General features: G+C 36.5%; 3 protein-coding genes across 19 annotated transcripts; 2 read left to right on the top strand and 1 right to left on the bottom strand.

Moving 5' to 3' along the window:
* The first annotated feature begins 29,013 nt into the window (after positions 1-29,013).
* Positions 29,014-34,583, top strand: LOC136217027 (probable pectinesterase 67). Its single transcript, XM_066003599.1, has 5 exons — positions 29,014-29,292; positions 30,891-31,053; positions 32,480-32,686; positions 33,964-34,208; positions 34,301-34,583. The coding sequence occupies exons 1-5, from the start codon at positions 29,024-29,026 to the stop codon at positions 34,452-34,454; spliced, it is 1,038 nt and encodes a 345-aa protein (XP_065859671.1). The 5' UTR covers positions 29,014-29,023; the 3' UTR covers positions 34,455-34,583.
* A 138-nt stretch (positions 34,584-34,721) lies between these two features.
* Positions 34,722-36,171, bottom strand: LOC136217025 (glycine-rich cell wall structural protein-like). Its single transcript, XM_066003598.1, has 2 exons — positions 35,359-36,171; positions 34,722-35,112 (listed from the first exon to the last, which is right to left on the bottom strand). Exons 1-2 carry the CDS (start codon positions 36,041-36,043, stop codon positions 34,865-34,867), a joined length of 933 nt encoding a protein of 310 aa, XP_065859670.1. The 5' UTR covers positions 36,044-36,171; the 3' UTR covers positions 34,722-34,864.
* Positions 36,172-47,380: 11,209 nt separating this feature from the next.
* On the top strand, positions 47,381-59,564 carry LOC136220071 (uncharacterized). 17 transcript variants are annotated; one of them, XM_066007759.1, is made up of 19 exons: positions 47,381-47,596; positions 48,109-48,237; positions 49,144-49,394; positions 49,584-49,656; positions 49,760-49,831; positions 50,119-50,700; positions 50,903-50,947; positions 51,108-51,318; positions 51,996-52,113; positions 52,485-52,633; positions 52,768-52,826; positions 53,113-53,145; positions 56,061-56,127; positions 56,281-56,421; positions 57,140-57,790; positions 57,868-58,020; positions 58,093-58,488; positions 58,559-58,897; positions 59,030-59,564. In XM_066007759.1, exons 11-19 carry the CDS (start codon positions 52,801-52,803, stop codon positions 59,366-59,368), a joined length of 2,145 nt encoding a protein of 714 aa, XP_065863831.1. In that variant the 5' UTR covers positions 47,381-47,596; positions 48,109-48,237; positions 49,144-49,394; positions 49,584-49,656; positions 49,760-49,831; positions 50,119-50,700; positions 50,903-50,947; positions 51,108-51,318; positions 51,996-52,113; positions 52,485-52,633; positions 52,768-52,800; the 3' UTR covers positions 59,369-59,564. The 17 variants fall into 17 exon arrangements, with proteins under 17 accessions (XP_065863831.1, XP_065863830.1, XP_065863832.1 ...); XM_066007758.1 differs by having other exon boundaries at positions 49,144-49,831; positions 50,119-50,198; positions 50,496-50,543; positions 50,622-50,700; XM_066007760.1 differs by lacking the exon at positions 49,144-49,394.
* The last annotated feature ends 12,525 nt before the right edge of the window (positions 59,565-72,089 follow it).

Raw genomic sequence — 72,089 nt, 5'->3', positions numbered from 1 at the left:
TTGTACGAATTAGACAAAAAAAAATTCAAAAAATTCACCGAATTTATAAATATTAATCTCTAATTTTATTATTAAATTACAAAAAACATTATATCTTTTTTTAGAACAAATTGATATGCAGTTGATGCAAAATAAAGAAAAAAATGACTGTATTTTATAACAGTGTCTGAAATTGATCCAATTTATCAATGTTAGGGTTAAAATTACTCTTGGCTACAAACATTAGGAGGTAAAATTGCACCATTTTAGACGTTAGGGGTAAAATTGCTCCTAACCCAAAACGTAGGGGTATTTTTGCACCTTAACCCTAAAAAGGAACAATATAGGTAGAGGCAGCAGATTGTTTTCAAGCTATGACAGATCGTAGATGTCAATTGCCACCTCGTAATCGTCGATCTACTTACCATTAGAAGTTTTTTTATTATTATTTTAAGACATTTTGTATCGAATAGCAATTATGTACTAAAGTATATTTTTTTCAATTAATACTATTTTGTCTAATTTTTTTTACATACAGTTTTGCCTCCCCTCCCTCAAATCCTGGATCCGCCACTGCACACGGCATGTGGGTGCAGCTGACAACTCTCTGCCTAAAGCAAGTTAAATCACACGATATGTGGCTTAGAACACACGTCATGTGAGTTCCAAAATGAACGAAGAATGGTCGTGTAAAGAAGCCACATGTCGTGTGGTCTGATTTCCAACAACTCTTGTACACATGCCTCAGAACTTCGAGACAATCCAGACGCACCAATAAGCACTGACCCGGACCGATGGCCTACCACTCTAACATGGGACTTCATTTACACATGTACATAATCCTCCCAACCCAAGAATTAAGGAGAGTGAGATGAAGTGGCAAGGAACTGGACCAAAAATATGAGAAGTGGAGTGAGTGAAATAGTGGATGAAGTATAAAAGAAATTCAAGGGAAGTGGGTTGAATGTGCAGCTAACAAACCACTAAGTCTTCATCCCAAACCCCAACCAATCAATCCAAAGATATACTTACACTATGTCCAACTTTTCTTAGAATTCTATGTTATTTTCTTCATAATTCTTAGCTTAAATTTAGCTTTCCAAGGTTATTTTAACTTCATTGCAAGTCTCTAATAGCTCGTTTATAATTCTTCTACTTTCAATTGTCGAACCCCAAGACCAAAACCTATCGATTCTATAGATTAAAGCTCATTGAAATCAATTTTCGTCAAGATTATAGTTTTTGTCCAATATTTTTCTTTTCCAATTTCAGGCTACTTAAAGTTTGTTTTTGCTCTTGACTTCTGCTAAACATTTGTCCCAGACATTCTGAATTTCAATTTGGCCTTTTGTTTTGTCCAATTCCGTATTAAGAAACCTATTTTACGAACTAATCTTTACGCCTCAAATTATATTATACATTCTACCCAGCTATTTACATATTCTGCCCGACATTTTCCCATTTCCATTTAATTATTTAAAGTCCAATTATGTCCCTGATTTTTACACTGACTCATTCCCGATTTCTTGAATTTAACTTTAGTCTTTCGTTTTACTCAATTATGTGTCTGTAAGCTCTCAAACAAGTCATCCAAAATCTAGTCCAAATCTACCCCTAACTACTTTCAATCCGTTCAAGTACCGTTTGAATCAGAATTCCACAAACGAAGCCGCCCGTAGCATTTGAGCACCCAAAACCGACATCAGTCGCTTTGAGTTTATAGAGATATGGTTGATTCCCTCTTCTTGTAGGAATCATTTGTGAGCTAGGATTCTTCTCATGTTAAGAGACTAGTCTTTTCAAATTTTTGATAGCGCATGTCTAAAATTGATTTTCCTTGGAAACATTAAATTTAAATAAACCTGCACATTGCTTAAAACATTAATTAAAGGTTAAATTTGGCTTTTATCTCATTTTGTTTTATTAAAGGTTCATTAGCTCTTATTTCATTTAGGTCCATTGGCTCTTATCCCATTTTGTTTTATTAAAGGTCCATTATCTGTTATTTCATCTAGACCCATAAAATGTGAGGACCAGCCTTGAGTCTCACTTTAGGAGAAGTTCTCCGTAATACGGCATCTCTAACCTAGCCGTCTGGAGGTTCCCTCAAAGGAGAAAGTTCCACAGAATCTTCCTAATTGATCTGAAAATCCAAATTACAACACGTGACAATTAATGTGAAGATCTCCATAATATCACGATGTATAAATATTTTTCGACAAACAGGCAAGGTTTAACCTCCATCAAGTCATACCTTTGAAATGGTAAAACTTAAAAAAAAAAAAAAAACTTAATATATCATTTGCTCCTTAAACTTGTCCAAAAAACTTGATTGACCCTCTGAACTTTCAAAGTGTCCAATAACCCTCTCAACTTGTATAAAATGTTCAGTTAACCCATTTGACTTGAGTAAAGTGTAATAAATTGATCAATCGATTGCAAAAAAAAAAGTAAGTTAAATGCGGAAGATGTATTCCACGAATCTTAGAATGTTATTACATAATCTAAAATTGATTAAAAATGAAGTTATTACTTGTTCAACTATAAAACTTGTATTCTCTAATATTAGAACCGCATACTCCGATCTTGGTCGTTTTATTTCTTTTAAGACTTGTGCAATGCATCTTCTGCATTTAACTTATTTTTTTACAACCAAGTTATCAATTTATTATATTTTGGGTAAGTTTAGGGATTAACTGAATATTTTATATAAATTAAAATGACTATTAAGATACTTTGAAAGTTCGGATTCCAACGAATGCCACGAAGAAAAAAAAAACATGAACCACTTGAAGTACTGACATGAATAGTAGTAGTTAGTTAGTGAGTCCATGCTTTTGACATTATTGTATTTATTTTTAGCAACTCATCAAATTTCAACTCTCAACTGTGCATCTTTATTTTTATTATTTATTATCATCACTTCCTCGCATGTTACGATAATGCTCAGCATAAACATGACAACTTCAATTGACCAAATAATAAATGGTTTAACTGTTATTTAATTGTCACTTCGAACCGTAATTGTCATTTCAAACTGTAATTTAAACTGTTTAAAGTGACAGTTAAATGTTCAAAGTGATAGTTAAATGTTCAAAGTGAAAAACCATATTCCAAACTGTAATGTGACTATAAAGAAACTGTAAAAACCGTAATTTAAACTGTCAAAATTATAATTTCAAACTCATATTTAAAAGAATAAAACATTTTTAACCGAATTAGATGTTTACTACTAACTAATTTGGTAAGGAAATGTTTAATTAATAAATTTAAAAATAAATAATTAAAGATTGAAGTTAAATTAAAAGTTTAAAAAGAATAAAGGGACTTTTTTGAAATTTAACTTTAAAAAATTTTGAACAGCAGAGATGGATTTAAAAGCGTAAAAAATATATATATATTAATACAAACCGTTTGTCTTTAAAAAAAAATAAAATTGGAAGAGCCTTCCGGTTTATTTTGTAGACAGCTTCCCGATTTCGAACCCAGTTAAACCAGTTCTACAGTGGGCAAAATATTTAACTGGGCTTCTAATAGGATAAAAATTTCATTATAAACCTCCAAAGTGGGGCAAAATCCTGAGTTTTATAGCACCCATCCACCTATAAGAAAATGAGGCCGTTTTTTTTCTTTCAAAGAGGGTAAATTACACTCATGACCATGAACTTTACCATTTTAACATTGTGGTCACTGAACTTCAATTCTTAACAGTATAACCACCAAACTTTACACTTTTTAACCTCGATGGCCACTCAATTTTAACTAACTCCTCAAAATGACCGTTAACGATATCAAAATGAAAATATCCAAGAGTTAAAATTATTCAGAACGAAATTTACCATAAAATCACATTTTTTATTTTCCAAAATCACATTTTTTTGGAGCTCTCTCTCTCTAAAAATTTACTTTCTCTCCTAACCAAACAACACCTAAATGACCTCAAAACGAAAATTTTCAAGAATTAAAGTTTCTTAGAATATCACTAACTCTTCGAATTATTTATTTTGAGACCGTCAACATTTTCCTCATTAATTCCCTTACATGCTCTCATATTTATTTTCTTTTTACATATGTGTTAATAAAAAAGTGACACGTGGTATTGGTGTGGTCAACAGTCAAGCGCGTTTTCTACACGAGTCAATATTTTGACCGAACATAGGGGTGTAAGGGGTTGTATGTGATGTTTTTGGAGAGTTGAGGGGGTTGAGAGGTTATCCCCTAAGTTGAGGGGGTCAGGTGAAAAAAAGTTACAAGTTTAGGGGGTTGAGTGCCTATTAAGCCTTAAATAAATGAATTTGGTTATTCACCTTTACACCATGACTTATTAAATCTAAAGTTTAGAATGTTTAAAATTTTCACCTTAAAATTTTAGTAAGTTTGGATCTAATAGTGAATATTCAAAAATAAGATAATGAGAAACACTTGTTAATATAATAATTTAAGTTTCAATAAAATAATATATTATAATTCAAGTGGTCTAAGCTTTATAAGGTGTCCAAAATTGGACTTGAAATTCAACAACATAAAAGTGAAAAAAAAAACAGCAAAAATGCAAATTTTTCCAAGTGATTTCACCTCGACGACCATTACCGCCAACCTCAGCACCTCGATAAGGCTGCGACGACAAACAGCGACAACACCTCACATACAATAATCACTTGAAAAAATTTAATAAAAAAAATGCCTAATGCTTCCCCAACCCCCTTAACTTGTCCAAATTGGTCATTTTACCCCTCAACTCATCGAATGTCCTATTTACCCCCTTAACTCCATAAAAGTGGTATTTCTCACCCCTTAACTTGTCCATTTTCTCCCCCAACTCATAGAATGTTCTATTTACCCCCTTAACTCTATAAAAGTGGTATTTTTCACCTCTTACAATTCGTTATCGAAGCCTAAATTGATAACTTTTTTTAAACGTTAAACCTATATTTATGCTATTTTGTAAATGGAACCTAAATTGATACTTCCTCAAAAATCATAGGCATATTTTGGTACATTATCCCTACATATAATGTATTTAACTTGTTTATATTAATGTTCTTGTTATTTATATTTTTTATTCGTTCTTTCTCTTTTTAACTTTTTTTACTACTATAAAGGGATAAGAAAAGGTTAATAGACACCCAACCCCCTAAACTTGTAAGTTTTTTTCATCTGGCCCCCTCAACTTAGGGGACAACCTCTCAACCCCCTCAACTTTCCAAAAACATCACATACAGCCCCTTACACCCCTATGTTCGGTCAAAATATTGACCTGTGTAGAAAACGCGCTTGACTGTTGACCACACCAATGCCACGTGTCATTTTTCTAGGCTTAATGCTTCTCCAGCCCCCTTAACTTGTCAAAATTGGTCATTTTACCCCTCCAACTCATCGAATGTCCTATTTACTCCCTTAACTCTATAAAAATGGTATTTCTCACCCCCTTAACTTGTCCGGATTTGTCATTTTACCCTTTCTCAACTCATCGAATATCCTATTTACCCCCCTTAACTCCATAAAAGTGGTATTTCTCACCACTTATGATCCTATTTACCCTCTTAACTCCATAAAAATGGCATTTCTTATCCGGCTTAATAGGCACCCAGCCCCCTAAACTTGTAACTTTTTTTCACCTGGCCCCCTTAACTTAGGAGACAACCTCTCAACCCCCTTAACTCTCCAAAAACATCACATACAACCCCTTAAACTTGTAACTTTTTTTCCACCTAACCCCCTCAACTTAGGGGACAACCTCTCAACCCCTTCAACTCTCTAAAAACATCACATACAGCCCCTATATCTGGTCAAAATATTGACTCGTGTAGAAAACGCGCTTGACTGTTGACCACAGTAATGCCACGTGTCATTTTTTTCTTAAATTTTTCCATGTAAATCCAGTAAATTACCCCATAATTTGGGTATCCGTAGAGTCTTCTTCCTTGATTTGCAGGTTTCTATGAAACCTTAAGTACAACATATTCACCACAAAAACATGATTCATGAGTACCCACCATGAAATCGGTTTCAAGAACAACACAAGCCCTAACCTAATTGACAAAAAAAAAGAATTATCTCAGAAGAAGAAAGGGGCAAACCAGAAGAAGGAGAAGAATAAAAAGAAGAAGGTAGAGGATGAATAAAGGAGATGAAGGAGATGAATACTTACTGTTGAACTTGAATCGGAGACCGATCAGAGACAGAAAAGAGGCGAATCGAAGGAATCGGAAAAGAGGAAGGAAGGATTTCTGAGGAGAAGAACGTTAGGGATTTAAGAAGAAAGGGGATTTTATTACCGTTGAAGTTTCTAAAGCCAACTTTCACGCGTTTTCTAATGAGTGTCATCCTAACTTATTCCATGTCAGAGCCACGTAGGCGTTAAGGGGCTACATGTGATGTTTTTAGAGAGTTGAAGGGGTTGAGAGGTTGTCCCCTAAATTGAGGGGGCCAGGTGAAAAAAAGTTACAAGTTTAGGGGGCCGGGTACCTATTAAACCTATTATATATCTATTGTAACTAGAAACATAACTAAACTACTACCGACCACGTGGTTCAAGTGGTTAAAATACAAATCAATTTAATAAAAATTAACACGTTATTTCTTTCCCAAAGTGAAGCATGATATATGCATTATTGTATAATTGTATAATATAAATACATAAAAATGATAATGGTATGAAACGAATTTTTTCAGTAAATCTATTAAAATCCATAATCCTGCCTATAATTACAGTTTAATTAATAACTTAAAATAAGTGTTCGTTTTGTTTACATACTGTTTAATGTTGTTATTTACTGTTTGCGGTTACGTTTTGTTATTGGCAGTGTTCTAAAAATCGGGTCAGGCGGCCGTCTAGGCGCCGCCTAGGCGGAGATTTTTATAACACCGCTCCAATTTTCGTTAATAGGGCGAATCAAATCGGCCGGCCGCTTTATTACCTCCTAGGCGGATCAAGGCGGAGCGAAACGAAGCGGTGCAAATCGTAAATCACCGCCTAGCCTTTTACCCGCCTAACTTGTTACACAGTTTTATATATATATATATATATATATATTTGTCATATTACCTAACCAATCAAAACACTCAATTGAATTAAAATTTGAACCCTCAAACAAAATTAAAAATAAAATATACTAAAATATTATCTATTCCTAAATCGTAACCTAATCTCATTTCATTTCTTCAACCTGGCGACTCCTCCATACGCGGCTTCCTGACAAAGACGAAGACCAGCGACTCCATACACCGCTTACCTTATTGTGGCGTTGATGTGTTATTTTAAATTTTAAGGAGATTAATATAACAAAATATTACAATATTTATTTTTTATCTTAAATATTTATTATTATTATTATTTAGATAGTATAATTTATATTTTAATTGTATTTATATAATAATTTATTTAAAAAAATCAAAAATTCAAAACCGATTAATCACCGATTAATCGCTAAGACCCCTGTCCGCTCGACTAGCGCCTAGCGCTTTTTACAACCTTGGTTATTGGAAAAAGCTGTTTTTTCAAAAAGTATGGATTCTCTCTTTTAGTAAAAAAACCATTTTTCATCTATAAAAAGAAAGCATGAGATATCTAATCAAACACCTAAAACCTTACATTTTAAAGTCAAAAGGCAAGCAAGAGTAGAAAATTGAGTAAGGAAACACCCCTTAAGCGCTCGTATGTTTCACATGTTGCTATTGCTGTTAGTTAGTAGATATTAATTGATTTTTCTGTTTTTTTTTTTAAATTGTGGCAATTATATTAAAAATTCTCACCTGTCCCATGTGAATCGAACTCATGACCTCCCGAGTCATAGGCAAGCTCTCAACCACTAGACTAAAAGGTTCACCACTAATTGATTTTTGTGTTAAAAACAGTTATTTCAAATTTTTAACAAACACTTTTTTGTCTTCTGTTGAGACTTAAAAAGGTAAAAAGTAGTTCCAAAAAAGGAAACTAAGTTTGTAGAAAATAACTACAATTTATACGGGCCAAAAACACCATTAGTCAATAAACAAAATAACTACAATTTATACGGGCCAAAATAAACCCGTGGTCACTAGAGTAAGAGGTATATGCGCCAATGAACACTGAAATAGTTTTTGAGACAATAAAATCATTAAAGTAGTATATTTGTGTCAATAAAGTCACTAAAATCGAATTCAATACCAAAAAGCTTACATAACATCCAAGTAAGCAACACACCATGATATACTTTTAACATATATCATTTATGAGCCACGTGAATGACACATGGCTACCACGTGGCTTGAAAAAAAATTAAAATTATTATTTTTTATAAATATTTTAATTTTATAATAATTTTTTATTTTTTATATACAATGTGGCAGCCACATGAGATATATTAAAAATAGATTGTAATGTGTTTAAGTGGATGCCATGTTAGTTTTTAGGTGTCAAATCCATCTTTAGTGATTTTTGTAGGAATTATCCATCCATAGAAAGTCGAATTCAGGTGGATTACGAATTAAAAATTTATCTAATTATGTTATTAGATAATTAGGAATCCTGGTTGAATTAATCCTATCTAATTAAGTAGTAACTATTTAATGCGAATGATATCCAACGAATATAACTCTGCCATGTGACAGCCATGTGAGATATGTTAAGAGTAGATTGTAACGTGTCAATTACGTGGATGTCATGTTAGTTTTTCGGTGCCAGATTGGTCCTTAGTGATTTTTGTAGAATTATCCACCCTTAGAAAATTCGGATTCGGGTGGATTATGAATTACGAATTTATCTAATTGTGTTATAAGATAATTAGGAATCCTAGATAAATTATTCCTATCTAATTAAGTAATTATTTAATGTGAATGATATCCAACAAATGTAACTCTCTCGCTATATTAAAAGTAGATTGTAGCGTGTCACTTACGTGGATGCCATGTTAGTTTTTCGGTGTCAGATCCATCCTTAGTGATTTTTGTAGGAATTATCCACCCGTATAATTTTGGATTCGGATGGATTTCGAATTAGGATTTTATCTATTTGATCCTCGTTGAATTATTCTTATCTAATTAAGTAATTATTTAATGCGAATGATATCCAACGAATATAATCCTACCATGTGGTAGCCACATGAGATATATTAAAAGTAGATTGTGACGTTTCACTTACGCAGATGCCATATTAGTTTTTCGATGTCGGATCCATCCATAGTTATTTTTCTACGAATTATCCACCCGTAGAAATTCGGATTCAGATGGATTACAAATTAGGATGTTATCTAAATTTGTTATTAGATAATTAGGAATCCTAGTTGAATTATTCCTATCTAATTAATTAAGTAATTATTTATTACGAATGATAGCCAACGAATATAATCCTGCCATGTGGCAGCCACGTGAGATATGTTAAAAGTATATTGTAACATGTCATTTACGTGAATGGCATGTTAGTTTTTCGGTGTCGGATCCATCCTTAGTGATTTTTCTAGGAATTATCCACCCATAGAAAGTCGGATTAAGGTGAATTACGAATTAGGAATTTATCTAATTATGTTATTAGATAATTAGGAATCATGGTTAAATTAAATTAATGCTATCTAATTAAGTAAATATTTAATGCGAATAATATTCAACCAATATAACTCTGCCATGTGGCAACCAAGTGAGATATGTTAAAAGTAGATTGTAACATGTCACTTATGTGGATGTCATGTAAGTTTTTCGATGTCAGATCCATCCTTAGTAATTTTTGTAGGATTTATCCACCTTTAGAAATTCGGCTTCGGGTGGATTACAAAATAAGATTTTATCTAATTGTGTTATTAGATAATTAGGAATCCTCGTTGAAATCAAATTAAGTGATTATTTTAATGTGAATGATATCCAACGAATATAACTTTGTCATGCGGCAGCCACGTGAGATATGTTAAAAGTAGATTATACCGTGTCAGTTACGTAGATGCCATGTTAGTTTTTGGTGTCGTATCAATCCTTAATGATTTTTGTAGGAATTATCCACCCGTGAAAATTCGGATTCGGATTCGGATGAATTACGAATTAGGATTTTATCTAATTGTGTTTAGATAATTAGGAATCCTGGTTGAATTAGTCTAATCTACTTAAGTTATTATTTAATGCGAATGATATCCAACGAATATAACTCTGCCATGTGGCACCCACGTGGGATATGTTACAAGTAGATTGTAACGTGTCACTCACGTGGATGCAATGTTAGTTTTTTGGTGTCAAATCCATCCTTAGTGATTTTTTTGTAGGAATTATCCACCTCTAGAAATTCAGATTCGGGTGGATTACGAATTAGGATTTTATCAAATTTTGTTATTAGATAATTAAACTCGTAGTTGATTTAATCTCATCTAATTAAGTAATTATTTGATGCGAATGATATCAAACGAATATAACTCTACCATGTGGCAGCCACATGAGATATGTTAAAAGTGGATTGTAAATTGTCCCTTACGCATATGCCATGTTAGCTTTTCGATGTCAGATCCATCCTTGGTGATTTTTTGTACGAATTATCCACCTGTAGAAATTTGGATCCGGGTGGATTACGAATTAAATTTTTTATCTAATTGTGTTATTAGATAATTAAGAATCCTCGTTGAATTAATGCCATCTAATTAAGTAATTATTTAATGTAAATGATATCCAACGAATATAACTCTGTCATGTGGTAGCAACGTGAGCTATGTTAAAATTAGATTGTAACGTGTCACTTATGTGGATGCCATGTTAGTTTTTCGGTGTCAGATCCATCCTTAGTAATTTTTGTAGGAATTATCCACCCGTATAAATTTGGCTTCGGGTAGATTTCAAAATAGGATTTTATCTAATTGTTTATTGGATAACTAGGAATCCTGGTTGAAATCTAATTAAGTGATTATTTAATGCAAATGATATCCAACGAATATAATTCTGCCATGCGGCAGCCACATGAGATATGTTAAAAGTAGATTGTAACGTGTCACTTATGTGTAAGGCATGTTAGTTTTTGGTGTCGTATCCATCCTTAGTGATTTTTGTAGGAATTATCCACCCGTGGAAAATCAGATTCAGATGGATTATGAATTAGGATTTTATCTAATTACGTTATTAGATAATTAGGAATCCTGGTTGAATTACTCCAATCTAATTAAGTTATTATTTAATGTGAATGATATCCAACGAATATAACTCTGCCATGTGGCAGCCACGTGAGATATTTTAAAAATAGATTGTAATGTGTCACTTATGGAGATGTCATGTTAGTTTTTCGGTCTCGGATCCATCCTTAATGATTTTTGTACGAACTGTCCACTCATAGAAATTCGGATTCGGATGGATTACAATTTAGAATTTTATCTAATTGTATTATTCGATAATTTGGAATCCTGGTTGAATTAATCCTATCTAATTCTGTAATTATTTAATGCGAATGATATCCAACGACTATAACTCTGCCATGTGGCAGCCACACAAGATTTATTAAAGTAGATTGTAACTTGTCAATTACGTGGATGCTATGTTAGTTTTTCGGTGTAAGATCCATCCTTAGTGATTTTTGTAGGAATTATCCGCCCGTAGAAATTCGGATTCGGATGGATTACGAATTAGGATTTTTATCTAATTAAGTGATTATTTAATGCAAATGATATCCAAGGAATTTAATTCTGTCATGTACAGCCACGTGAGATATGTTAAAAGTTGATTATAACATGTCACTTACGTAGATGCCATGTTAGTTTGTCGGTGTCAGATCCATCTTTAGTGATTTTTTTATGAATTATCCACCCGTAGAAATTCGAATTTGGGTGGATTATTAATTTCTACGAATTTGGGTGGATTACAAATTAGGATTTTATCTAATTGTGTTATTAGATAATTAGGAATCCTGGTTGAATTAATCATATCTAATTAAGTAGTAACTATTTAATTCGAATAATATCGAACGAATATAACTCTGCCACGTGGCGCCTAAGAAACTCGAACCAACACATGAGGAAAGAAAACACGTGTCACCTCCTTAGTCAAATAGAGCAGTAGACGCAGTCAAGGATCTAGTCGTTACCATGATCATACCTGATCCGAAGAATCACAGGACTAGTGAACTTGAGGAGTACCAGACCCCAATATCTAGGCGAATACCCTCCTATCAATAAGAGACACATAGCATATCCCACTCGTCAACTCATAATAGTCTTCTACAACTCGAAACAATATAAATAGAGTAAGTTCAAAAGTGGGTTAGCCGAATAAGGGCCTCCTTCGACCTTGTTTCTAACCAATCACAGGTTGACAATGAGACTTCAAGAATTAACCACATCAGGAATACTAGTCTAGTAGGAAATATAGAATATTAGTTGATCTAGAATTAATATTATTAAATCCTTTCGGAACAATAAAGTCTTGACCTATATAAAGGGCATAGGTTAGACATAATACATTATAGGAATTAAGAGAACAAATTTTCTCTCAAACTCTCTCTCTAAAATCCACGCACTCTCTCTCTCTCTCTATAAGGCGACTTCGTTCTTAGAAGAGGTAGCAAAAGTACCAATGTTTTAAAAACCGGACCGAACATTGAACTGATGAGACAACTGGTTCAAGGTTCAATAGGTTCAACCGATTGAACCGGATAAATAAATAAATAAATAAATAAATATATATATATATATATATATATATATATATATATATATATATATATATATATATATAAAATAAAATCATGTTCATATAATAAACAATTCTTTAAGTTAACATGTTAATTAAAAATTAAAAATTCATACAGATAATATAAAAATTCACACATTAGTAGCCAATCTTTAATTTAACACATTAATTAAAAATTCACACATCTAAAATCAAACTCATAGTTTAATATAATACTTAAAATTAAAATTAAATTAATTAACATCAATTATTAAACAGGTTGTTCTCTGTCTAATTTTTTAGAGGTTGTTCTCTATCTAATTTTTTAGTTTTTCCTTAATTCAAATTTTTTTTCTTCAAAAAATGGTAAAAAAACCAGGATCAATCTGGTTCACTGGTTCAACACCGGTTCATGATTCAATCCCGGTTTGATATAGTTGAACCTGTATAGTTAAAATCGGACCAGACACTTGACTGGTTCGCAGTTCGACCGGTTCGACCGGTCCGGTCCGGTCCAGTTTTCAAAACATTGAAAAGCACACACGACCTGATTATACGATACGAAATTGACACATAATTGTAGTGTTTGGGTTTAGCTTAGTAGGTAATGATCATTTTCGGATTGACACGAAACTGATACGTAAATTTTTGGGTTGGGTTAGTGTTGATATGCTAACCCGAAAACGATACGAAATGACATGAATATTTAAAATTATTATTATATTCTCACATGTGTTTTTTTTGTTATTTTATTAATAAAGATAATAAAATTATAATTATCACTTACAAATATGATTCAAACCTCCTAAATTGTTATAAATACATTACATGACCCCCTAACATGATATTAGTGGACTTTTCGATGGTTAGTGTTAACATACTAATATAAAAATAACACAAAGTATTTAAAAAATAGTATCATATCTTCTTATATTTTTAAAAATTATCATTAATATATGTATAACAAAATTACATCGAACCCGAAAACACGATACAAAATCGATACAAACCCGAACAGGCTAACACGATTGTGGCACGAACATTTTTGGGTTGGATTTGAGTTTACTCTTTTTAACACAAACTTGAAAATGATACGAACACGATAATTGTCAGGTCTAGTTCTTAGATGGTGGATTAATCGTTTTTCCTCTCGAATAATTTTGAGTGGAACAATGTGACAGTTACAAGTTCATGGTTCGAATTCTTTCGCTGCCAACTCGAAAACACGAAAACACAATACGAAATCGACACTAACCCGAACAGGCTAACACGATCGTGGCACGAACATTTTTTAGTTGGATTTGAGTTTACTCTTTTTAACGCAAACTTGAAAATGATACGAACACGATAATTGTCAAGTCTAGTTCTTAGATGGTGGATTAATCGTTTTTCCTCCCGAATAATTTTGAGTGGGAACAACGTGACAGTTACAAGTTCGTGGTTCGTATTCTTTCACTGCCAACTCGAAAATACGGAAACACAATACGAAATCGACACTAACCCGAATAGGTTAACACGATTTTGACACGAAGGTTTTTGGATTGGATTTGGGTTTACTCTTTTAACACAAACTCGAAAATGACACGAACACGTAATTGTTAGGTCTAGTTCTTAGATGGTGGATTAATCGTTTTTCCTTCCGAATAATTTTGACATGGGAACAACGTGATGGTTACAAGTTCGTGGTTCGAATTCTTCCACTGCCAACTCGAAAACACGATATGAAATTGACACTAACCCGAACAGATTAACACGATTGTGACACGAAAGTTTTTGGGTTGGATTTGGGTTTACTCTTTTTAACACGAACTCGAAAATGACATGACTCAAACACGATAATTGTCAGGTCTAGTTCTTAGATGGTGGATTAATCATTTTTCCTCATGAATAATTTTAGCGTGAGAACAACGTGATGGTTGCAACTTCATGGTTCGAATACTTCCGCTGCCAACTCAACGTTAATATGCGCCTTTAAAAAAAGTAACCCGATACCTATATTTAAATCAATATGATTAATCGAGTAGAAATCCTTCGATTTTACTAACACAAATGATTTATTTTAGTAATTTTATTGGAAAAGAAAACTAATTTAATGACCACTGGAATTGAAAAACTGCTCAGAGTTGACTATCCAAATGGCAATAAATTCAAATTGGATGAAATATAGTATGGCTGCGAGCAGAATCATCTGCAATTTCAGAGCCCGTTACTAAATTTAACACATTTGCATACACCAAAAACAAATAATAATAATAATAATAATAATAATAAATAGTTTATTATCGAATTTAGGGTAAAATTCATCAATGGTGTACAACCTTTACCTCATTTCACACTTTGGTGTACGACCTTCATTTTGTCTCATTAATATCTACGAACTTATAGGTGACCTCCCACTTTGGTGTATAGCAGGTAAAAATGACCGGTCAACGCTCGGTCAACGCGCCACATCACCATTTTTCAACTTTAATTAAACACACTCTATATAGAATTACTAAAATACCCCTTTATCCTAAATAAAAAAATATACCATCTCCTTCATTTATTTTCTACAAATAGTTTCTCTCTCTAACTACTCTTCTCTCCTTAACTCCTCTCTCTCTCTCTTTCTCTCTCTAAATTCAATAATCAAACTCAAAATAACATTTAAGGACTACATAATGGTTTTACTTAATTAAAACCTCAAATCTGCAAATTCCACGTTAATAGTTCAATAGTTCAAAGTTCCCAAAATCAAAACCTGAAATCTAACCATTTTGCCAAAGTCAAAATCTAAAATCAAACAATTTCACCTAACCTTGGATCCTGAACAAACCATCAACCTCCATACCCTCAAGCTCTCTCTTCTTCCCTATATTCAAAATGTGGCGCTGCTACAGGGGGCTTTAATTGGGAAACTAAATTAGTGGAAGATTTAATTGGAAAAAGAAGTAGTGGAGGCTATATTCAGGAAAAAAATTTCCAGAAATTCTCCTACTCTGGTTTTCATTTTTTTTTTAAATTTTCCCATGCTTGCTCATAGTTGTGTACTGCTTTCATGTTTTGTTGATATGTATACCGATTTGGGATTGCCAAATCTAGCCGCCAACACCGAGTTAGAGCTTTTGATGGTAGGAGTTGAGGAAGATGAAGAATACCGAGTTAGATTTTTTATGGTAGGAGTTGAGGAAGACGAAGAGTTGAAAGAAGAAGCTTTGTCAAGAAAAACGGTGGTGGAAGCGGTGGAGGAATTTCCCAGAAGACTAACAGCAATCACATACCCAAGTTGACTGCGATTTGGAGTTAGCCATTGCTCAAAACTTGGAGAAGCTTTATGTATGGCGGAAGAAATCCGGGGAATTATTTTAACCGATTTATGGTTTGAAATTTGTTAAGATCGATGATTTAGAGAGAGAGAAAGAGGAAGAGGGAGAGAGGAGTTGCAAGGAGGGTATTTTAGTAATTGTCTATTGGATAAGGATATTTTAGTAATTATATAAGAAGTGGGTCCCACTTTTTAAGTGGATATGATAAGAAAATGGTGAGGTGACGCGTTGACCAGGCGTTGACCGGTCATTTTTACATGCTGTACACTGCAGTGGGAGGTCACCTATAAGGTCGTACATATTCGTGAGATAAAATGAAGGTTGTACACCAAAGTGTGAAATAGTGTAAAGGTTGTACACCATTGATGAAATTTACCCATCGAATTTGTCTAAAAAAGCTTGACTGTCCCGGAACTTTTAAAGTATTTCGATAACTTTTTTAACTTGCTTAAAATATCCTCATCAACTTACTTAAAATGAAATCAATTAATAATTCTATTATAAACAAATAAACTGCATGCAAAAGCTATGTTGCACGTAGGGGTGTCAACGAGCTGAACCAATACCGAACCTAGATAGGCTCGCCCAGGCACGAGAATCGAAGAGATCGGGCTCGACTCGAGAAAAGCTCGCAAATGGCTCGATTTTAATTAATTCGTGGTACCTGATTTAGCATTTTATTATCTAATTTCAGCTTTCTAATGAAGAAAACACCAAATTTAAACTTAAAACAAATTCACTATACAATTCACAACGGATTTAAACAAACTTATAAGATTAAAGAAATATAGTTTACTAACACATTCAAATTTAACATAAAATCTACCAACATATATTTTTAAGTTTACAACAAATTTAAGATATAAAAAAATTTGACAAAAAAAGATATAGTAATAAAAAAATTAAATCGAGTCAATTCGCAAGCTTTTGAACCGAACCTAAGGAAGCCCGGCTTGGCTCGTGAATATCTCGAGCCGAGCTTTGACCGAGTTCGAACAGTTTGCAAACCATAACTTGCACGCGTCTTAGAAAAGTCTCATTAACACCCCTAGTTGCATGCGCCTTAAAAAAGTAAAAAGACCAAGGTCGAGAGATGGAGTTCTAATATCAAAGAGAATAGATTCTACAGTAAAAAGTAAGAACTTCTTATTTAATATGTTTTAATCTATTCTATGAATTATATAATAACATTTCCAAGGAGCTTGCAACACATTTCCGTATTGAGCTTATTTCTTTGTAACCGAGTGATTAATTGATTACTTTCAAACAAATTGAGAGGGCTATTGGAACATTTTAACAAATTAAGTGGTCTACCGAGACACTTTGAAAATTCAGAATATAAATACCTAGCCTGATCCGGTCCCGCTTAAATCTGTACGTAAAATGAATTTAGTTTGTAGTTTAGCTCAAAATCACAAGTCGAACTGATCCGTTATATATATTTTTGATTTTTTATTATTGTTTTGTTAAATACTTTTTTATTAGTATTTAACAATATGTTTGTTGAGTTTTGTTGAATTAATTTTAGTTTAATTCACTTTTATAGTTGAATTTTAACTTTAAATAAATATATTAGTTGAGCGAGTCTGTCTAGGTTGGGTTGAAATTAGTTTTCTTAGCTTGGTGAGCTTAATGTGAAAATAGTCCGGTTAGATTGGTTTGAATAAGGTATTTATGTGTCTCGTCCGGTTAGATCTATATATACAATTAGTATTATAATTGATTCGGAAATAGAGAGAGTAACCATGGTTAGTAAAATATATATTTAAACGTGTTTTAAATTGAGATATCAAAATAGTAAAAAAAAAACAAATAAAATTTGAACCAAAACGTACAATATCTATATAGGATCTCCAATTAAGATGATGAGCTCGTGAAGTACTCAAACATGACATGGTTCAGCCCGAATTCGATTCAACCCAACATTACAATGCGCTTAATTTAGAGATAACAATTTCTGACACGAAACACAATCTAAAAGACAACTGACTACCACGACATGATTGACACGAAAATCATTTTCCTAGAAATTATGTTATAGATAACTATATAGAATATGTATATGAGATAACACAATGTTGATACCAAACACGAAACTACGTGATATCGTGCTATAAAAAATGATGAGAATATCACACATAGACCAATAGAGAACACTTCCTCAAAAGGTTAACCGCGGAATACATGTGCCCCAATCATATCACAAAATCCAAACGCACTCTCATTTCCCCGTTTGACATCAGGACTTATGGAAAGGGCATGGGGGGTCTAAAGGGTACCCTAAATGCATACACCATTTAGGATCAACCACGTGGAGATCTACTAAGGTATATGGTGCCCTCCCCGGCTACTATAAGGAGGCGTTTGGTAATTGATGAGGATATGACTAAGGATAAATGTTAGTATATAACTAAGGATAAAAGATTGAGATAGTGATAAAAATAAGATAGTTGTGAATTATATTCCATGTTTGATATAAGAATAAAATAATACATAACGTTTTCAAGAAAGATCAATTTTAGCTCTGCACATCGAAAATTTGAAAAGATTGGTTTGACTGTTATTTAACTGTCACATCAGATATTCTAAATAAGTTTGTCGATATATTGAATCAGTTTAATATATCTTTTGTTAGGTTTTTTTGTAATATATTAATAAAATAGTAAATATTTTAGATAGTTTGACAAACAAAAATAGTAAATATTTTAGTTTTTTAGCATTTTAACAGAATTTTTATAATTTTATTAGTAATACACTATCTTAGACACAATTGATATTTGGAACATATGAAGTGATAATTAAATACCAGTCAAACCAACATTTTCAAATTTACGATAGCGCATGGCTAAAATAAATCTTGCTTGGAAACGTTAGGGTTAAATTTACATCATTTTATACGTTAAGGCTAAAACTGCACTTGCCTTAAGACACTAGGGTTAAATTTGATCTTTTTCTCATATTTTAATCTATTCCGTGAATTATGTAACAACATTTCAAGACGCGTGCAATACACTTTCCTCATGCAGTTTACTTTTTTTTTTTTTTTTTACAATCGAGTGATTAATTGATCACATTTTAAGTAACTTGAGGGGGCTATCGGGACACTTTAAAAATTCAAGGACCAATATATATAATGGTAAGAAATTAATTAAGGTAATATCTAAGAAATAATTAAGCTAAATTAACTTCAATTAGATATTAGTGTTGTATGAACAATTCGACAATTAAGGTAAGAAATAAGTAGCTTCCAAAAAAAAGGTAAGAAATAATTAAAGTAACATCTAAGAAATTATTTTAACCTGATAATAGTTTTTTTTTTTGTTTTGTTTTTTTTGAAAAAGTACAAAAACAAGGGTTTGGTCGATTTGCAAACACAATCCTCGTGGTTTAAAAGTTGAAAACATGTACTTTGAGGTTAATTCTGTTAGCAAAAAGAGTCCAAAATGTTAACACTGTAAAAATTCGCTTACATGACAAATTTAGTGAAATTGTCATATGGGTATTTGATAACATCCATATTCGCAAATGATGTCATCAACCGTCAGCAATGAGCAAATATAAAGAAGTACTAAAAAAGTTTTATAAAAGTCTTAAAAGAGTCTTAAAGGAGGAGTAATGACAATTAAATATGAATAATGATAAACCATTATTTCTTCTAAAAGAATGATTAATGACAATTAATAGGAGGATTAACAATAATTAAACTCAATTAAGGCAAGCAAGTTACAAAAGAGAGTATATACCCTATCAGGACGTACTTACAAGTAAGTTAATAACACCCTCCTTAATACTTTTCAATATCTATTAATCTCAAATTTCATTACTGATTTTATCATCGGATGTGCCACGGCCGAACCCAACGATGTCTCCCCAGCAACAAAATTATCATCAACGAAGGAAGTGTTGTTATCAAATTGGTTCGTTGAGCGTGGAACTCTTGATAAGTAGAGGTTCACGATGAACAATACGACGGAGCCAATAGGGGGTGCCACCAACTACTGTGGATCTAGCGGTGCCCACAACTACAGCTCCAGTTTCTTCAAAAATAATACAAGTAGTAGATATAGATGATGCATCTCCATCCACATTCTGAAAAGAGGCAGAAACATGATCAAGGCTATTCGAGATTTTTTTGCTTATATGAGTTTTTCCAATACTTTAATGTTGGGATTAGTTACTAGTTCGGATTTGATACAAATTTATATTGTTTGGGATTTAGTTGGAATGTGTTCTTATCTTTAAAAAGGTTTTTGGTTCACACGCTATTCTAGCCACCCACATAAGTCAACGCTCAGGGAATCATCAGCCTACTCACACGCATAGTGACTAGAGTTGAAACACCAACTTTAGTTCAACCCCAGATTAAAACTTTATGGGTTCCAGTGCACACGACCCTTCCGCCACGAAATGTGTTCCACGGATCAAACAACATAACTTTGATCTCTAAGGTGAGTGAACATAGCTTGTATACCTTACCACATTCTCTTATTGATGGACATGGTACATGCCCACTCCTAGATTTGTCACCATATATGCCACCAAGAATATGGAATCTGCCAGTATCCCAACCAGCGTTGACACTTGCGGAACCCTACATAAGTGGAGAAAGACCTACGGGTTGAAGATGACCATGGATGTTTGATCCATTTACTGGGCAACGACTTCTATAAACTATGGAATTTCTAGCCCGATAACTTATAACCAGTTCATAACCAATGGTTGAAAGAGCCGGAGACAGAGTGGACCTATTTATCACAAGAAGGGCTAGTGTGGAGCGAACTGATGAAGATATGGACATGCATGTGATGGAGACACTGCTGAGATATGGATACCAGGCCAACAACTTAGTTCCATCTGAGAAGGACTCGCCATTTTCCCAAAAGATCCTGAGCTATGAGAAAGACAGGAGATCCAGAAGCCCATGTCCGCCAATACAAAAGAATGACAAATAAATCCTAGAATGGCGAATGAAAATGCCTCCAATACATAGAATGCCGAATAAAGCCTAGAATGGAGAATGCTTGGAATGACAAAAATGCCTAAAATGGCGAATGCCTATAATAGAATGGCGTATAGAAAATGAATAATTTTTTTTTTCAAAAACAAAGTAAACATTTGCTTAAACATACAAGGTGTATGCCAAAAGCAACAAATGTGGATATAGGACTAGTCACTTATCTATATATCTTTAATAAAATACTTATCTCAAGTATTAAAGCAAAAAAAAGGCCAAGCTCATAGTTGGTCAAAAAACTACTAAAATATATACAAAGTTATTATATGAACTTTGCAAAACTAAAATTTTGCTTACTCGACAGGGGGAGATTTGTGTTGAGCAGGATGCTTAGAGAAGAGGGAAAGCTTGAGATGTGTCCTACTCTTACTGGCCTAGGGAAATGTGTTTAACAGAAGAGCATTAAATGCAAGGCACGCCTAGAAATTGAACATCCCTAAAGAGCCTTTTAGACTTTTAAGAGGGGGGGGGGGGGGCTTCTAAAAACAGCCAGATTCTCAAATAATGTCATCAACCATCGACAATGAGCAAATATATAGAAGTCTTAAAGGAATCTTAAAGAAGTTTTAAAGGAATCTTAAATGAGTAATGACAATTAAATAGGAATAATGACAAACCGGTATTCCTTATATAGAAGAATGATTAATGATAATTAATAGGAGGATGAATGACAATTAAGAAGTTAAGGCAAGCACGTTAAAAATGAGAGTAACAAGACTAGTTTAGTCTTGTTACTTTCTACCTTCTTCTATGCAATTTGGAAATATTTGGTGTTTAATTGATGTTTTTTTAACTCATACTTTACTATGAGAGAAAGTTTAGGCGTTTAGTGAAAAATCTAGAACTTTATGGCTTTTTGGAGCATTTTGGAGTATCTACAAATCAGATACCAGTTTCAGTTAAAGCGTGGGCATGTCCTGTCTCAAATTAAGCTGTAATTAACCATAGCCAACTTCTGTTAAGGCGTAGGCACGTGGCTGGATGAATTTGGAAGAGAAAAGAAGATATTTGTAGATTTGATTTGGGATATTATCTCATTTAGTTGTATTTTATTTTAGTTAAAATTTGAATATTTCCTATTATCTCTTATTTAATCATTAATTAATTAATTAATTAGAGATTTAGTGTTATTTCTTTCCTTATCTCTTAGGGATATTTTAGTCTTTCTTTTTGGGTGTTTTCCCCTGTAAATAGAGACTTAACATTCCATAGAGGAGGAGAACTAGGTTTTATAGATTTTCCATTGTATTTTTTAGTTATTTTCATTATGAGTAATTAAGTTTCTCTTCTCTGATTCAAGAGGGAATTCAATTGGTCGAAAGTTTTGAGGTTTCATGTATTAAGTCAATTTCTGATTTTCTTCTTCATTTCTTTTTATGATTATTGAATCGAATTCAATCTTCTATTGCTAAGTAATTGTTCTTGATCTGTAACTGTCTTGAATAAATTACAAGTAGAAAAAATCGATGTTGAGTAATTGAGTTTTTGCTTGAGATTGATTGGGAAGAAACTTCAGTTAATTGCTATTTTTTTTATCGACGTTCCTCTCAATAGAAATTGATTTGATAAAATTTCTTAATCCTAATGTGGTTATTGAGAAATTGGATATGCTTCATTCCCTTTTCTTAATAACTATGTTGATTTAGATGCTTCATTTAAATCAATGGATTAAGGGAAAGTGAAAGAGTGATTTAGGCAATCTTTACACTCTTTGATCAAAGATTTTGAATTTTAATTTGTTTATCATTTAAATCAATGATCAACAAACACCCAATGAATTATGTCTCTTGAATCAGACTTTCTCATTATTAAATTCCATCTTTCTTTAGTTGTTTATTCTGATTTAATCATCTCTCATAATCCAAACCCTCCACCCCTTTTTTATTTTATTTGCTCATTTGAATTAAGAGGTTAATTGATCCCTTGGGATTCGATCTGGTCTTACTATTACTACAAATCAAATTGTAGTCCAATAGAGGAATCAATAAATTATAAATCAATTTTGTCAGGCTTCGACAAACCCGTCAATATACTCCCATTAGGACGTCCTTACAAGTAAGTTAACAACACTCTCATTAATACTTTTCAATATCTATTAATCTCCAATTCAATTACTGACTTTATCATAGGAGGTGCCACGACCAAATCCAACAATGTCTCCCCGGTGATGGAATTATCATCAACAAAGGAAGTGTTGTTATCAATTTTTATAAATTAATTTAAAACACAAATCAAACTCAAATTCAATACCCTCATTAAACAATTGCATTCATCCACCTCACATGACTCCCTCTCTCTTCAATCTCTCTCTCTCTTCTTCTCTAATTATACAAACAATAAAATCAACAATATATCGATATTCATGCTACTACCTTCTTATAAGAGAATCTGATATACAAATACATACACGAACATACATCCACTTTATATATATATATAATACTAATTATTATTATTAATTATGTTTTAATATCTCTATAATACTTCTCCCGTCTCTTCCTCTTCTCAATCTATGATCTAAAAAGAAATCCCGAAATCTATTTCGGGGTTTCTCTTTAGATCATAGATTGAGAAGGTAGAGAGGCAGAAGAAGTATTATAGAAATATAAAAATATAATTAATAGTAATAATAAGAATAATAACTAGTGGTATATATATAATTGGTGTATGTTCGTGTATGTATTTCTGCATCAACTTCTCTTATAAGAAGGCAATAGTAGGGATATCCATAGATTGCTCATTTTGTTGTTTGTATAATTAGAGAAGAAGAGAGAGTGAGGGAGGGAGGGAGTCGATGAGAGAGATGAAAGAGAGAGGAAGTCATGTGAGGTGAATGAATGTGATTGGCTAATGAGAGTATTAAATGTATATTTGACTTGTGTATAAAATTAATTTACAAAAATATCCCTAATTACCATTTGACTAAATTTTCCAGGTAAGAGATATTTTACGGTGTTAACATTTTGGACTCATTTTGCTAATATAATCAATCTCAATATATATGTTTGTCAACTTTTAAACCACACGAATTGTGTTTGCAAATCGACCAACCACATGGTTTTTTTTTTATATTTCCCTAGTTTTTTTAGATAAATTAATATGAATTCGTGCTTTGCACGAGCCTACAGCTAGTTAGTTAGATATATAGGGTAAATAATTTATTAGTTCCTATATTTTACCAAATATACTATTTAGTCCTTATATTTTAAAATAGATTATTTAGGCAACAATTTAGTCTCTCAAATATTTGAATTATAAAATAATTTAGTCTCTCTAAAAGAGACCAAATTATTACAAAATAATGTATTAATAAAATACAATGATAAAACACGATGTGTTAGATAAAAAAAAATATATAAGAAGTAAATTATTTACGAAAATTGAAAGTGAATAAGAAAAGAAAACATAGGAATTTTCCACAATTCCTCAATTTTCCTTTTTCTTTTTCTTTTTCAAATTCAGCCTATTCCCTAAAATAAGGCAAAAATAATAAAATTCGACAATTACGGTAAGAAATAATAAATTAGAAAAAATTCTACAATTAAGGTAAGAATTAAGAAATAATAAAATTGGATTATGTTGTAATTTAAGTTAATTTAGATTTTCTTATATATTGTAATTTGTTATTTAACAAAATTTGACAATTAAGGCAAGAAATAATAGAATTTTGGGTCAGGAGCAATTTTACCCCTAACATCTAAAATAGTGCAATTTTACCCCTAACGATGGTAACCAAGAGCAATTTTACCCCTAACGTTGATAATTTGGACCAATTTCAGACACTATTATAAAACACAAATATTTTTGTTCATTATTCTCTACCAATTGCATATCAATTCGTTCTAAAAAAAGGATTTCATGTTTTTTATAATTTAATATTAGAATTGGAGATTAATATTTATAAATTCGGTGAATTTTTTGAATTTTTTTTTGTCCAATTCGTACAAAAGACAGTATATTTTTAAATTTTTTTTTCACATCCCAACATATGTTGTGATTTGTTACTGATAAAATGACGCACATGTGAAGTGTAAATGAAAAAATTCGTGACCGAGAAAACAGTTTGATGAATTACTTCTTAAATTGGCCCAATTTATCAATGTTAGGGGTAAAATTGCTCTTGCCTTCTAACATTAGGGGTAAAATTGCACAATTTTAGACGTTAGGGATAAAATTGCTCCTGACCCAAAACGTATGAAATGTTTTCTTTTAAACAATGGATATACAATTGGTGTAGAATAAGGAACAGAATTTGTATGTTGTATAATAATGTCTGAAATTGACCAAACTTACCAACATTATGGGTAAAATTGCTCTTGACTGCCAACTTTAAGGGTAAAATTGTATCATTTTAGACGTTAAATGTAAAATTGCTCCTAGATGTAAACATTATGGATATTTTTGCACCTTATCTCTTATAACAACTACTTGTATGCACACGCATTGCATTAGTGAACTTAGGGGGTGTTTGGTTGCCTACTTTTCACCTTCTGTTTGCGTTTTCATTTTAAAAGGCAGAGTTTGAGGTGTTTGGTGAAATACCTATTGTTTGCCTTTTACAGCTGAAAAATAGCTTTTTACAAAAGCAAGAAATCTCAGCTTTTTGGAAAAGCAGTCTTTTCCAAAGACAAACAGAAACATGAACCAACAAACGGGAACAACAAACATCAAATATCTAAATGGGCCCTTAATATTTGTAAATATTTCAATTAGTATGTTTATTTTAGCAATTGATCAAATTCAACTCTCAATTGTGCATTTATATATTGAGCTTGCTTTGTTAGGTTGGTTAGATAATAAGATTAGTGTTGTTAGATAATGACATTTTTCACCTAAAATGGGTTATCGTGTCAATCACATTTATCGTAATATTTATAGGTCCCGGACGAGATAACAAATTTGAGCGGAAAATCAATAATTTCATTGATAAGTTGCGTATTAGATGCGAAACTGAAATTGAAAGGCGGAAAATCAGTAATTTCGTAGCTCCTCTCTACTAGAGACCCAACCTTACCAGCTAGCTACAAGATTCACTAAGGTCGATTTTCCACGCTTTGATGGAAAAGCTTTGGAGGGGTGGTTATTTCGTTGTGACCGGTTTTCCCAAATCAGTCTCACTTCACCCTATTCTCGACTCAAGTTGGCTTCACTCCATTTGGTGGTAGTGGTGAATATAGAATTACTTGGTTGGGGGCCGATTTTACACGTACATTAGTAAAAAAAAAGATTTTTTTGCTAAATCAAACTTGCTCAATTTTTTTTTTTTTTGTATATATGCGTGTTATAATTTGAGTGGCCAAGAACCAACTTTTAAATATTAATGTACAATTTCTCAAAATTAAGCTAGATTTTGTTTAAGATTCCTAACATTAAAAAAAAAAATTGGATCTAGAGATGGCCGAACAGGTAAAAAAAATTAAAAATTTTGATTTGAGAGTGTCTATTAGGCCAAAAAATTAATATTTTGGATTTAAGGAGGGTCTAACAGGCAAAAAAAAAAATAGAAATTTGAATTTAGGAAGACTTAACAGACTAAAAAATTAGAAATTTTGAATTAGAAATGCTAACAAGGCTAAAAAATTAGAAATTTGGATTTAAGGAGTACCTAATAGGCCCATAATATTAAAATTTTGGATTTTGAACAAAGCTAACACTTAATTGGCCATCTTGGAGGCTAATTCAACACCCCGATAAAAAAAAATTGAGACAGGAGGACTGAAACTATCCAGGGCCAAGGTGGTAATTTACCCATTATTAATATTAAGGTCTTCAAACTTTATTTAGTGATAAAAAAAATCCTTAAACTTCATATTATTATAACATTAAATCCAAATTAAAAAAAAACATTGAAAAAACTAACAAAGTGATGACCTGAAAATAGGTATTGTTCATAATCTCTATCAATAATATAATTAAACTTAAATCATACCATCCATTCGTTAAGTTTTTAACTGATTTTTATTGATTTGAACTAGCTAGGTATGTAAAAATGAAGATTCTTATAAAAAAAGTAAGGTTTATTGGACCGTAATATTAAAGGCGGGCCATAATCGAGCCGAATTAAGCTTTGATCTGGTCAAGATCGTTAGAAAATTGATGAACTCGAACTCAACCTTCTATTCGTGAGCTGCTCTTAAGTTGTTCGTGATCTTGTTAACGAGTTTTGCTCGCGACCAGTTCGTTAATGTAGTTCATGAACTTCGTTCACGAATAATTCATTAATTATATTCATTAATTATATTGATTTGAAATTTCCTTAACACAAAACTACATAGTTTTGAAATCTACAAAACTAAAATTTACCGCAGAACTATGTTGTTTTACATTTCCCCATTTACAAAAATATTACTATTAAAAAAGGGATAAAGTATAAAAATACCCCTAATATTTACATCTAGGAGCAATTTTACCCTTAACATCTAAAATAGTGCAATTTTACCCCTAACTTTGGTAGCCAAGAGAAATTTTACCGCTAACGTTGGCAAGTTGGGTCAATTTCAGACAGTATTATAAACGCATATATTTTGTTCGTTATTCTTCAACCAATTGCACGTAAGTTATATCTAAAAAAAAATTATATTTTTTGTGATTTAATAATTGAATTGGAGATTAATATTTTTAAATTCGGCGAAATATTTGATTTTTATTTCCAACTCGTACAAAATATAGTATATTTAAAAAAAAATCACGTTTAAATATATGTTTGTGATCTATTACTAATGAGTAATAAAATGGTGCACATGTGAAGTATAGATGACAAGCTTCATGACAAGAAAGACAATTTGATGAATAATTTCTCCAATTTACACAACATGTCAACATTAGGGTTAAAAGTACTCTTGGCTGCCAACATTAAGTGAAAAATTGCACATTTTAAATGTTAAGGGTAAAATTGCTCCTACGTGTAAACGTTAGGAGTATTTTGGACCTTATCCCTAAAAAAACAATCGAACCAAGCGTATTCATGAACATTATAATCGAATTTGCTCATTAGCTTGTTCATGAACTTATAATCGAACCTACTCACGAGCTTTCGAGCCAAGCTTTTTTTTATAGAAATTGGGACGAGACAGAACTTGGGCGGGGTGAGCACCCATGGCCCAAGAACTGTCAAACCCGTAATATATTAATAAAAGAAAAAAGTGAGTGTTTTAACAAGAGAAGATGAAGGAGAACAAACAAAAAGAAGTGGGAGGAGAAAAGATAGGAAAAGTCAAGAAAAACGCAAGTGTGAAATACTACAAATGTCATCATTGATAAACATGTGGCAAAAAAACAGGAGCTGAAAGCCACCAATTGATCACTGAGGAAGAGACTTCAAACTTTGCCAATGCATCAGCAACTCTATTTCTTTCCCTAAAGATGTGTGAAAAAAGAATGTTCATCCTAAAGCACATGCTGAGACAATGCAACCACTATTGTCTAATACTCCAAGGAACATCCATGGAACGATGCCTAAGCAGATTAACTACGTACATTGAGTCTGACTCAAACCAAAGTTGATGCCAACTTTTCTCCTAAGCAAGTTCAATTGCGAAAATAGTGGCTCTCAATTCAGCTATATAAACAAAAGAATGAAAGATAGAAAAAGCAAAACAACTTTTAGAAAAGCCTCGATAGTTGCGAAAAATACCTCCCGCTCCTGCCTCGTCAGGTGGCTTTCGATCCAAGTTTTGTCGCATTCAAACTCGGTTCGTTTATAAATCGAAATAAATATGATCAAAATTTTTATCGAGCTAAACAATCAACCACTTATGAACGGTTGAGATCATTTATAGTCTAATTAATTAAAAGTATTCTAATTCAGGCTCATAAATATACTTTCCCAAATAAACACATACATGTTTAATTCATTTTTCTTCATATTTACAACAATAAAAATAAAAATAAAAACATAAAATCACATTAACCACACAAGTGTTAGTTAAAAAATCCCCCTAAAAAAGAAAATCTCCAAAGCTTTTTTTACCCATAATAAATCTTATAATTATTCTTAATTTTCTCTGTTCTTTTCCTCCATGAGCCTCATGAACCTAGATTTCACCGAAAGCAATTAATTATATATATTATAATTTTGTGTCTTTAAAAAAAAATTGAAAAAAATAAAAATAAAAAAAACATGAATTTGTCATCTGCCTCTTCAGCTTTTCCGGTGGCATTAGCGGCCATTTTCGTCGCCGTTGTGTTTTTTTCCGGCGGCGTTGATGGGTTGAGTGCGGAGACAGTTATAGATTCCCCTTTATTGACACAAAAAATAGGGACAAATCGAACGATTAAAGTCGATTTCAATGGAGATGGAGAATTCACCAAGATTCAAGATGCTATTGATTCTGTTCCTGAGAATAATTCTAAATGGGTTATCATTCATGTCAGGAAAGGAGTTTACAGGTAATTATTCGGGTTTTCGGGTTTCGTTTTGTAATCGTGTTATGTGATTTATGTGATTATGTATTGTTAGATTCGATAAAAATGATAATCGTGTTGTGTTAGATGGGTTGTTTGTGGAAATCGTGTTAGAAATTGTCGGTTTTACGTTATTGCATTCCATTTAAATTCGGGTTTTTGTGTCAGCATCGTGTTATGTGATTGACGTGTTTCTTGTGATTATGTATTGTTAGATTCGATAGAAATGATAATTGTGTCAAATGAGTCGTGTAAGATGAGTTGTTTGTGGAAATCGTGTCAGAAATTGACGGCTTTACATAATTGAATCCATCTAAATTTGGGTTTTTGTGTCGTAATCATTTATGTGCTTTTGCGTATTTCATATGATTATGTATCATTAGATTCGATACAAATGATGATCGTGTTAAATGAGTCGTTAGACGGATTGTTTGTGGAAATTGTGTGAATTCCATCTGAATTCGGGTTTTTGTGTCATAATAGTGTTATATGATTTACGTATTTTATATGACTATGTATCATTAGATTTAATAAAAATGATGATCATATCAAATGAGTCGTGTTAGACGGGTTGTTTGTGGAAATTGTGTTAGAAATTGTCATCCTTACATAATTGAATTCTATCTAAAATATTGTCCGCATTGCTTTGAGTGTCATTCTTCAGGTCTCGTAGCTCTAAAAGGGCGTTTTTAACTATTTGAAGCACATTTTTGTAAAATATGTCATGATCGTATCATGTGATTTATTAGATTCAATAAAAATGATAATTATGTCAAATAAGTCATGCTAGACGGATTGTTTGTGGAAATCGTGTCAGAAATTATCACCTTTATACGTAATTGAATTCCATCTAAAATATTCCCTGCTTTGCTTTGAGTGTCGTTCTTCGGGTCTCATTGCTTAAAGCGCATTTATAAGTATTTGAAACACGTTTTAAAATATGTCATGATTGCATGTTGTTGTCTATCTATATATATTTAATATAATTATATATGATATAAATGTATTAAAAATGATTGTTGTGTCAAATGAGTCGTGTTTTATGGAAATCGTGTCAGAAGTACGTAATTCAGTACCATGTAAAATATTGTTCATTTTGTCTCGAATCTCATTCTTTGGATATTGCAAGTCTGTATGTATTTGAAACGCACCTTAATCCATTTTCATTTCTAATATGAGATTAAGTTTATTTCTATCTTATTGCTATTCTTTAGGATCGTTCTTTTCTTAGACGTCCCATCCCGAAATCAGATTATTACATTCTAATGTAGGATTAAGAATTTTTCTATAACTGTCAAAATGGATTACCGTATCAAATTAAATATATTAGTTGGGTTGTTTATGGAAATCGTGTTATTATTTAGTACCACTCACTGCTCAGGCGTTTCACATGATAATAACATTTTTCAATGATTGCAACAAAAACAAATCCCAAAAATTATTTTCTACAAAATTACCGATGAAAACAATAAAATTGGGATTGTCGTGTTATAAATGTTAATGTAATTTATATAAATGAAGCAAAAACGATAATCATATCATGCAAATTATCTCTGTAAATCACATTATCGTGTATATTGCAGAGAAAAGATTCACATTCCAAGAAGCAAGCCTTATATTTTCTTGAGAGGAAATGGAAAGGGAAGAACATTCATTACATGGTCTGAGAGCTCCCATGATAATATAGAATCTGCAGCATTTTCCGTTGAATCGCCCAATTTCGTTGCTTTTGGTATCAGTTTCAAGGTACGTTTTTCTTATACCCTCTAAGTTTTGTTCTATTCAACAGTTTAGTGCCTCAAGTATTTGAATTATTAAACAATTTAATCTCTCTATACTGGACTAAACTGTTGAATAGAAAAAAAAAATAAAGATTAAATAGTGTATTATTAAAATACAGTGATTAAGCAGTGTGTTACATAAAAAATACCGACTAATAAATTATTTACCCTTATATATAATGTTTCGAAATGATATTATTTAGCTAATTGCTTATGTATACATGTAGTTTTCCGTATATTTTCATCCATTAAGTCATTCGAGTATTTGTTTCTGGCTCCACCACTACGTATCACTTAAGAATGTTGACCTTTTGACACCTATTAAACTCTGATTTGCCGTTTTATACTAACGTAACTCAAAATGAAGCACAAAATTGACCCCGAAACCGAAATTGAAAGACCAAATTGATATTTTATACTTTTTTACCATTATATATAAGGTTTTGAAATGATGTTATTTAGCTAATTGCTTCTGTATGTACGTAGTTTTTAGTAAATTTTCATCCATTGACTCATTCAAGTATTTGTTTCTGACTCCACCACTACGTATCACTAAAGAATGCTGACCTTTTGACACTTATTAAACTCTGATTTGTCGTTTTATATAACGTAACTCAAAATGAATGACCAAATTGACCCTGAAAGAGAAATTGAAAGACCAAATTGATATAATTTTGTTGTGTATATGTATATATGCGGAATGAGGCTCCAATAGGGGTAGCTAATAATTGTTTATGTATATATGTAGTTTTTAGTATATCTTCATCTATTAACTCATTCAAAGTATTTGTTTCTGGTTCCATTACTATGTATCTAGGGGTGGATTCAGAGGAATTGAGCACCCACTGATCGCCGAAAAATCCCAAAATTTCTATGAAAACTGTTTACGATGCTTTAAGTTTTTATGTAAAAACAAATCAAAAAAATATCAATTTAGCACTCATAAATCACGAGAAACCACCACAACAGTGAATCCTGAATTCGTCAGTGTACATATCATTATATGAATGTTGACATTTTGACACTTATTAACCTCTGATATGAACATGCATCATTTTATACCCATGTAACTCGAAATGAAGGACTAAATCGACCCCGAAAAGGAAATTGAAAGACCGAATTGACCTTGAAAGCGAAATTTAAAGACTGAATTGATCTAACTTGTTGTGTATATGTGTATTCTGAATCCGTCACTGTACGTATCATTATATGAATGTTGACTTTTTGACACTTATTAACCTCTGATATGGACATACGTCGTTTTACATAACGTAACTCAAAATGAATGACCAAATTGACCCTGAAAGTGAAATTGAAAGACCGAATTGACTCTGAAAGAGAAATCGAAAGTCCGAATTGATCTAATTTTGTTGTGTGTTGTGTATATGTAGAATGAGGCTCCAACAGGGGTGGCATTTACCTCACAAAACCAGTCAGTGGCAGCATTTGTGGGTGCAGACAAGGTTGCATTTTACCATTGTGCATTTTATAGCACTCATAATACTCTTTTTGATTATAAAGGCAGGCATTACTACGACACTTGCTATTTTCAAGGTTCCATTGACTTCATTTTTGGACGTGCTAGGTCCATGTTTCATGTAAGTTTTCTTTCTGTTCCATCGATCAATCAATTTGGTCTTTTAACTCGGCACATAGAAGAAGTCGTTTGAATTAGAATAAATAGTGGTGGAATTAGAGAAGAGGGTCTGGAGGTGCAATTGTAGTATCCTTGGACGCTCTTTCCTGATGGTGGGACACCCAGAATTGCCACTCCTCGGGTGGATTCTGGTGATCGCATGTGAAATGGGGTCCACCGTGTATCACATGCTTGACTGAATTTGGCTTATATTTACTTAAAATAAATAGTGGTGAGATCAGAGAAAAGGGTCTCGAGGTGCAATTTTTAGCATCCTCGGACGCTCTTTCCTGATGGAGGGGGGCTTGGAATCACCTTTCATCGGGTGGATTCTGGTGACTACAGTTGGAACGGGGTCCACCATGCATCCTCTGTCTCTACTATTGATGATTGAATTCGGGTTATAGAATTTATTTTACTCAAATAAACGGTGTTGGAATCAGATAAGAGAGCCTGTAGATGCAATTGTAGCATCCTCAGACTCTCTTTTCAGGTGGAGGGCCCATTTGGAACCATCTCTCCTACACCTGGACGGGTCTGGGGGAGCTAGAGGGGGCTTTGGACACCCCACTGATCTCCAGAAAATGCCGACCATTTCAGGAAACCGTGTAGGGGGTTCTAATTTTTTTTATGTAAAAATACTAAAAAAACAAACATAAATTTAGTATTAACAAATCATGAGAGACCACCACAAGCACTCTCATCAGTGTATCCTAGATCCATCACTACTCCTAGGGGATTTGGTGGCTGTGTGTGGGTGCAATAGACCCACCGTGCAGCCCCTCGCTCTACCACTAATTATCACTTATTTTTCAATACGTGTTAATTTTTTATACCGATTTGTCATTTTAAACAATTTACCATAAATTACACGTGCCCAACGCATTACGGGGAAGCCAATAAAACGAAGTAATTAGTAAATCTTTATTTCTCTACACCAATCATCCCCCGTAAAAATTGATACCCATCCATTTCTAATTCCTTACATGAAATATCCAATATATAACATAAACTATGAATGATAATTCCTAACACGACAACACATTTTACAGAAGAAAAAAACCCAACTTAGCCGAAACGATCATCATTTCTCTTAAATTTATATCATAGATAATCATATGAAAACATACCCGATTTTCGACATTATAACCTGATTTTAATATTCAGCTGTTATTTACTCATTGAATTAGTACCATTTATGCTTCACGAGTATTCTAAATTTTTCGGGTTTTCTCGCAGAAATGTGAAATCTTTGTGATAGCAGACATGAGGGTGAAAATTCTAGGTTCAATCACAGCCCACAACAGGGAATCAGATGATGATAGTGGACTTGTTTTTGTGAAAGGAAAAGTTTATGGAATTGGTAGTGTTTATTTGGGTAGAGCTAAAGGAGCTTTCTCCCGAACTGTTTTTGCCAAAGTTTACCTTTCCAAAACCATTGCACCACTAGGATGGACTAATTGGAGTTACAGCGGGACCACAGAGTACGTTTCCGTTTGGTTCTCCTTTTTGTTTTAATTTTTTTTTTGTTTTTTTTTACTCTAAACAGTTGATTGTATAATTTCGTGTAATGTAGGAATATTTTCCAAGCGGAGTATAAGAATCACGGACCGGGAGCAATAACGGGGGGACGAGCGGAGTGGTCGAAACAACTTACGGAGGAAGAAGCGGAAAAGTTTATGTCTATTGATTTCATTGATGGGAAAGAATGGCTTCCAGTTTGGGTTTGAAGCAATTTTTTTGGATGCCATTGAAATGCTTTAATTGATTAAGTACCATTTGGTAATAATGGCAACTATGAAATTGTTTGTATTTATTACTTAATTAATCCATCTTATTATGTAATTATTCAAATTTAATTGAAAGTGGAAAAAAAAAACAAATTATACTTGAATTTTATTAGGTTATTATTTAAATTTAATTCCTGAACAGAATATACTATTTTAATTTTATTTTTATGTTTATTATTATTACTAAAAATGATTTTTTTTTGTCCATGAAATAGTATAATGTTTTGTATTTATGGAAAAAAAGGGAAGTATAACATTTAGCTTTATTCTAAATACTTAAATTGATACATTGAAAAACTGTTTCCAGTTTATGCATGTGTATTAATTATAATAACTTGTAAAGTTTGAAGTTAGACTCTCCCGCCTATTCCTCCACCAAAACCACCACCACCACCAAAGCCACCTCCTCCGCCAACTCCTCCTCCTGCACCACCACCTACACCACCTCCTCCTCCAGCACCGCCTCCTACACCTCCGCCACTACCCCCTCCAATACCACCACCTGCTCCTCCTCCAGCACCACCTCCTCCTCCAGCACCACCGCCAACACCACCTCCTCCTCCAATACCACCACCTGCTCCTCCTCCAGCACCACCTCCTATTCCTCCACCTTTGCCTCCTCCAATGCCACCACCTGCACCACCTCCACCTCCTGCACCGCCTCCTATTCCTCCACCTTTGCCTCCTCCAATACCACCACCTGCACCACCGCCAACTCCTCCTCCAGCACCACCTCCTATTCCTCCACCTTTGCCTCCTCCGATACCACCTCCGCCACCAGCTCCTCCTCCAGCACCACCTCCTATTCCTCCACCCTTGCCTCCTCCAATACCACCACCAACACCACTTCCGCCTCCAGCTCCTCCTCCAGCACCACCTCCGCCTCCAACTCCTCCTCCACCTCCAGCACCGCCTCCTAATCCTCCACCTTTACCACCTCCGCCTCCAACTCCTCCTCCAGCACCACCTCCACCTCCAACTCCTCCTCCAGCACCGCCTCCTACTCCTCCACCTTTACCACCTCCGCCTCCAACTCCTCCTCCGGCACCACCACCACCTCCAACTCCTCCTCCAACACCACCTCCTACTCCACCACCTTTACCACCTCCGCCTCCTACTCCTCCTCCAGCACCACCACCACCTCCAACTCCTCCTCCAGCACCACCTCCAACTCCTCCCCCTTTACCTCCTCCAAAACCACCACCGGCACCACCTCCACCTCCAACGCCTCCTCCTGCACCACCTCCGCCTCCTACTCCTCCTCCAGCACCACCACCACCTCCTTTACCTCCTCCAAAACCACCACCAGCACCACCTCCGCCTCCAACACCACCACCTACTCCTCCTCCTCCTCCCGCACCACCACCAAATCCTCCTCCAACACCACCACCTCCAATAGTATCTATTTCCCCATCTTTCCCCACCCCCAATTTATTATCCACCAAATTTCTCCTACATTCAACTAATCCCAAAACTAACACAAGCACCAAGCCCAAAACAACCACATTTTTATCAGAAAACATTCCCATTTTTTTCAATTTCCCAATTAAGAGCAACCCAATTAATTTGCTCACTCAATTGCAATCATACTGCCAAAGACAGTTATTTATAGTATTCATACATACATAATAATCCATTAAACTAATTAATGAAATAGACCAAAGTCAATATAGTTGAATTAATTAATCTTTTATCCATGGAGTCTGAATTTTATAAGTACTATATATCCCATGCTTATAATTTAATTAATTTTGAAAAATTCAACTCAATTTAGTTAGGAAGATTATATATTTGGGCGGTGATTTTTCATTAAAATTAGTAGACCCCATGCTCAACTAACTGACTCAAAACTTCACATGCAATTGTCCCTAATTCAAGTAAGTAATTCAGAATTAATTAGTGTAAATTAGGGATTAGTGAAAATAAAAATAAAATTTTTATTATTTCTTGTGTTTTAAACCGTTAGTAAGATAAGGAATTTGATTAACGGATGTGATTGAAGAGTTAGCTTGTAAGTTTGTGTGAAAGATTCGATGTAATGACAGTTTCGTAATTTCTGTCAAATTTGAGATTTTGGTTTTTGACATTTTCGGACCCTAGTTTCGGTTTTCGGGTTTGCTCATTAATAAACTACGCGCCATTTTGGTCAATTTCATCGTTTAGATCTTCAAGAACGTAATTTATTGTTTTGGCGTCATTTTCGTATTTTCTCCTTTTGTCTTTTCTTTTCTTTTCTGAGATTTTACTATTTAAAGACTTGTTTTGATTGTAAGGAGGTAGCTTTGATATTATTAATAGAACGATTATCTATTATTCAAAATTCTAAGCTAATCGCGTGATTCAACTATTAGTGATGAAATCTTTTGATTCCACTCGTCACTAACATAGTTTTGCTTAACATAACATATCAAGCAAAAATGAACAATTCAATAGTCTTATTTGGTTGAGAGAGTTTTGACGTAAAATTAGAGATTTGTATTATTTTTAGAGGTTTGACTAGTCAAAACTTCTAATAGTTGTGTTTCATGAAAAGCGGGTTGAGAACAGATCAGGCTCAAATCGCAAATTTAGAAATAACCGGTATTATGAGTTTTTTAATATGGGATTGAATAGTTTATATTGGGTAAATTACACCCATGACCCCTCAATTTTTCACTTACTTTTATTATGGCTCCTGAACTTTAAAATCGAACATATTGATCTATGTACTTTGTACATTACTAATATCATCACCCCTTTTAACGTTGATCAAAATGACTACTCCAATAATAGATAACTTTTGTACAGCTGATGTAAATGATATTCTTATCAACTTTAATTCTTAAATTTTTTTGATTTTGAGGTCATTTAGTTGTTGTTTGATTAAGAGAGATGAAGTAATTGTTTAGAGAGAGAAAGTTTCAAAAATAGTAATTTGGAAATGCAAGAATAGTGATTTGATGGAAAATGTGATTTTAAACAACTTTAATTTTTTGCACTTTTCCATTTTGAAATCCTCATAAGTCATTTTGACTTGGTCAACGATAAAAAAAAAAAAAAAAAGCAATTATCTTAGTAAAGTACAAAGTTTAGGGACCATAATCTTCAATTTCAAAGTGCTATAATAAAAGTAACCACAAAATTCAGGGGTCATAAACATAATTTACCCTTTAAAAGACTTTTTGGTCCCTATATACTTATATTTCACACTTCAACTTGTTTCAAGTCATGTTCCATTTATTTAAAAGTTATGTCAACCAAATAAATTTTAGGCTTAATATATCATTTGCCCGTTAACTTATCCAAAAAAAATTGATTGGTCTCTGAACTTTCAAAATATCCCGATAGCTCTCTCAATTTATATAAAATATTCAATTAGTCTCCTGAACTTGCGTAAAATTTAATCAATTAATCAATCAGTTATAAAAAAAGTAATGCCGAACATGTATTGCACGTGTCTTAAAAAAAAAAAGTAAAACGACCAAGGTCGGTGTATGCAATTTTATTAGTTGAACAAGTAAAAACTTTTTTTGAATCTATTCTGTGAATTATGTAATAACGTTCTAAGACGCATGCAACATATATTCAACATGCAGCTCACTTTTTTGCAACTGAGTGATTAATTGATTACATTTTACGCAAGTTTATGAGACGAACTAAATATTTCATGCAAGTTTAAGGGTTATTAAAATACTTTGAAAATTCAAGGGGTAAATCAAACTTTTTAAACAAGTATAAGAGCATATGATGTATCGAACCTAAATTTTATTTTAGACTTGAACTTAAATTTATCTCACACTTTAACTTGTTTCTTCATTTAAACATTGTTAAATTTCTATTATTTATTTAATAGAATTTTATTTTGAAAAATTTATTTGTAATCCTATTGATAAATTTATCCATTTGTACAAAATTATATTTCTTAATTACTAAAGCATCATTTAAATGCGAATTATTAAAAAAATAGTCATAAAAGACCAATGTTTTTATTTATTATTTTACAAAATCAAGTAATGATAAGATACTAGTAATCAATTCAGGTTTATCAACTAAATTATACAATCAGTTAGTGAAAATCAGCCAAACAAAAAATTAATATGCTAACCGTTAATTAACCGCTAAACTTTAAACTATATTTGTCAAATAGGCCAATATGTCACATCGACAAAGTTAATAAATCAATAAACTAACACTCAACGTAACGTAACGTCAATGAAGTCAATATACATGTCAGTATAGACTAACATTGTTAATCAAATTCTTTATTTTGCTAACCGTGCTAAACACATAATTTCTTTTACAATAAAAAAAACATTACATTCCTCTATTTATAAATGCATGAAACTACAAAGTTTTTTCCCTATTAGTTAAATGCTCGTGTAGTGTGTCGGAGATTATAATAAAATTTATTATTGAGTATTAATTATCAGTTTATACTTTTGGTTCGAATGATTACTTAATATAGTATTAGAATGTCTTAAACCAAAGGAATCAAGGGTTCAAATTAATAAAATTTCAACACATTCTAAAGTGGGTCTATGTCGTAAACCCTTCAAGTCTAGGAAGCCTAATTAGCATGCGGGGTTGTATCAAAGATTATAATAAAAGTTATTATAGACATTAACTATTAGCTTAAACTTTTAGTTCAAATTCTGGTCGTCGTTGTTGCAACTTTATTTTATTGTTTTAATCTAAATAAAGGATACAAATTATTTGGGGTTAAATTACATTCTTGACCCCTCAACTTTGCTCTTACTTTTGTTATAGTTCCTAAATTTCAAAAGTGGACATTATGACCCTTCAATTTTGTATTTTACTAACATTATGGCCTCTTTTATCATTGAGCGAGATGCATTCCAATAGTAGATAATCATCCATTGTAAAGTTGATGCAAATTATATTTTAAGCATATTTAATTCCTGAATTTTTTGATTTTAAGTTCATTTACAGTAAAACCTCTATAAATGCATATCCTTAGGACCGGAAAAAAATATTCATTAAGCGAGATTATTTATTTATCGATAAATGAATAAATTATTCATTTATCAATAAATTATTCATTTATCGATAAATATTCATTAGATATGTAATTATCTTGTTTAGGAAATATATTATTTAATTGATTTGTAATTATCACATTAGCATAATTACAAATCAATCAAATAATTGCAATATTCGTTCAGAAGATGCTAATATTCCTGAACCAGAAGTTGGTCAATTAGATGAAGATATCCAATGATTAAGTGATGTCATTTCTAATTTATGCTATAGAAATGTGATGGAAGTCGAACATCTTTTGAACTATCCTAGCGAGAATGATGCAGTTATGGAATCGCTTACAGATGAAGAAATTATCCAGTCAATAATGAACAATGATGATGGAAATGATCCAGAGCCAGATGATAATTGTGTTGTCGCAAATGTATCGTCAAAAGAGGCATTTCAAGCAATTGTCACCTTAAACAACTACTTATACTACAACATGAGCAAAATATACCAGAAGTTGTGTTTGAACTACAAAAAGTTAAGAATGGTGTTCATTTTGGTTTAGGTGGAAAGAAAAAACAATCAACTATAGATGCATTTTTTCAGAAGAAATGACTTCTAGTTGATTGATTAAAAGGTTTTGGTAATATATATATATATATATATAATTTAATAATTATTACTTTATATTTTCATTGAGCCTTTAAGGATTTAAATATTTTTTATTACTTAATGCATTTAGCGAGGTTATTACTTTAGTCCATTGGCCCAAGTCGGGACCGGAAGAATTTATTATATAATCGAGGTTATTACTTTATCGAATATTCATTTATCGAGGTTTAACTGTATATATTATTTTGTTAAGAGAGATAATGGAGCTGATATTAAAAACGTGGTAGTTAACAACTTTAATTTTTGAGTTTTTTTCATTTTGAGATCGTTATAGTGATTTTGACTTGGTCAACGATGAAAAAAAAGTCATTATATTAATAAAGAGCAAAGTTCAGTAGTCATAATGTTCGATTAAAAGTAAGAGTAAAGTTCAGTGGCTATGGGTAATAATTTACCCGATTATTTGGTCAGAATTGAGAAATAACTATTGATACTATTTTGGGCCAAAAATCACCTAAGAGGTTTGGTTCAGTTGTTATTTGCTCTTGTTATTGTTTGATGTTTGTTCGTTTGCTATTAAATGTTTAGTGTTTATGATTGCCGATAGATAGTAGATATTAATTGCATTTTTTTTTCTAAAAATAGTTGTTTTGTATTTTTAGGGATAAATTCAATAAAACTATGTGGTTTTACGTTTTGACGATTTGGTATATGTGCTATCTTTGGGGGCAAAAGTAACCCTATGGTTGACACCGTTAGTAATTTCGGGTTGACTTTACCAAATTTGCCGATAACGACATCAAAGTGAAAATTTTCAAAAATTAAAGTTATTTAATATCATATTTACTATAAAACCAAATTTATTATTTTTTTAAAATCATCATTTTTTGAGTTTTCTCTCTCTAAACATTAACTTTATTTTCCCTACCAAACAACACGTAAATGACTCCAAACCTAAAAAATTGAAGAATTAAATTTGTTTAAAATATTATTAAACTCTTGAAAATTTTCATTTTGAGATCGTTAATAGCCAAATTTTGCAACATCAATCCAAAATTTCTAACGGTGTCAAGCACGGGGTTATTTTTTCTCCAAAAAATACCACAGGTATCATATCATCAAAACATCAAACCAAATGGGTTTTATTTGAACTTATCCCTTATTTTTTATGGAACACTTTTTATCTCTTATTTAAAACTGAAAGGCAAAAGGTAGCTCGGAAAATAGACACTAAAGCTTTGGTAAAAATTCGAAACAGTTGCTTTTTAGACAAAAAAATCAACTAATATCCGCTACTTATCTATATTAGCAAATAGTAGCAGTTGAAACAAACGGAACCTAGGTAGAAGATGAAAATTGTTTGGTAAAATTCAGAAATAGCTGCTTTTTACCGAAAATACAACTAATATCTATTGTCTATCAGTAGTAACAACAACAGCAAACAGACAACGCTCTAAATCTTGAGATATACTAAAGTTGAAACCAGGTTATAATGAAAGAAATTTGTGAGAGACAGCTAGATATTAATTAATACGTTGAAATATTCTGATACAACTGCAAAAATTATAATTATTTGCAGAAAATATAAACAGTTTTATTTTAGGGACAATATTCAAACTTTCTAATTAAATGATGATAGTACATCACAACTGCATTGCTTGGACATTTTCCATTTCCTTTAATTTTTCCAGATTTTAGGAGATTCTGTCAAATATATGGGGCAAAGTAAATAAATAAATAAATCATCGTGGTTTGCCCTATTTGTAAATAGAGGTCTGTGGTTTAAAAGTTTAAAAATAGAAATATGTGGTATGTTTTTTTACAAAACAAAGTATTTAAAATTACACTGTTAATTAAGTTGATGATAATAAGAGCATATTTTAATTTTTTGAAATTACATTTTATATATTGTCAAAAAAACAGACACCAAAATCAAATTTCAATTTGTAAAATGAATTTAAATATTAATTTAATTTATAAACTGTCAAATTAGTAAAAAAATGTATAATATCCACCATATGATTTATTGTTTCAATGTAGGGAGTTGTTCTTTTGGGGGTTGTGTTTAGTCGATATGTAAAAATAAATTTTTTTAAGATAAAAATGTGTTTGGTTGTAATCAGAATTTAACTGTATAATTGTAATACTTTGTTTTGTAAATAAAACAAATAACATATCTCTATTTGCAAACTTTAAAACAACACGTCTCTATTTACAAATTGGACAAACCACAAATATTTTTTCGTACATTTTCGAGATATATATTAGTGTTTTTTGGGTAACTTACAATTATATTAGTGACTGAATTTTATCCATTTTCACATTTTGATTTTATTAGTGTTTTTAGGGTAACTTACAACTGCGGTACCTAAATTTTAATTTTTTTCACACTTAAACTTCATTTTGGACAAGCTCTTTCACTTAAATATGAGACCTATTTAAGTTTAAAAAAATATTTAGTCATTCTTTTTTATCTCCAATCTTCTTATTCTCTTCTTTATTTTTTATTTTTCTCTCTGTAAAACAATTTCTTCCTATACTAGAACATGATCCACCATGACCATATTTTCTTATATAAAAATAAAGTTTGGGTAACAAATTGTGAAAAAATGTAAAGTTTAGATGTCATGATTGTAATTTATCTATTGATTCGGAATATGACAAAGGCCCAACAGGGCCCAAAAAGCCCAAGAAACAAGGCCCATTAGCCATCTCAACTCATGATAAATACCTCTAACGTTGGAAGGTAGAGGGGAGAGAAAACTTGGTAACCACAATCGGGTAACCTTTCAAGCTATTCGATTATTTCCTTTCCTTTAGAATCTCGAACATCTAACTGTCTTAATCGTCGGAGTGTTCGGAGGGACCGCTCCCCGCGCAGAGACGATCCCCGAAGAACGACCAGAACCCCCGACGAGCCGCTCGAATCCCTGTAGTCCGTTTCCTAATTATTTGGTGCGGTGATCGTGGATTACAAGTGATTTTCAAAAATTTCAGCAGGATGCAGACACCAACTGAGTCCACTCCGATCGGAGTGCCAAGCACCGCAGCTACCAGTTCCATGACCAGCGAAGCATGTCCCACGCTGGCCATTCCAATCTCTCCCAGAAACCTGGCTCCGCTAATGGAGGAAGTAGATCCCGAGGAGGAGGAAGCCTATAATACCGTGCATCTTCTCAGCGCCATACGAGGATTTCAGACAACTCAGGCCATCCATACGGCGGCTCAGATGAAGGTCATGGAGCTACAAAAAATCCTGCAGGAGGAGAACGCTAAAATTTGGCAATACCTCAAGGAAGCCGCGGCGCCACAGCAAACAGGCGTGGTTGCGGACAGATCGGCGGCCCCAGAGGCGCTCATCGACAGACGGCACAAACCCGCCATGGCTGCACCAGGAGCAAGGGGCGCGACGTCCGGAGGACTAGCAGCCACCAGTGACGAGGATCTACTAGAGCAGAAGATCCAACGTTTTTTGGATAAAAGGGCGCTCGGAGGAGTAATGGGGGGAAGTATCACCTCCAGCAAAACTCCGATGGTGCAAAGAATCATCGAAACAAGGTTCCCTCATGATTGGAAGGACCCGCGCTTATCCCAGTATTCGGGAACCGAAGACCCAAATGATCACGTGGCCTCTTTTATGAGCACCATCAACCTCTACTCCAAGGATGAGGACATCATGTGCAAGGTTTTCCCCACCACACTTTCCGCAAGTGCGCATGAGTGGTATCGAGGATTGGCCCCTGAGTCCATCGACTCCTTCAACCTATTGAAGGATCTTTTCCTCTCTAGATTTGCCACGGCAGCAAAGGTAAGGAAGATCAGCTCGGACCTCAACGGCCTCAAAAAGCGGACAACCGAGCCGCTGCGTAATTTCCTCTCTAGGTTCCACCACATGGCCTCTTAAGTCAAGGGCCTTAATCTGGAAGTAGCCCATGATGCCCTCGCAAAGGGCACCTCGTGTGAGCCCCTTAAACAAAAGTGCTTTAGGAAGATGGCCCAGTCATTCGAAGAACTCATGACCATAGCACAGACCTTCGTCCGTTACGATGACTGTGATCAGCCTGTAGGGTACGAGGAATCGGAAAAAGACAAGGCCAGAGGAGACTCCGGAAAAGAAGAGAAGGGAAAAGTGACCGAGGATGCCCGGGATGGAGGACGGAGCCGCAGGGATGCCCCTTTTCCATTTCCTCCGCGAGTAGAGTCGACAAACTCAAATCGCAGAGGTGACCGGTCCCGCGGAAAGGAAGTGCACTATGTCACTCAGAACCCGGCTCGAAGATACGCGCACCAGACCCCGCCAGCGGACAAGGGCAAGACCCACATCGAAAAGGAATACTGCAAATACCACAAGTCCTCCGGACACTCCACGGAGAACTATTATCAACTGTAGAAGGAAGTCGAACACATCACACACTAGGGTGCCCCACCGAGATCCCTTAGGCAAAGAGAGCAAAGCCCGAAGCAGCGTGACGTTGGCCAAGCCGAGGACCCGAAAAGACTAAGGTTTCATAGGGAGATTCATGTCATATGAGAAGGAGTACCAGCGCACTGCCCCCATTCCGAGACCTCCCGGAAGAGAAAGATAGCCGATCAGACCCTGACACTACAGCCACCGCTCTGAACCAGCCACTCGGAGACCCGCATCGTCACTATCAATATCGCCAGCTTTAAAGTACACCGAGTGCTAGTGGACATGGGAAGCTCAGTCAATTTGCTGACCTGGACAGCGTTGTGCGCCATGAAGAATACCCACACTGCCCTCCGCGCAGGAACTTTTTCCCTGGTAGGGCTATCCGAGATAGAAGTCCTCGTCAAAGGGATCATCTCTCTCCCTACGATCATCGGTCATGACGGAAGAGAGGTTGAAAGCGTCACCGAATGGGTAGTGGTGGACCTCCCCCTAGCCTACAACGCTATCGTCGAAAGACCCCTGCTAGCGAGCCTGAAGGCTATGATTAACGTCTCCGAGCTATGCCTGGTCCTACCACATCAGAGCGGCGAGATCACCATCCATGGAGACTGAATTCTGGTTAAGAAACTATAGTGGCAGGCAACTCAACCTCGGACAGCTCTGTATCTAGAGGACAATCTAATGGACATGAGGGGGTACAATCCCACTCCCATTGAGCCAGTTGTTAGACGAGGTGCCGCGGCCTAATCTCCCGGGCGGACCGGGGGGTGGACACCTCATGGCAACGTAAGCGGTGATTGGCGCCGAAAGCAACCAATCGTGGAATCAAGCTGCTCGGCAGGACCGGAGCTCGGAGATATGGAAGAGTCGCCACCCACGAATGGGAAAATGAACACCGATCCCTTGCGGGAGACCGGTGTGGGTTCGGAAAACTTAGGTACGAGCCGAGAAGGCTAGCTCCTTTCCGGAGAAAGGCTACTAGGCACCCCGACATCGCCCGGTTATGAACCACCGGCCTCCTACTCAGCATGTTAGGCGATAACGGACTAATCGTATACTTCTTTAAGTTTAAAATTCATTTGAAACTTTTTCTTTCTCTTTTTAGAAACCGTTTTGAGCATATATTATTGAAAAGCCACTTTAGTAAAGAATCACCCATTTACATCAATTTGATATACATACAAAGAGAGGGGAGGAAGAAAGAAGTGGTTTATTTACCACGGGATTTACATGTCGTGTTGCGTGTTAATTCTATACCAACTCATTTCCCCAAAACGAGTTTATTTACATGGTTCGTACCTTAATCGTCGTTGGAACGATTTAGGTACGTTTCAAAACCCCGTTTGATGAAGTCCGCCTGAATCGCCGTTGGAACGACTCAAGTGTTTGAAAACATTAAGGTAAAAACCTTTAATAAGAAAACGTGGTTAAGCATACAAGTCAATTTATTTTGTACAAATCATTTAAGAAAACGATTCAAAACTCTATTATTTATAATGAAAACGATTTTAATTACAAGGTTCGCTTAATCCATCGTTGGAACGGACTAAGGTTTTAAAACGTGGTGTTTTAAGAAACGATTTGAAATGTCAAGAAAACACTATTTATTTACATTAGGAACCTCTAAAAATCCATTAGTTCAAATAATTAACTTGAAAACTCTTTTTGTGATTTATTTTCCCCTTTTCACTCAATGGACTCTTTACTTGTCATAATTACAACAATAAACATATTAAATCAAAATTCACTCCCGAATAAAGCCCATTTGAAACATGGACCCCTAAATGGCCCAAAAGAATAAAGAAAATAATATAGGTATATATATACATTTTAGCCAAAAAAGGAAACATGAAATAAGGATAAGTGAAAAGATACTATATAATACATATATAAGGAATAATAATGAAAATACTAAGTATAATACATTTTTACTTTAAATATATGAAAATAATAAATAAAACCCCTAAATAAGAAAATATCATTTGTCCCCTAAATAGTTTTATCTAATAATAACTAATATAGCCCAAATAGCCCAAAACTATATATATACATACCTAATATAATTTAAATGTCAAAATAATATCCATTTATCCACAAAATGTCTACTAATTAATCACTCCCAAAACACCCAAGTAAATATCATTTTAAAATAAAATTCATTACCCTTTAAGTAAAGGAAAAAAAAAAGAAAAGATATATATACATATACTTATATTTAAAATAAAATATAAAAAAAAGATATATAAACATTCTAAATAACTATATGTACCAAATGTCTAAAAATAGTTTGAAAATATATATTACATAAATACACATATATATACAAAGGACCAAAAGCTTAAAAGTTAAGAAACAGGGACCAAAACAGCATTTTTTACATTCCAGCAGATTTACCGACGGAAAATCCGTCGGTAAACAGCAATTAGTGACAAAAACGGAAAATTACAGCAGCACTCCAATTGTTTCCAGATTTATTCAAAAGCTTTAAATTAAGTCTAACTCAATCGTTTTGGATTTCCGAACTACAAAAAATGAATCATAGTCAATAACGGAAGTTCCTAAAACGACGTTTTTATTTTAAAACATTATTTGGAAATTTTTTTAGTTAAAACTTATAATTACAACGTTTTCGATACGCGAACTACCTTTTAATCGGATCACGCACTACAAAAAAACTTACTATTGGGTACAATTTTCAGGGACAATCTAAATTTATTGTCTTCAAATCTTATTTCCAAATTAATGTTGGGGACTAAGTTTTTAATTGTCTTCAGTTGTTTTAATTTTAGAATTTAGGGACAGTTTTATAATAAAATTAAAATCTATTATTTAATATTAATATAGAGGGGACAACTCAAATTCCACGTTTTCAAAATTTCTCAAAACTTCAGCCGCCTAAGACTCCTTCTTCACCAAAAATTGTCGTTCTCCTCTCAATTATAATCGGTTCATGACTCCTCTCCTTCACCCTCGGATTCACCCGTCACCACCTCCAGTCCACATCTCGTCCACCACTGAAGCGTTATCCAGTTCAATTCTCATCTCTCAGTCGTTATGTGGTCGCTGGAAACTACCAGTCATTTATTTATTTCTGGTAATGCAATTAGTTTAAATCTACAAGTTCTAATTTCAAATCCATTTTATTTTCTGCAATTTTGTGCGCTTTAGGTATACGACTTGCTCCTAATTACAATAGATTCTAGTTCTATTGTACAATACCCATTTTCAATTTTGCATGTATTGCTCTTTTCCTTTTCGATTCAATCTCTCTCCCACTCTTAATTTTGATTATTTGGTCTTTGTTTAGTTATGTTAAAATTGATTAGGTATTGAAACTAGGTTTTATTGCATTTGGGATAGTTGCAACAATCTGATTTTGGGGGTTTTAATTTTAATTTTTTGGGGGTTTTAATTTCAGCGTAAGTATCTAGTTGATTAAGTATATATGATTTTGGGGTTTAAAATCGAAGGTATCTGTCGAATAGGCATAAAACATCAACTTTAGTTCAGAACTTGAAGGAAATGAGATATCACATTCCTGTTTGACATAATTGATTTGCATTTCTATTTGTGAGGCCGATCATTGTTGATTGTGTTGAATGGCAGTTATTGAGACCGAGTTGGTGATCGAGAAAGGCATTTGGGATAATTTATTTCCTTTGGAAGGAGGCAGCCATATGTATATGAAGTTGCAATTTATCCTCATTGAAGCAGATGTCAAGTATTCCTCTCATGGTATTGTTTCTCCTCCCTAGTTACTTAATAATTTTATTTCTTTGAAGCCCCTTTAGTGTGCTAGATTGCATAGCTTTTCTCTTATAAACAATTTGCAGATAGCACAGCAAATTAATGTACCCTTAGGGCCTTGAGCCTTTAACAACTATGCCTACATCTCTTACTCTCACACTACTTATTTCTTTTTCCTCTCATAAACTTTCCAAACCCGGGCCTATGTGTTGCTTAGTCCTTGTTCCTGTAGTCTGTGACCCTTATTGATGTCTCTACATCTAAGTGTCGGTAGAGGTATCAATAAGGGTTATTTTGTCTAGTAAGTTGGAGGCGCCTCCAATTCTTGATGGGTAGGCAGAACTTTTTATTGGTATTCTCTCTGCTGCAACCATTTTGCAGAGCGGATGGCTGAGAGGAAAACCTGGATGCATAGTAAGTTGATAAGTAGCTTTGGTGAGGATGGAAAAGTAATTCATGCTTTGTTTTACAAACCACTAAATCTCATAAAATTATTGTCAGTTGAAAATTTGGATTGTCACTAGAACAACGTCTTTTATTCAATAGAGTGGAAGGAAATAAACATAAAGATAAAGAAAGAAGCTGAATATTTTGGTGCTATTATTATAGACTTATAGTTCCATACATGGATAATTATGACCTTGTTGTGTTATAGACAGTTTCTGTTTGTGAATATGTTGGTGCTATTATTTAGTTCCATGCGTGGATAATTATGACCAAAAGTTGGAATTTGAACAGGCCTTCTTATTTCTATCTCTGCCACCTAGTTCTCTAAAATATTATTTGAAATGATATTCTTTAACTTGAACTTTATGAATATTTGTTATTTATTATGCTCTCAGTTCAGTAATATTACTTTCAATAATTTTACCATGTCAATTTTATAAATTGCAGTCACAATTCATGTCAAGTGGTTCTCCTGGAAAAGAGCACTGGATTGTCCTGTCCCAATAACTTTATGCTATGGCTCATATGATACACACAAGAACTTCTTGTTGCAAACAAAATTTGAAACTCTTGAGGCTAAGGAATTCGGCCTTGGGGACTCCGGAAGTGCTTGGTTAAAACTCAAATCAGACTGGTTTCTATAGGGTGAAATATGATGATGATGTTGCAGCTAGACTAAGATATGCCATAGCGAAGAAGTACCTGACTAAAACATATAGATTTGGAAATTTGGACATCTCACTTGCACTCACTTTGCTCTTTGATTTTTGAAAAAGAAGTTGACTTTTAGATGTATCTTCAACAGGAGTTTTGGATGACTCTTTTGCTCTTTGTATGGATTTTCACCAGTCTTTGACATCTTTGCTCACATTGATGGGTGTTTACAGGGAAAAAGTTGACTACACTGTGCTGTCAAACTTGATTAGTGTAAAAATGAGGATCAAGGCACTAGAGCTTCAAGTTTTTTTCTTTCTCCAACTTTGTACAGGAATATCATTATGAGTTCTTGTTTTCCTTCATTGGCGAATTTCATAAAAAGAATTAACAGACTTATCTGCTGCAGATAGTAAACCAGCTTTCTCAGCTTTGCTCAAAAGTTTCAATTTCTCCACCCTTGTTAGGAGCTTTATTGGAGGTGAGTTCTGCAATAAAGTTTTGTTCTTTAGAATAAGAAAGAAAAATACTCCATATGTCTCTTGCATAATAGTAATTAGAAATCAGGGAGAGTAAAAATAGACCTTTTTGGAGCAAGTAGTTTTTGCACTAGATGGTAATGGCTTCTGGGTAGCCATGGATTTGATGAGAAGAGGTGCATAATTGGAATAGTTATTATATAGAATTGCAGGATTCATTTTAGGAGATGAATACAGAAAAGGAATGGCTCTGCTACCATAAACTGATGTGCTTTTCATCTTTTTACAGTATCAAAAAATGAAGGAATGAATGAGTGATTGAGAAATGAAGGCATCTGAGTGATTGATTGGCATTGGGTTGTCCACCTGGTATATTCTGAAAAATCTGTTATTCAGTTTTCCATCTGCATGATAAATTTAGGCTGGTAGATTACTCCCTTGCATTTTGGAAAAGACATAGAGTGATTTTATGAGTGAAGTAAGACCAACTTCGGGTGAGAGAGAGCAAAAGTAATATGTATGAGCTAGTGCATTGTTATTTTTCCAGTTCATTGAACACATTTGTTAGATAGACTAGTTCATTGTTGATATATCTTTATAACAGATGCATAACTCTGTAGCAGACCGTTGTGACATATCTAATCTGCTCTGTTGATATGGATATAGATTCTATTAGTTTAAGCAAAGAATTGGGATGTCGGCAACAACCATTTGGTATGTACTATAAAAGAATTGATATGTTTTGAAGGTTGCTTCCCTGCACTTCGCAACCTATAAGTTTCATTCATTCAGCGTATTTGGAGTTGATCCATGACCACTTGATCGAGAACTCGAAGTCGATATTGGCAGCTCATGAAGTTTTTGAATCAAAGTAAGCAGGGATGTTTGTTACACTGGATAAGCTACCGTTGCATAATGCTTTGTTACTCGAATCGCAGGAGCTTTCTTCATTTATTCTATGTCAATATTTATCATCTACATGTTCACTGGCACAAATTATGATTGGTTTTAGCACTAATTTGAGGCTTAATTAGGCATATTAATTCCATCTTATATTTTCTGTTGGTTTTCAGTTGTGTTTCTGCAGGAAACGTTCTGATTATCTTGCTTCCTATAAGGTAAATGGCATGATTCGGGGCCTAAACGTTCTGATTAATTGCTTTATATTGTCTTTTCTCATAAAACACACCATTCTTTGATAACATTATAGGTGAGAAATTTAGGTTCTACAGTAAATTTAGGTTCTCAAATACGATTGCTTTGTCAAAAATCTTTCAGGTATGAATTCATCAGGATTGGACCAAATATTGGGGTCTCTGTGCAATTTCCAAAAATTTGTAAAGAGACGAGTTCCTTTGGGAATAAAGTATTTAGATATGTAGCAACCTTCAGCTGCCTGACGTGGAACTCCTAATGGAGTAGCAGGGTATAATCGCAGTGTTTCCTTAATCAGTCCTCCGATACTTCAGTTTCTCAATATCATCAACTTGTACGGATTGATTCTTTCCAATTTTCTGGTCTAGTTCTTCTTGAGCTCTCTCCATTGCATTTCTGTTGTTCCACAAGTTGCATAATGCCCATATTATAGTGATTGCTGTGGTGTCTGAGGCTGCAATAACAATTTCCTGCAATAATGATAATATGGGGTTTAAAATATATGTATATATTCTGCTTAATCAAGTCAAGTCTTTCTTACAAAAAATGATATTTGTTACCGTAATTGTTGCTTTGATTATGGTTTCTTGTTTAAGCCCCAAGGAATCATCATCCTCGATCACAGATAGCATAACATCGATGAAGTCTTTTCTATCTTCATTTTCATTTTCATTTTTCTTCAACTTATGCTCTTCTATCCAACTCTCTACTATTGAATCCACTTCCTCTGTTACTTGCTTCATTGTCTTCACCACTCATTTGACATCCAACCATCCAATAAATGGAATTAAATCCCCAGGAACAAACACAAAGTCTCTCATAATTTGTTTAAGAGGACGCACCTTTTCATCTTCTCCGCCACAATCGATGAATCTCTTACTTGCTACCATTCTCGTAACCATATTAAGAACCATGTTTTCAATATGTTCACTCATGTTAATCTTTTCACTAGTAGCTTTGTTCACTCATGTTTTTTGCTATTGATGCTGAAACTGTGATGTTCTTTGCTAGTGCTTCTAAAGCAGTTGACATTCTGAAGGCATATGAAGGGGCATTAGGAGATGGCTATCCTCACCAAAATACTCTAGATAACGAACGATGTGAGCATGGAGAAATGCTTTTATACAAGGTATTATTGTAAACTTTAAACATGTAGCTCATTTTCTCTGATACATCCTTTCAGTTTTGTATTTTGGATTCTTACACTCTGTTTGTTCGTTTCCTTTATTAGACCTTATCAAAAGCTCATATTGACTGGGAAATCTTTATGTGCATGGTGTTTCACATTGGACTTCTTTTATTCTTTTCCTCTGCCACAACTTGTCAATTATAGAACATATGATCTTTTTGGCTGTAACTGCAGCTTGCTTAATAGCCTTTGGATTGCGATAAGTTTTGAGTCCTAAGGATAAATTTTGAGTTTTGAGTCTTGATATGTGTATTGTTTGTATCTATACGTGACAAGTGTATTGCTTGTGATTTTCTTATGTGTGCTTGCAGGACTTGCGATCATAGACCAATGGCAGGAGTTAGAATGATGTCTATAATACATCAAGTGCATTTTGCTTCAAGTATTCAAAAGGAAGCACAATATTGGCTGCTAGAGAAAATAGTGATAAGAATATAGAGGTGCATTGAGCTATCATTTTGTAAGTTATACCAATGTTGCTTTTCATCTATCATTTTAATGCCCTTTTTTAGTCAATGTTGTTTATGTTGGCTTACTTATCATTTTGGGAGTTCTTTTGCCCTTCTAAATTTGGTGAAAAATGTTATTTTTCAGAAGTGAGGATTTTGAATCAGAAAGATCGTGTGCATGTCTCTGACGAAATGGAATGTTGGGTAAGTGTGTATTATATTATTATTTTATGAAGAAATGGAATGTTGAGTAAGTGTGTATTATATTATTATTTTGTAGTATTTAGCATTTACTTGCTTACATATTTTGTAGTAGCTCCCTTCAATCCAAAAAATCATATTTTACTTTTAGTTTTCTGTAAACTTTATGACAGAATTGTTAAGGAAAAATAGGCTTTTTGTTTATTGGGAGGACAATAAATTTAGCTCTGATGCTTATTGTTGAGTGCTGGAAAGCCGCCAATTACATTTGTAATGTTGGGTTCTTCAGGGCAGCAGGGCAGCAGGGCCGCTGGCTGATGAGGTATCAAGTTCTAAACTTCATGCATGTATTATTAAAAGTTAATTATGTTGATGAATTTGGGTTTGTATCTAGTCTTTGGTTAATAACTTATGCATCATGTGACATTCATCTTTCCTTGTACGTTATGGATTTATACTTGAACTAGTATTATAAGTTTATCTGATCTTTTTTTTTATGTTGATGATTTTTGTCATGGTGCAGTTTGCCTTATTACTTGGGAATTAGGACTTAAGTGTGTTAAAAAGTCTTACACTATAATCTTATGGTGCTCATAGGTCACAACATAAATTTTAGACATACAATTGTCACTTCCTTTGCTTCGAGTGACATATCCGGGCTTCAAACTGCTTATGTTTTTTTATACTTTATGCTTAACCCTTTGTAATAATTCTATTATCTTTTTTTATTGCTTTTGGAGACAGAAACCGGTCCCTTGAGAATAGAGATAAAAATCGTCTCTTATGCAGGGGGACAACAGTCGTCCTTTTATTTGGAGATAGAAAAACGTCCCTAAGAATAGGGACATAAGTCGTCTCCTTTGCATAGGGACGACAATTGTCCCTTTTTTCGGAGACAAAAATACGTCCCTTAAGAATAGGGACAAAAGTCGTCTCCTTTGCATAAGGACGACAATTGTCCCTTTCTTCAGAGACAAAAAAACGTCCTTTAAGAATAAGGACAAAAGTCGTCTCTTTTGGATAGGAACGACAATCGTCCTTCAATACGGGGACGACAATCGTCCATTGAAACGAGGACGACATTTGTCTCTCTTGTTTGGGACGACAATCATCCCACAAAATAGGGACGACATCAACTTTTTTGTCCCCTATAGCATCGGGTATGCTCGCATAGGGGACAGAACAAAGGGACGGAATTTTTTGTCCCCAAAAGCATAGGGGACAATTTTTCTTATTTTTGGGGACAATTTTAACCGTCCTCAATAGTAATTTTTTTGTAGTGACGGTTCGTATTGGGATATCAAAATGAGGTTTTTTACTTCAAAACAAAACCGAACGTTTATCTAACAAGAGACGGGAATTAAATAAATACGAAAAATTAAATAAAACGTGATAAATAAATAAATGACAAAATAAATAAAATTATAACATAAAAATAAATAAAGGAAAAGAAATAAATTAAATAAAATAAAACGAGTCTAGTCCTCGGATAATACCTCAAGTTCGGTATCTGACAGTCGAAGCCGATTGATTCCACGAGTCGTGATTTTCCGGTTTTTTGTGTTTTTTAGTAAAAATTTAACTTTGGGAAAATTTGGATTTTTTTGGGAAAAAAAATATTTTCTCCAAAAAATTGACTTTCTCTCTCTAAAAATGTTTAGAGTGAGAAAGCTCCAAAGAAATCCCTTTCTTTTTTTTTCTCAAATGCATGGGGATCCGTGCCTTTTATAGACAAACGGATCCCCGGCGAAATGGGCGACGCCCGAAAAGAATCGGGCGTCGCCCAAGGGGGTTGGGCGGCCGCCCAAGGCATGTTGGGCGGCCGCCCAACCTCACGTTGGGCTATCGCCCAACATTGTTGGGCGAGCGCCCAACGCAAGGTTGGGCGTTCGCCCGACGTCGGTGGGTGCTCGCCCAACGGCCGCCGGGGCGCGCACGCCCTGCGGCCGTCGAGCGTGCGTTCCGTGCCGTCCGGCGCCCACGCGTCGCGGCCGTCGAACGCGCGTTCCGCGCTGCCGGGCGCACATGTCCCGTGGCCGACGAGAGCGCGCTCCGCGCCACCGGGCCCGTGCAACGCTCGGACGTTGAGCGCGCGCCACTTGTGGTTGGATGCGTGCATCCGACGGACGTCGAGCGGGCGTCCGACTGTCGTCGACCGCATGTCGGATGCCGTTAAGCGCTCGCACCATGCCGCTAAGCATTCGCGAGCCACCCCATTGGCAACAGCGACCCACCATAACTCTTTCTTCCTTATTATGTACTTATCATTCTTTATATATGTTTTGTTTTTCAAAACTTCCGGAATCAATCGCTTCAACCGTCTTGTTTTCAGGTTTTCGTCACAGGTCCTCCGACTCGGTGTCTACAGTTGTCCCTACTTTGCTATTTTGACAGTGATGTGTGTGTTTTGAAAACGTTTTTTGCTAACGCACACATGCAATGTAAAACATATAAAAAGTAAAAGACACGTAAAGAGTAGGAGGGAGAATACCTGACCTTCGCGCTGCGCGCTCCGGTGTTGTTTGTCGATTCTTTCCAGCCTTGCCTCTGAATCGGCCGTCGGTGGATGTTTTTCTCTCGGAATCTAGCGTACGTTGACTATGGGTAAGAATGGCTCAAAAGCAACCTCGGTCGTGGACCGTAGGTAAGATGGCTAAAAAGCTACCTCGGTCGTGAACCGTAGGTAAGATGGCTAAAAAGCTACCTCGGTCGTGAACCGTAGGTAAGATGGCTAAAAAGCTACCTCGATCGTGAACCGTAGGTAAGATGGCTAAAAAGCTACCTCGGTCGTGAACCGTAGGTAAGATGGCTAAAGAGCTACCTCGGTCGTGAACCGTAGGTAAGATGGCTAAAAAGCTACCTCGGTCGTGAACCGTAGGTAAGATGGCTAAAAAGCTACTTCGGTCGTGAACCGTAGGTAAGATGGCTAAAAAGCTACCTCGGTCGTGAACCGTAGGTAAGATGGCTAAAGAGCTACCTCGGTCGCGAACCGTAGGTAAGATGGCTAAAAAGCTACATCGGTTGTGAACCGTAGGTAAGATGGCTCAAGGGCAGAAAAGTTATTTCTAACGATTCTGAATTCTTTTAAAACACCATTGTCTGGAGCTAGTGTCTCGGAGGTTTAATGGGAACGTGTTTTGGTCTGGAATGATATAGACTAATGATTATTTTTCTGTTGACTGTTGTCTATATTTTGACTGGTGTCACTGTTCTGTAAAAATTGGCTGTTGTCTGGAGTTCATATCTTGACAGTATTGGTTGCTGTCTGGGAGAAATGCAGGCTGAAACGGACTGCAAATCGGAGGTCTGTGCACCTGGTAATTAATTATTTACTTTTTACCTTTATGTCACATCGTACTTTTTTCATTATTTACGGGAATGCCATTCCCTCTTCCTATATAAGGTGGTGGGGTTTCATTTCAACCCCACACCTTCTCTCTCTTCTTTCTCTCTCTAGACTTTGATTTGGATTATCCTCGGGATGGATTTGGATGAATGCGATGGCACGAGAGGCATGGATGAGGTTTACATGAACCTAGATAGAGTGGACCCTTTCCACGACCCTACGACGCATCTGAGCCGGACACGCTGCAACGAGGTAAGTGATTTCTCACTTTCGTTTGATTCAAATTCTAGGCTTTAGTATTCCTATCCGAACATGATTTGCATGCTAACTTTTAGATTGCCTTAGAGGACTTTAGCTAGAAAACATGAATTTCTTCACTTACAAGTAACACTTGTTTGTTTCTGTGTACGAACGCGCGTTATATGCGTGTGAGTAGTAACCCTGCGAATTCCTGCATGCTAACAGTAAAAATAACGTGAATAGTAAAAACGTGAATATCGCACGCGAATAGTAAAAACGTGAATAGTGACAACTTAACTAATGCACGTGAATAGTGAAAAACTTAACTAATGCATGTGAATAGTAAAACTTAACTAATGCACGTGAATAGTAAAAACGTGAATAGTGAATAGTAAAAACGTGAATAGTGAAAACTTAACTAATGCACATGAATAGTAAAAACGTGAATAGTGCACGTGAATAGTAAAAAAATGTGAATAGTGAAAACTTAACTAATGCACGTGAATGGTAAACTTAACCTATGCTCCTTGTCAATGCGGACGAGAGTGGACTAAAGAATTAACTAAACCTTACATGAGCGATCCTAAAGGAGAGACTTTTATAGAAAGTTGGCCCTAATTGACCAGATGTCTCTAGGTTAGATAATGAAAGAATACCTAGTCTTAACGCGTTTTCATCAATCGTACGCTTTAGGAATCGTATTTAAATTTTCCTGTCTTGTTCTTTCTAGTTCATCGAGATTTCCGGGACTACGGCCGAGATTCATTCGTGGTATGCTAGGCTAGGCGCCGCGGCGAGAGCCCGTGTGCGCGAGTTGGGCTTCGAGCCCTTTATTTCAGCGCTGCCCTGCACCAACGGGGTGTGTGATCGTTTTGGCCTACGTGCCTTATGCGAGCGGTGGGTTGACTCGACCCACACCTTCCATCTTTCCTTTGGGGAGATGACCATCTCGCCCAGAGATTTCTCTTTGTTGACGGGGCTGCGGGGGAGCAGCACTCCAGTTCCCTTTCATTTTGACCTGATGCAACCGCGGGTTGACCTCGCTAGGCTTGCTGCTTTGATTGGGCCGGGAGTTTGTCTAGGCGCCAGATCTACTCCGGCGAAGTTTATTTCTACTGCGAGCCTTTTGAGTCGCCGAGATTTTTGCGAGACAGACGATACTGACTTGGCAGTTCGTAGTTTCTTAGTGTATACTCTGAGCGAGACGATTTTCCACACCAAGGGCGGAAAGGTACACGCGGGTCTTATTCAGGCACTCAGTGATTTGGATACGGCGGCTTCCTATGATTGGGCGGGGGCAGGTCTAGCCTTTCTATATAAATTTTTGGATCTGACTTGCCGGAAGCGCAAGGACTTCGGTGGTTACACCTTTGCCCTGCTGGTACGTGACGCGCCCCTGACTCGCCCATTTTATCTTCTTTGCGCTTTTCACACTTATAATCTTTGTTTTTATCGCAGGTTTGGGCGTATGAGAGGCGGATTCTTCCCAGCCAGTCTCGGCCTCGGCCACGAGTACCGAGGCTCCCTCTTATGACCCGATGGAGAGATTTTGACCTAGGCACCGAGAGGAGACGGACGGTGGCGCGGCTCCTAGATTGGACCCTGGGACAGGTAGATGTCGTCTAGTCGTGCTAGATTCTTGTTTGAACCGTTCTGACTTTCTCTTTGTGTTTTTTTTTTTAGATTAAGTTCAGGTGGGACGACCTTGACTTCGGTCCCGATTACATGTATGTATCTGTGATCCAGGAGCAGCAGTGCGTGCTCACCGGCCCCTGCGTGCGGGCATGGTATTTGGGGGACCGAGGCATCACCGGGGTTAGTGATGCACACTGGACACCGGGCGAGATTCCCGTTTCCATGTTCGTGGTGCGGACCATGCCCCTGTCGGTCATCCGTCAGGACTTGACCCGTCGGTTTGTCGGTAGAGAGGTGTGGGTTCATACCGGGGGCCGTGATCCCTACCTATCGACTCTGTTAAGCGCGAGGGATGCCCCAGCGGCGGCGATGGAGGTGGATCCCGTGGCAGACGTATTCTCGCGGGAGGCTGTCGCGGTAGTCTTCGGTCAGGAGGAGGTCCCGGTGAGTGGTTCAGCCTATTTACCTTTATTCATGAGATGGTCAGCGGTATTTATTGTGTTTTTATTTGCAGGAGGGGTCCTGGAGGAACGCTCATCTGTCGGACTTCTTTGACGGCACTCGAGCTCAGACATCTGCGGGCGAGCCACCCTACTATATCGGCGAGTCCTCCAGTGCTGCCCGACTGGAGAGGTCCTCCTTCTGTGTGCCCGTTCCGGACTACGGGAGAGATTTCGCCACCGTTTCCGGGGCAGCCTATGCGGGTGTCGAGATGGCTCCTCCCCTCTTCACATCGTGGGTGCCATTTGACCCTCCCGACGCTTCGCAGACTACGAGAGAGACTTGTACAGATTATGTGGGACTATCCGGTTACCTCCGAGACCGCCTCAGCTTGCGCTGTACCGATCACCTGGTATGTATCCTTACTTTATTTTAGTGTAGTGGAATGCATGCATGTATGTATGATTTCTGTTCTTGCCTATGCTGCTTCGTTTTTTCTCTTTTTTTTTCACATCTTTTTTTCTTCTTTTTTTTTCTTTTTTAGAGCGATCTTCACGCCCATGAGCAGAGACAGAGTGAGTCGGTGCGGGAGGCCGATGCCAGGGTTGGCCAGGTGTACCAAGAGCGGAACGACCACTGGTCGGAGGTGATACGGAGGGAGACTGCTGGACGTCTTGTCGTTGAGGAGAGGGCATGTGATGAGACGATTGGACGCCTCGCTGCCGAGGAGAGGGTGCATGTTGAGACCACAGGACGCCTCGCTGCCGAGGAGAGAGCACGAGTTGCTAAGGAGAGGCTCCGAGTTACCGAGGAGACCTTATCTGCGGAGCGGGCATCGCACTTGAGGGAGTTTGAGGCCTACTGGGACTTCCCTCCATATTAGGCTCATTATGTATTGCTTCGTGGTTTTCATTAGAGTTACCCCGATGTATAGCTGATGTATAGGGAGTAGGGTGGATAGTAGGTAGGTTTTTTTTTTGTGAACAGTAAGATAGGAAATGTATAACTCATGATTCATATTACCATACATTCAGTAGATTATGATGATTCCAATCGTTCTCGTCAAATATATTCATGCCTTTATTTATTTACAAACAACGGAAATACTTAGCCTCTTATACATTGTTTTTGTAACTGCTCAAGTTATAACTATTGTTGCCAGGACCCGCCTTTCGGTTTTCGGATCCCGGTGATTTTTCTCCTCTCCTTTTACTATCCCGGAATTTTTAAATGAGTGCCCTTTCGGGTTTTCACCCATTGGGATTTCCCTTATTGTTGCATAGGTCGCCCTTTGCGAGTTTTCAACCTATCGGGAATTTTTCTTTCTTTTTCTCTTTTTTTTTTACGAAAAGTATTTCTTAAGCCTATCCAGGTTGGTAGGTTCGGAGAATTCCATGCCGTCCATGGTAGTTAACTTCACCGCTCCTTTGCATACGGAGGGAGACTGCTGGACGTCTTGTCGTTGAGGAGAGGGCATGTGATGAGACGATTGGACGCCTCGCTGCCGAGGAGAGGGTGCATGTTGAGACCACAGGACGCCTCGCTGCCGAGGAGAGAGCACGAGTTGCTAAGGAGAGGCTCCGAGTTACCGAGGAGACCTTATCTGCGGAGCGGGCATCGCACTTGAGGGAGTTTGAGGCCTACTGGGACTTCCCTCCATATTAGGCTCATTATGTATTGCTTCGTGGTTTTCATTAGAGTTACCCCGATGTATAGCTGATGTATAGGGAGTGGGGTGGATAGTAGGTAGGTTTTTTTTTTGTGAACAGTAAGATAGGAAATGTATAACTCATGATTCATATTACCATACATTCAGTAGATTATGATGATTCCAATCGTTCTCGTCAAATATATTCATGCCTTTATTTATTTACAAACAACAGAAATACTTAGCCTCTTATACATTGTTTTTGTAACTGCTCAAGTTATAACTATTGTTACCAGGACCCGCCTTTCGGTTTTCGGATCCCGGTGATTTTTCTCCTCTCCTTTTACTATCCCGGAATTTTTAAATGAGTGTCCTTTCGGGTTTTCACCCATTGGGATTTCCCTTATTGTTGCATAGGTCGCCCTTTGCGAGTTTTCAACCTATCGGGAATTTTTCTTTCTTTTTCTCTTTTTTTTTTTTTTACGAAAAGTATTTCTTAAGCCTATCCAGGTTGGTAGGTTTGGAGAATTCCATGCCGTCCATGGTAGTTAACTTCACCGCTCCTTTGCTTAGTATCTTCTTCACGACGAATGGCCCTTCCCAGTTAGGTTTAAACTTGCCCCTAGGGTCGGTGTGCGTCACACGAATCTGTTTCAGCACCAAATCTCCTTCTTTGATAGGACTGGTCTTGACCTTTTTATTGAAAGCCCGAGCCATCCTTCTTTGATATAACTGTACATGGTAAAGGGCTTCCATCCTTTTCTCGTCAACTAAAGCCAACTGCTCACATCGCCTCTTCACCCATTCCGTCTCGGGGATTTCTGCTTCCACTGCGATTCTCAACGATCGCTTTTCGATCTCAATCGGCAGGACTGCTTCTGTTCCGTATACCAAGGAGAATGGCGTTGCCCCAGTCGAGGTTCTGACTGTCGTGCGATAAGCCCATAATGAGAGTGGGAGCTGCTCATGCCAATTCCGATGTGATTCCACCGTTTTTACGAGAATCCTCTTAAGATTCTTATTAGCTGCTTCTACTGCCCCATTAGCTTGTGGACGGTACGGAGAAGATCTGTGATGTTCAATGCCATATTCTCGGAAGAGACTTCTTACTTCCCCCTGAAACTGGACCCCATTATCCGTGATCATGTGATGAGGCACTCCGAACCTGGTGACCAAGTGTTTCTCAATGAACTTTCTCATCTGCTTGGATCCCAATTTGCTAAACGACTCCGCCTCTACCCACTTGGTGAAATAATCGATGGCGACTGCAATAAACTTGTACCCGTTTGAAGCATTAGGCCTTACCTCACCAATGATGTCAATGCCCCAAGCCGCGAATGGCCAAATAGGTGCTAACACATGTAATTCCATGGCTGGAAGATGACTACAATCGCCGTGGATTTGACAATCGTGGCATTTCTTCGCATACTCGCTACAATCTCTTTCCATGGTGAGCCAATAGAAGCCTTGTCTGATGATTTTCTTGGCTAACACTGCTCCTCCCATATGGGCCCCGCAAATTCCTGAATGTACTGATTCCATTGCTTCGCGGGCTTCTTCCGCATCCAAGCACCTCAGCTGTAATCCATCGATGTGCCTTTTGTAAAGCAAGTCGTTGTGGATGACGAACTGCTGAGCTAACCTCCTAATCACGGCCTGATCCCTAAGTTCCGATTTCGCCGGGTATGTTCCACTCTTCATGAAGTTTACGATATCGAAATACCACGGTTTTTCATCTGCCCCTAACAGCATTACGTCCTCGTAGCATGGTTTGTGAGATCTCCTCAATACCAACGGTTTCGAGGCAAGGTTCCGGGGGTTGTCCCAAACTGACACCAAAGTGGCCAAAGCATCCGCTGCCTGGTTCTGTGCTCGAGGAATATGATAGAAACGACACTCCTTGAATCTTTGTGCCAACCCTTCTAGCTGATCTAGATATGGACGTAGCCTTTCTTCCCTTACTTCCCAGTTTCCTTGTGCCTGTTCGATGATCAACTTTGAGTCACCCCAAATTTCGACGTACGATGCTCCTAGTGCCGCTAAAGACTCTAAACCATAAATGCACGCTTCATATTCGGCCATATTATTGGTAAGAGGGAACGACAACTTCTTGGCCATCGGGATCCTTTCTCCCTCTGGTGAGATAAGTAATACCCCTACTCTGGCTCCATTCGAATTAACTGCTCCATCAAAGAACATTTTCCAAGGTATAACTTCTATTGCGTTCAAGTGTTCATCGGGGAAATCATAGCTTATCTCTTCCTCTTCTATATTCAGAGGTTGGTTGGCCAGAAACTCTGCCACGGCCCTCCCTTTGATAACCTTCTTCATTACATATTCAATGTCAAACTCGGATAAAAGTAGTAACCATCGGGCTAGTTTCCCTGTCAAAGACGGAGTTCGGTACAGATACTTTACGGGGTCCATCCGAGAAATAATAATCACTTTATATGATTGAAAATAGTGCCGTAGTTTCTTTGTTAGCCATACTACTTCCACGCACGTCTTTTCGATCATGTTGTACCTGAGCTCGTACTCCAGGAACTTCTTACTCAGATAATACACCGCGTGCTCAATACCGGTGTCTCCCTCTTGGGCCAGCATTGCCCCAATGGATCGCTCTTCAATCGCTACGTAGAGGAGAAGAGGTTTTCCCAGTTTAGGCGGTTTCAGCACTGGTGGGTTAGACAAGTAGTCCCGGACCTTCTCTAAGGCTTGCTGACACTTATCATTCCAAATCGTGGGTTGATCTTTCCGTAGCAACTTAAAGATCGGCTCGCAGATTGCAGTGAGTCTTGCTATGAACCGGCTGATATACTGAACCTGCCCCAGAAACCCTCTCACTTCTTTCTCATTCTTTGGTGCCGGTATTTCTCGTATGGCCTTCACTTTATCGGGATCTACTTCAATTCCTTTATTTCCGATTACGTAGCCTAAGATTTTCCCTGACGAAACGTCGAAAAAGCACTTCTTCGGATTTAACCTTAGCTTGAATTCTGCAATTCGGGCCAAAAACTTCTCGAGTGCAGTGAAATGCCCCTCTCTTGTCTCCGATTTGACCATCATGTCATCCACATAAACTTCTACCTCCTTGTGTATCATATCATGGAACAGTGCTGTGGCCATTCGCTAGTAAGTTGCCCCGGCATTTTTCAAACCAAATGGCATCACCCTGTAACAGTACGTCCCCCACTCAGTTGTGAACGAGGTTTTTGCTTTGTGTTTTTCGGCCATCTGAACTTGCATGTAGCCCATGAAACCGTCCACATTCGTGTGTAAGATGCTTGATGCTGCACTGTCGATCAATACGTCAATATGAGGTAATGCGAATTCATCCTTGGGGCATGCCTTGTTAAGGTCTCGATAATCGACGCACATTCTTACTTTGCCGTCCTTCTTTGCGATGGGCACCACATTTGCGACCCAAGGGGGATAGTCGATTACTTCGATGAACCCTGCTTCTAACTGCTTCTTCACTTCCTCTCTGATCTTATCCGCCCATTCCGGTCTCATGCGTCGGAGCTTCTGCTTTACGGGCCTCGCCTCGGGATATGTTGGAATACGGTGAGTTACGATTGATTGATCAATTCCAGGCATGTCTTCGTATGTCCAAGCAAACACTATTTCGTATTTTTTAATTATTCTCTCAAATTCTTTCCTCTCTTCAATAGTTAATTCTTGAGCAATTTGTATAAGTTTGGGATTTTCATCCGTGCCAAGATTGAAAGTTGACATTTCTATTGTATTGATTTCAAATGTAGGCATGTTATAGGAATGAGAATGCATGGAATGATCACGATCAACATCAAGCAAGTAAGCAAAATCCGAATTCATTTCATTGATAGTATTGGCGATTACATTGTCTGATTCAAACAAAGCAGTAATACAATTTTCATCATCGAGGTCCTCGGGTTTCTCATGAACTTTGGAGGTACTAGGCTCGTCCACCGCTCCCGCAGTTGCTTCAATGGTGATGACTTGCTCCTCGGCATTCAAGTCTAGCACCATAATCTCCTCGACAAAGCAGCTCGCTTTTCCACTGCCCCATTCGGCAACATCATCAAAGATCTCAAATCCTGGCAGAATCTTTCCTTCGGCGCTAACAGCCACTTCCGACTCATCATCAGACTCGTCCCAGATGTTGATCGGAACCCTCTGATTGATACCTTCCTCATCGGAGGAACTTCCCCAAACGTCCACGACCATCAGATCCATTATGTGAGGGACATTCGGATTTATGTAGGAAGGGTCCGACGATCCATACCGAGCCCAGCCTATCAGTTCTTCATAGTCCTTGAGGAACACTCCATTCATTCTTCTAGCCACGAGTGGAATAGCACCCTTCCGGATGCACATGAGTTGCTCCTGATCACTCAAGGTGACCCGATAGGAGGCATACTTGAACCTCCATCTTCTAGCATAATCCACAAATGGTTCCTCGGGGAATTGCCTGATCCTTTCTAAATCTTCTAGGGATCCCGTCCATGGAACATACATCTCGTATCTTGCCACAAAGGCACTCCTAAGTGGTACCCAATGACCCATTTCCTCCTCCGATAGGCCTTGATGCCACAACAAGGCTTCTCCCATTAAGGTTTCCGAAAAATGTTCATGTAATTCACACTGCGGGAATCCGGCGTCATACATATGATTGCGGAATAACCTCGCATGCTCAACAGGATCCTGGTATCCACCATACCTAGGCATCGCTAACACCGCATCAGGTGTTTGGTAAGATGGGGAATCCGGGGTTTGCTCTGCCAGCATCCATACTGTGTACTCCTTGATAAATCTTTTCGTCATTGCCGCCCAATCGGTCTTAACATACATCGGCAACGACATGTACCACATTAATGGTTCACCCATCAACGAATTACAAAACAAGCTAGTGATCTCTTCTTCTTTAAAACCCAAGGGCGCCATGGCCGATAAGTAGAAGTGAAGGTGCTCCATAGGGTCCTTGTTGCCATTATATTTGCTAACCCTCGGCAACGGACGCTTGATAGGTCCAATCTGCATTGCGAAGCGCTCCGCGGCCCTGTCCTCAGCCCTTTGGTACTTTTCTAGAAATAGATCTGACAATTGATCCCAATCATACTTGCAAGAGTCGGGTAATGAGTGAAACCACCCCAAAGGCTCGCCTATCAGCGAATGGTGGAACCACTGAGCAATCTCATCCACCCCGAAGGATTCAACAAACATATCGCGCATATATTCACGCAAGTGCACCTCGAGATTTCCCCCTCCACTAAACAGACCCAAATTAGGCACAATAGTTCGAGACGACCCTTCTCCAGTCTCTTCGGCACTATCTTCATCATACGGTGCTCCACCATCCAATCCCTCTCCCATCGGTTCATCCTCTTGTTCCTCGCCAAGGAAGGACACATATAGACCATTTCCTACATTGTTCCTTTCGTCGGAATCCAGCAACTCCTCTACGTTCTCCTCGAAGGATTCCATCACTACGCATTCTGTCAAACCAATTTCGATCATGCTTACCCTATGATTAGGCAATGGATTACGCCTAGTGGAAGGGTTCGCTGACGAAGGATCAGCTATCTTTTTCTCCTCGATTAAATCTTGGATTTCGTGTTTCAGCCTCTCACAATTCTCAATTGTATGCCCATAACTGCTGTGGTACTCACAACACCCTCTAGCCTGTATCTGCGGAGTAGGTGGAGCTTTATTATAAGGGGTAAGAGCTTTCAACAATCCCTTTTTCTGCAAACGTTCAAAAACCTTTGCGTAAGTCTGATCAAACTTCGCGAATCGCCTCTTTTCGATAGCATTAAGATCAAGCACTTTTACTGCAGCAGAGTCTGTACTCGCACTTGGCCCTCCGGCACTATATCCAGACTTCGTCCACTTGGTATATGCTTTCTTCGGCTCTTCATCCCCCTCAACGGTCAAGGCACAGCTATACATCTGATTGAAATCGGTAAAAGGCATATACCGCAATTCATTCTTAATATACGGCAATGTGTTACCGACTACCATTCGGATCTGATCCTGCTCAAGCGGCTTTTGTTTCATAACTGCGGCCTTGGCCCTCCATCTCCTTACAAAATCGGAAAATGACTCCCCGGTCTGCTGCTTAGTGCTCTCTAGCTCTTTCAAAGTGACCTCAAGCATGGTATTGAAGCTATACTGAGCGATGAATGACTTCGCTAATTCCTTCCAATCCCTCTTCGTTACCATCGGCAATGCATGAAACCATGTGAGGGCAGCCCCCTCTAGGTAAGTGTTAAACAGTCCCAGGACTTGATCCTCAGTCAGGATCGTGTGCTTCATTACAGCGACATATTGATTCATGTGGGCAGTGGGATCCCCAGTTCCATCGAACGTTTTCATGTCAGGGAGCCGGAATTTCAAAGGCAAAGCCGTTGCCGATAAACAATTCTTCAAGTTATAAAAGTCCTGACTCCCGGAACTTCCCCCACGTAGATCCTACACTTCCTGCGTGATGTGTTGCTTCCACTCCTCTTCCTTAGCTTTCTCTTTCTCAAGCTGCTTCCGGATATAATCTTGATAGTCATCCTCATTCCCAAAGCGAGGTCCATCATTCACCTCATTCTCAGCGTGTTTACTGCCACTTTTGTCATCTCTCATGGCCAGCTTAACTAACTGGGCCGCTATCACCGCTAACTGCTCATTAATGTTGTTCACAGAGTTTTCCAATCCGGCCACTTTTTCGTCGGTCGCAGACATACTAGTTGAAGACTGAGTATACTCGGACGAAGATGATTCCGAAGCCACAACTGCCGATTCAGAACTGTCACTCTGTAACTGGTCAAACTGCCTAACTAGCCGACTGCTCTCTCGGTACCACAATCGCTTAATGATGACGCCTGCGCGAATGGTATCCATTAGTATGTATGCATGATTTTATATGCATGATTCGTGGTGTGTGCGTTTATTTATTTACGGATATATAAGATAAGAAGAACAAACGTTAGTCTAATTACACGTATCACAACATCTCTCTTCCACCCTTATTCCTCCACCCACTCGATGGTCGAAGTCTCTTTCCTAGGATTTTGGTTTGGGGCTCACATTGCGGTCCACGGGACGCATGATGCCGTCGATTATTGCGGAAAAAGTAAATCATTCACCATACAACACAGTTCGTTTTTGACGCATCAGCGTTCAGTGACTAAGAAATCGACCAAGTTGGATTGTCCTTTCGGAATAACTCGACTTTTGTCCTTTCGCGAGACGCATTAATTCGGGTTTTGACTCCCTTTGAGCGCATCTCGGTTTTTAGACATGGTACAAGTTATTCTTTTAATCCAATCGTTCGTTATCGTCAATGATTCGTTCCCTTTTATTCGCGTGGATTCGTGTCTCGATTTTTGGATTACAACGGGATCTTTTGGATCTATCGAGAGACGTAACCATGCGTTTATTTAGTGATGGAATCACTTTTGAATTTTATTTTAGGGAACGGACTCATCGCGTAACGCATTTGTTCTTAGCGTTGAGGATCCGTTTGCTCATTTTAGCTACGTGAAAAGATGGCGAGTCTTATTTTGAGCGCACGGTGACCTTTCGGCTAGCAACAGTTCGTTGTTCTTCCCAATCCACGGGATATATCATCTTAGTGTGGTTATAGAAAATCAACGTTTTATTGAATCGCATGCTTATTCAAAGCGAGGATATCACCGTTCTCTTTCCTTTAGGCACGACTTAAGCAAACACGTACATCGGGCCATATTTCTTACAGTTTTGGTAACGGTCGAAATGATCGAGTCGTTAGTCAAAACCCGCAGTCTCGTCCATATGGCGCAATTATATGGTTTGGCTTAATTCGGCTTCGTGATTTCAAACGGGGTATACACTCGCTCGAGGCACGCATTCAACGGCATTGGTTTATTTTCTTTAACTACTCTCGGGATTAACATATATCGTAGATTCGGAAGGATTTTGGTCGTTTAGTTCATTTTTTTGCTTTTCTTTTCTTAGTCACTTCTGCGGACACGTCCATTTCTCTTAAGAACGATACAAGGCATAACGTAAGAGCTCGTCTTTTATTCGGAAGGGACGGGCTACTTGTGCGAAACTTTTTACGTTACAACAGGGTCATTCGAAACAGAAATGTTCTCCATTTTCGTTTCGTCATAATCTCATTCTATCCTAATTTATTTAAAGAATGTGAATAACGGCTACTGTTAATATAGTCTTTTGAATCGAGATATAACTATCCTTAACACCAAACCAATTCATACTAATACGTGCTTACGTCATAACGCATTTCCTGAACATGTGCCTTCATCGGGACACCGAAAGGGACAAGGCGGGCCGCACATGTTCATTCATACGAGATGACTAAGTCGTCTTTAGTTTAAATCGTTTCGATGTTTTAGGGTAATTAGTACGCCGATTCAAGAGTATATATTAACGCATCGTTTCATTTTCTTTGCATACTTTAGGATTTAGACACGTATCATGGCGATTTGAAAACACGAACTGATTCATTTATCACACCAAAAATAGTAACGGGTAATCCTATGGCAACTTCTAAGGCTACTATATGCTGACACGGCTGATCGCGGGACCTCACAGGACCGCACAAATTCGCCCCTAACGAATGGATGGGGACCCTTTGGCGCCTTACTGTAAGGGGGAACTTACACTAGCCTCTTTCGAGCGACGAATGGACTCTCGCTAGAGGTTTCGCGAAAATTACCCAAAAGGTTTGCAATAATGCACATGAATGCATACGAAAAGAAATAATACGATCCGTCCCCGTTAAGGGCTTAATACACGCCTTCCGGAATCAAATTTCTCGCTTCCCCAGCAGAGTCGCCACTTGTTAGATGAGGTGCCGCGGCCTAATCTCCCGGGCGGACCGGGGGTGGACACCTCATGGCGACGTAAGCGGTGATTGGCGCCGAAAGCAACCAATCGTGGAATCAAGCTGCTCGGCAGGACCGGAGCTTGGAGATATGGAAGAGTCGCCACCCACGAATGGGAAAATGAACACCGATCCCTTGCGGGAGACCGGTGTGGGTTCGGGAAACTTAGGTACGAGCCGAGAAGGCTAGCTCCTTTCCGGAGAAAGGCTACTATGCACCCCGACATCGCCCGGTTATGAACCACCGGCCTCCTACTCAGCATGTTAGGCGATAACGGACTAATCGTATACTTCTTTAAGTTTAAAATTCATTTGAAACCTTTTCTTTCTCTTTTTAGAAACCGTTTTGAGCATATATTATTGAAAAGCCACTTTAGTAAAGAATCACCCATTTACATCAATTTGATATACATACAAAGAGAGGGGAGGAAGAAAGAAGTGGTTTATTTACCACGGGATTTACATGTCGTGTTGCGTGTTAATTCTATACCAACTCATTTTCCCAAAACGAGTTTATTTACATGGTTCGTACCTTAATCGCCGTTGGAACGATTTAGGTACGTTTCAAAACCCCGTTTGATGAAGTCCGCCTGAATCGCCGTTGGAACGACTCAAGTGTTTGAAAACATTAAGGTAAAAACCTTTAATAAGAAAACGTGATTAAGCATACAAGTCAATTTATTTTGTACAAATCATTTAAGAAAACGATTCAAAACTCTATTATTTATAATGAAAACGATTTTAATTACAAGGTTCGCTTAATCCATCGTTGGAACGGACTAAGGTTTTAAAATGTGGTGTTTTAAGAAACGATTTGAAATGTCAAGAAAACACTATTTATTTACATTAGGAACCTCTAAAAATCCATTAGTTCAAATAATTAACTTGAAAACTCTTTTTGTGATTTATTTTCCCCTTTTCACTCAATGGACTCTTTACTTGTCATAATTACAACAATAAACATATTAAATCAAAATTCACTCCCGAATAAAGCCCATTTGAAACATGGACCCCTAAATGGCCCAAAAGAATAAAGAAAATAATATAGGTATATATATACATTTTAGCCAAAAAAGGAAACATGAAATAAGGATAAGTGAAAAGATACTATATAATACATATATAAGGAATAATAATGAAAATACTAAGTATAATACATTTTTACTTTAAATATGTGAAAATAATAAATAAAATCCTTAAATAAGAAAATATCATTTGTCCCCTAAATAGTTTTATCTAATAATAACTAATATAGCCCAAATAGCCCAAAACTATATATATACATACCTAATGTAATTTAAATGTCAAAATAATATCCATTTATCCACAAAATGTCTACTAATTAATCACTCCCAAAACACCCAAGTAAATATCATTTTAAAATAAAATTCATTACCCTTTAAGTAAAGGAAAAAGAAAAGAAAAGATATATATACATATACTTATATTTAAAATAAAATATAAAAAAAGATATATAAACATTCTAAATAACTATATGTACCAAATGTCTAAAAATAGTTTGAAAATATATATTACATAAATACACATATATATACAAAGGACCAAAAGCTTAAAAGTTAAGAAACAGGGACCAAAACAGTATTTTTTACATTCCAGCAGATTTACCGACGGAAAATCCGTCGGTAAACAGCAATTAGTGACAGAAACGGAAAATTACAGCAGCACTCCAATTGTTTCCAGATTTATTCAAAAGCTTTAAATTAAGTCTAACTCAATCGTTTTGGATTTCCGAACTACCAAAAATGGATCATAGTCAATAACGGAAGTTCCTAAAACGACGTTTTTATTTTAAAACATTATTTGGAAATTTTTTTAGTCAAAACTTATAATTACAACGTTTTCGATACCCGAACTACCTTTTAATCGGATCACGGTTCGTATTGGGATATCAAAACGAGGTTTTTTACTTCAAAACAAAACCGAACGTTTATCTAACAAGAGACGGGAATTAAATAAATATGAAAAATTAAATAAAACGTGATAAATAAATAAATGACAAAATAAATAAAATTATAACATAAAAATAAATAAAGGAAAAGAAATAAATTAAATAAAATAAAACGAGTCTAGTCCTCGGATAATACCTCAAGTTCGGTATCTGACAGTCGAAGCCGATTGATTCCACGAGTCGTGATTTTCCGGTTTTTTGTGTTTTTTAGTAAAAATTTAACTTTGGGAAAATTTGGATTTTTTTGGGAAAAAACATATTTTCTCCAAAAAATTGACTTTCTCTCTCTAAAAATGTTTAGAGTGAGAAAGCTTCAAAGAAATCCCTTTCTTTTTTTTTCTCAAATGCATGGGGATCCGTGTCTTTTATAGGCAAACGGATCCCCGGCGGAATGGGCGACGCCCGAAAAGAATCGGGCGTCGCCCAAGGGGGTTGGGCGGCCGCCCAACCTCACGTTGGGCTATCGCCCAACATTGTTGGGCGATCGCCCAACAATAGTTGGGCGGCCGCCCAACATTGTTGGGCGGCCGCCCAACAATTGTTGGGCGCTCGCCCGACGTCGGTGGGTGCTCGCCCAACGGCCGCCGGGACGCGTCTCGCGTCGTCGGGCGCGCACGCCCTGCGGCCGTCGAGCGTGCGTTCCGTGCCGTCGGGCGCCCACGCGTCGCGGCCGTCGAACGCGCGTTCCGCGCTGCCGGGCGCACACGCCCCGTGGCCGACGAGAGCGCGCTCCGCGCCACCGGGCCCGTGCATCGCTCGGACGTCGAGCGCGCCCCACGCCTGGTTGGATGCGTGCATCCGACGGACGTCGAGCGCGCGCCCCACGCCGTCGAGCGGGCGTCCGACTGTCGTCGACCGCGCGTCGGATGCCGTTAAGCGCTCGCACCATGCCGCTAAGTATTCGCGAGCCACCCCATTGGCAACAGCGACCCGCCATAACTCTTTCTTCCTTATTATGTACTTATCATTCTTTATATATTTTTTGTTTTTCAAAACTTCCGGAATCAATCGCTTCAACCGTCTTGTTTTCAGGTTTTCATCACATGTCCTCCGACTCGGTGTCTACACCAGTCGTAGACTGCCTGGTCGGGAAGAGCAAGACACTGAAGATTGGGAACAGGCTGCCACCC

The sequence above is a fragment of the Euphorbia lathyris genome, chromosome 2 (genome assembly GCF_963576675.1).
Source record: "Euphorbia lathyris chromosome 2, ddEupLath1.1, whole genome shotgun sequence".
NCBI lineage: Eukaryota > Viridiplantae > Streptophyta > Magnoliopsida > Malpighiales > Euphorbiaceae > Euphorbia > Euphorbia lathyris.
The sequence above is the reverse complement of the archived record's forward strand: the minus strand, read 5'-3'. Positions and strand labels throughout refer to the sequence as shown.

What these genes read in the sequence shown, in the direction of transcription:
- LOC136217025 (XM_066003598.1), bottom strand. Translation starts at nt 36,043, where the DNA reads ATGGGAATGTTTTCTGATAAAAATGTGGTTGTTTTGGGCTTGGTGCTT. An exon ending in AGGAGCTGGAGGCGGAAGTG is followed by an intron (nt 35,113 to 35,358) that starts GTGTTGGTGGTG and finishes GTGGAGGAATAG; the next exon opens with GAGGTGGTGCTGGAGGAGGA.
- LOC136217027 (XM_066003599.1), top strand. Translation starts at nt 29,024, where the DNA reads ATGAATTTGTCATCTGCCTCTTCAGCTTTTCCGGTGGCATTAGCGGCC. An exon ending in CTTTTGGTATCAGTTTCAAG is followed by an intron (nt 31,054 to 32,479) that starts GTACGTTTTTCT and finishes GTGTATATGTAG; the next exon opens with AATGAGGCTCCAACAGGGGT. An exon ending in GTGCTAGGTCCATGTTTCAT is followed by an intron (nt 32,687 to 33,963) that starts GTAAGTTTTCTT and finishes GTTTTCTCGCAG; the next exon opens with AAATGTGAAATCTTTGTGAT.
- LOC136220071 (XM_066007760.1), top strand. Translation starts at nt 52,801, where the DNA reads ATGTCTCTGACGAAATGGAATGTTGG. An exon ending in AAACGGACTGCAAATCGGAG is followed by an intron (nt 56,128 to 56,280) that starts GTCTGTGCACCT and finishes TTCTCTCTCTAG; the next exon opens with ACTTTGATTTGGATTATCCT. An exon ending in GTTACACCTTTGCCCTGCTG is followed by an intron (nt 57,791 to 57,867) that starts GTACGTGACGCG and finishes TTTTTATCGCAG; the next exon opens with GTTTGGGCGTATGAGAGGCG.